Source organism: Cyprinus carpio, chromosome A3 (genome assembly GCF_018340385.1).
Source record: "Cyprinus carpio isolate SPL01 chromosome A3, ASM1834038v1, whole genome shotgun sequence".
NCBI lineage: Eukaryota > Metazoa > Chordata > Actinopteri > Cypriniformes > Cyprinidae > Cyprinus > Cyprinus carpio.
The window spans coordinates 13,001,649-13,073,737 of NC_056574.1; the positions used below are offsets into that span (position 1 = coordinate 13,001,649).

Here is a 72,089-nt window from a genome sequence, read left to right on the forward strand (position 1 = left end):
ACTAAAAAGAACAGTTTCATGTCTATTCAACTGGTCAGGGTTGATATAGGATTTGGAAAGTAATTAGTAATAAGTACTTCAATATTATTTAGAGAGAGTAATTAGTGCGGTAATTTGTATCTATTAATATTTTTTTTTTAATAAAAGTAACTTACCCAACACTGCTATAGTGTTATATTATTCTATTCAAACATGTATATAAAAGAATCTGCCATAGAAGATGATAGACATAGACATCATTTTTGTGCATCTGTAAATAAGTACTAAAGGTTTTAATATATAAATAAATCAAGGGGAAAAAATTAAGTAATTTTTAATAAAGTAAATGTTTCAGGAAGTGTCTTGAAGGGTACTGAAGTGCACTTTAGTATCAGTACACAGTAGTAAAGCACCGCACAACAGAAGTATATGCTAGTAACAATAATAAAACACTTTCGAGTGCAGAAGAATATTTTTCTAAATTACAGTTGCTTTGAAGTACATTTTATTTTCAGTGCCACTGACCAAAATATATCAGAAGTACATGCAAATATACATCAAAAAACACTCAAATGTTTAACTTCTTAGATTTAGGATATAACACTCATGGAATTTATATACAACAGTTGTTCCATAATAATGATACAAGTATATTGCTTTCATAATTAGTATTCCTATTGAAAGTACGCTTTAAATGCACTTCTCACAAGTGAGGAACAAGAAGGCACAGTTGAATATTTAATTAAAATGGCACATCATTTGAGGAAATAAATAATATGCATATTCCAGAGCAGTGATAAATCTTACATCAAAATTATCATGCAGAGCTGTAAGCAATTAATTCAACCGCATCAATATTTCATCAGATTTTTTTTTTTTTTTTACATTTGATTAAAATACATGTACAGAGCAGCTTAGTCAATATGAACAGATGATGTAACAAAAATCATGTTAAGTATCATAGCATTACAAAATTTGTATAAGCAATATGTTTCAACCTACATAGTATCAGTTTAAAATGATCTGCTCTCCAAAATGGACATTACAAATAAGAACATCAGTCTCACATCTAATGCATAAATGTAGTCGAGGCTAACGGTTACAGCTGAAGATGAACAAAAGAACAGCACTGCTATGAGCAAAAGCTGTTACAACACTTGTTTTGTTCTTTAAAGGCACATAAACCTCTATGCATAACGCTACAAGACACTGCATATCTGCATGTTTGAGGAGAACAATGAGATTTCATGCTTCTTGTGACTTGTTCATTGAGCTTTTCTTTCCTCTCTCAGAAATACAGGGTCCAGCTGTCAAGAAATACAACCAACCAAATACTCGCAAAGTCCTCGCTCTACAATGATTTAATAACATCTGAACCGTCACATGAAAGGAATGCCTTCACATGTTAAAAGTATTTAAAGATTATATTACAATATGCATAAGCAAATAGAGGTAAATAAGAGTCCACCATGGCTTTTTTAGTCCTTAAAGAGCATTAAATAGCTGAACAAGCAAGCACATTTAAAGCACTGTTAGACCACACAATATTTGGTCATTAAACTGACAAGAACTCCACCATTTCCAACAGTATTTGATCACTATAAATATTACATTTGAAATCATGAATATAGATATATTTAGAAGTGCTTATCTTACTGCTCATCTTCAGTCAGCACACAAAAAAACAATTTCAGAACATTTAACCACATACTAAAACATTTACAATTATTTTTCTGTATTATTTACTCGTTAGTTTAACATTTAACATTTGCTGACTTTTACATTTACTCATACAGATATCCTGAAATTAGTTTTTATTGAAATGTGCTTTGTCTATTAATTGTAACAAGCTGCTGTATGTTTATTACTGTTATAATCAATTTCTGGATCAAAGTTCTATATCTAGCATCACATAACCAAGCACCGAAATGACCTGCTTCACCCTCAACCGCACTCTTACAAATAAAGCTTTTTAACACATACAAGTGGCGAGCAAGTTCCTCAAAGAACCTTTCAGCGAACAGTTCATAAAACTATTTTTTTTTTTGAAGTTCATCTAGAGAACCTTTTACCAGTTTGAAGAACATTTTGTGCAATTGGAAGGTTCCTTGGATGTTAAAAGTTCTTCAAGAAACAACAGATGCCAATTAAAAAACAACAACAACATTTTAAGTGTTTCCACAAATCAACAGAAATTGCATCTGCAACATCATTCTAACCCAATATTATATTTTTTCCCATGAAAGGATGCATCGCAAATCTCCAAAAGTTCAATAAGAGTAGACCATGAAGGCGTTTTGTAATTGGAGGGAATATTATTTGATGGTTTAGAGTTTGGTCTGTTCAGTTCATCGCAGATATTTCATTTAGCTTCTGAAAACTTAATTACTTGATATGTAGTATGAACTAATAATTTTATTTCATTGGTTTCTGGAGCTTACCAAGTACTTTAAAATCAACTTTCATGAAATGTAAAAGAGCAGACTGGACATTCTGCCCAACTTCTTTAGTGATCCATGAAGAAAGATAATAATGCAGAGTTTGAGTAAGGGTGGTCATTTTGGGTGAAGTAAGCAACTTGATCAAAATAGAGCCCTAAACACCAAGCACAAGAAATATGACACACCTCCAGAACAAGCTCATCGGCCTCAGCCGGTTATGTTCAAAAGGCATGGAGTCAATCATGTTCAAAGTGGGATACTGGAATGGAAGTGCATCAAACTGCAATGTTGAGACATGTCGGGCTGTACAAAGAAGGAGATGGACAGGGTTAAACATCCAGTTCATCATCATCCATGTGCAAATGGCTTGAGGGACCCAGGAGCGGCTGGCTGGAGCAGCAGGTACTCTGAGTGTTCAGACTTTCCATTGAGCCAGATAATCCTACAGAAATGACAAATACTGCAGCTAAAAAAACTACTCTACACAAATAAACACATAATCACATGTGACATGCCATATTTGAACAAATATGTCAAAGCAACAATTTAATGATTGATTAAACCAGTAAAAATGGAGACTGAAGAACTTTTTGTGCCGTATAGGTTTGGAACTGAGAACAAGAACATGGAGGAACAGCCGAGAGAAGGACACAGAAGCCTACATACCCATTACTCTTCCAAACCAATAGAGCAGGAATCAGGACCTAGAGCTGCCCAGAGCAAGACCACGAGAGAAGGCAGGAAGGCAGGGAAAGGAAGTCAAGGAATAAATGGCACACAGGTTAGAGCTGAATGACCGAGAGCCAGAAACATAGCGTTTGACAAATTGCAAGAGAGGAAGAATGAACAATGTTGTTCTAAGAGTGCACACACGCTCAAGACAATAATGTCTCTGTAAAGGACACACTCAAAGCATGCACAATAGGTTCTTGTGTCTGGATGTGTACTCACCGGGGAGGGACAGGTCTCCAGGGGGGTCACTTTCAGTCTTGGTTAAGCTGCTGAGCTCACTGCTGCAGTCATTCATCGCCTCTTCCTCCAAATTCAGTCCATCCTCTGTATAGAATCACAAACAATAGCTGTAACTGCACAAAAGATTCTTCTTTATTTAGTAAAAATGCATTATTAATGCATAAACGACACTAGCAATTTCGGGATTCTTGATCAGTATCTTATGTTCTCCACTTGTTTTCAAAATATTTGTAATATATGCTGCTCTTCAAAAGCTTGGGGTTATGAAGTCAGTTTTTTTATCTTTAAATAATACTTAAAATATAAAAAAAAACTTAAACTTAAACAAATCAGCATTATGCAAGTCAGCATATCTGATGGATTCTGAATGATGAAAATGTAATAATATTTCACAGTATTACTGGTTTTACTGTATTTTGACCAAACAAATGCAGCATTAAATTAAATACTTCTTTCAAAAACATTAAAAAACATAAAAAAAAATTTTTTTTTAAAAACTACAGATCCCAAACTTTAGATCAGTCATGTAAGTATATTTTTGTTCTTCCATTGGCAAAATTTACTTGTTTTAACCATACCCTTAACAAATTTAGTAAAAAAAAAAAAAAAAAGAAAAGTGTGAGGAGGGGGGCTCCTATTTTGGACATTTGGTAACACTTTTTTGACGCCTCATAATATGTACCCAAAGTGGCAAACAATATGACTTTGAAATGTTCACTTCTATGACAGCACGTCTGAACATGCCCCTACAGGTTCAACACTTTCAACCAGGACTGTCAATCTATTAAAATCCATTAAAAACAATTATTACATGCTATGCTAATTAATGTATCAAATTAATTCCAATTAATCACATATCAATATGTCCAGAGAAAAAAAAAACAACATAGGACATTACACAATTGTGATAAAAGCATTTAACAGACACAAAAACAGAGTCACTCACCATCTTCAGGAGACAGTGAATCAGGGGCGTCCTCCCCAGCCGTACCCTGACAATACAAAGACAGTGAAGAACATGAGAACGGTGCAACCCCATCAAGCAGGTCATGTGGCTGTGCTGCTGACCTCAGTGGGGGCAGGACTGCTGGACAGCAGCATGTGAGCTTGTGCATCAGACAACTCCGAAAGTTTTTCTTCATCCTCCTCCTGAATGGGTGATGATGGAGAGCGCAGAGTGCTGCAATCACACAGACTGTCAGGACTAGGTATGATGCACTAATTAAGTCTTCTAGTACAAACACTATTTAATGTTTGTTATCCTTATCGTAGGAAACATTAAAATATCTTTTGATTTCTCATCACTACAACTAAATGCACTAGGTGGCGCTGTGGACATGTGACACTGGTCTGATGAGCGGTTAAGTAGTAGGAAGTGTTCACATTCTAATCTGTATATTCAGTTCTTGTTATTGTCACGCGCCCCACAGGATGGGGATCTGCTTTTATGGTGGAAAGAGAACACAAGCTGCTACAAAAAATGTGGACACTCATCAGAGAGGTGTCTGTGTCCCTGCAAAATTTCTGCCGTAAGGGCACATTTTTTCCACAGCAGACCCTGTGATTAACAGGATAAAATATTTTTATTTGTGTTTGAACTCTTAGCAACATTATTTGAAATGTACACTTATAGTTAAAACAGGAAGATGGCATATTAGTCAACATATGCATGCTTCCTGAGATACTGAGCATATTTTCCTTATTGCTACAATGCCAGGATGTACTGAAAATGGCAAGTGGAGTCATTTTTCTGATTTATGGAAAGGAGAAGTTCATGACATCTTGCTGTGACACATGGCTTGGTAAGTATAGGAAGTTCAGCCCTTGACTTGCCATTACCCAGCTATGGATACTCAGTCACGAGAACACAAAGATCACTTATCAAAAAGTTCCACTTGAGACCAGCAAAAATTTTGAAAGCAATGTTAAAATGTCCATGAAATAGTCTGACAAGTGCTGTTTTAATTCCTGTGTTAACACATTTTCCATTTCCTATTAAACAATCTGTCCAGTGCCGGATAAGTTCAAGGGGAAAAAGAATCCTGACTTTATTTTTATTATTTTTTTAAAGATTTTATTCAGCAAGGAGGTATTCAATGAATCAAGTAAGAGTAAAGAAATGTATAATGTTACAAAAGATTTTTATTCAAAATAAATTCTGTTCTTTTCATCAAAGGAATCTTGAAAAAAAATGCATCACAGTTTTGAATAGTAGTGTATTTATCCACAAAATGTCATTCAGCTCAGTTGCTTGTTTGGGTCAGTATCCAAAAACAAACATGCAGTGGGTCAGGTTTACCTGTCGGGAGACTTGCTGACTTTGCTCTTCTGTCCCCCACTGTCTCCAGAGTGGTCAGGTGAGCTGAGCTGCCTGCTCTCTCCACTCAAGCTCCCAGAGAAGTTGATCTCGTCATACAGAGGTGCAGATGGAAGGCCAGGGGACGCGGCACCAAGACCATTCAAAGCCTCCAGCAGCGAGATGGGCTCAAAGCCAGGGGGAACTGAGTCTGAGCTCTAGGAAAAGGGACAAAATAACGAGAATCAGAGAGTGATGACATGTTGTCTTGTATAGAGACAACACAGATGGAAGTGTGTCATACTGAGTGCTCATCATGATCCATGCTTTGAGCCAGCACCGGGCTGAAGGAAACAGGAGAAAGTGCTCCAGGCTTCTTTCTTACAGCTCGAATCTGAAGAAGAGCTCGAAACGCTGGAGACAGACAAAAAAGGCATCTGCAAAATGACTAAATATAAATGTTACTCAAAATACACAACCGTGGGACTGTTAAAATGATAGATTACCCAAAAATAAAAATCATGGTTAATTTACTCTCCACTCATGACATGTTTCGAACCTGTAGGAATTACTTCTATGTAACAGAAAAGAAGATATTTTGAAGAATGTGGGTAACAAAGAGTTTCAGTTCTCTTTGACTTCCATTCTATGGTCACTAAATACAGTTGATTTCAATGGGAACTGAAATTGTTTGTCTAAACATTCTTCAAAATAAAAGATTAAAAAAAAACACTGAAACCATTTGATCAGCCTTCTTTAAAATATCTTCTTTTGTATTCCACAGAAGTAAATGATGAGAGAATTTTTATTTTTAGGTGGACTATCCCTTCAACAGCAGTTACATACGCAGTCTGCAGATTGGGCAGTTGTTGGCCTGGTAGCGAAGAGTATCAGCGCAGGAGTTACACAGGCACAAGTGCCTACAGGGCAAAATCAGGGTGTCCCGCAGATCTGACAGACACACCACACACTCGTTGCTGTTGTCACTGTTCTCGTCATCAGATGGCTGGGGAATTAATTAATAAATAAAATCACAATGAAATTTTCCATTACTAACAATACAGAGACCTATATAAATATATAGAAAATTTAATTAACAGCAACAATCATCTTTTTACCTTTGTCTCTTGGTTATTTTTATTCTCAATTCCATAAATCTCTTGTAACAAGTAACTGACACGGTCCACCTGCATGTGTATAAACAATTATGAACTCATTACCATCTCTACTTGAGAATAATGTTATAAACAGTACAACATGGAAATCATTAAGACTCACTATTTGTTTCTGCTTCAAAGGTTTGACTGAGAAACTGCCATCAACATGCTGTAAATGTAAAAAAAAAAAAAAAAACGTGTGATGCACAAATACACAACCGCTACAAATAAGCATTTCAGAAGTTGTGCATATGACCATCAAATTCAACTCACTCTTTCAAATGCTGCCAACAGTACATGTGCATGTCCCAAACAATCTGAAATAAATGATTACAATTAAATGCAGGTTCGTAACAGCACTAAACAAACACACTGATTGGTTCTCTTTTGAAATATTCAGGAAACACTGTGCTGTATAGACACAACAAGACAAAGTTCTGAGCAACTTTATCTCATCCAATCAGCAACAAGCATCAACAGTGTAATGTGTCAAGAGATTTACTGACATTTTTGATGTGACAAAGTGTTAGAACAAATCCTTTAATCTTTTATACTCTTCTACTATAATGAAGTCCTGTAAACATACCATCTCCTTCATCAACCACAGCCTGAATCACCATGGGAAAAACACCTCTGTCCAAATCAAAGTTGAGCTAAAAAAAGAAGAGAAATGCATCAAGCCAAGTCAAATATTTTACATTTTCCAATGTCAGGACAGTTTCGTTTGATTGGATTTGCTTGATCTTGCACTTCATTATGTGTAAACTAATTAATGCAGAGAGGTCAAATCAATATTTTAGAAGCCAGTATGGATTTGACCATCAGAGGAGAGTGACAGCACTGAACTAGACTGAAGGTACTTACATCTTCTTCCTTCCATTCAGAGAAATCAATCTTGAAGGAGGGCAGGGTAAACTGCTGGCTAACCCCTCTTTTGTAATATACGGTTTCAGAGACTAATGCAGGGGTTTTCGGGCTGTATCTTAAGAAGACAAATATATTGTTTAGTGCACAGATGTCATAACAACATGTTCATATAATGCCATTCAGTTAGCTCAGTTGATAATCGTTATATTAACAGAACTTTTTCATATGTAAATGTATTTTCTCTTTGGCTCAGTGTGCTCCAGTGACTGATTGCGATTACTAAGCTTTTGCATAAAATGAACTTTCTAAGTAAAACAGGAACAATTGCACGAAAGAGTTACTCAAAATACTGTTATGTAATCTCTTTATAAACTGCTATTCTTACGCTACAAACTATTGCTAAAAGAGCCAGAATATTTCCATGTTCACAAGTGATTGTTCGTTTTAGATCCCCATCATTATATAACAGACAATTACAAACAAATAACATGATATGAGCTTTAGTATTACATAATTACTTTAACACTGACAATAAATTGTAACGTAATTGACCTATGTAGGATGTCTCCAAACATTTAGTGCACTTACATCTAGGGATTGTAACGATGTGATATGATTCACGATACTGATTTCACAATACAATTTTTTCAAAAAAAAAAATTTAACAATGAAATTTAAGACAAATTATGAATGAAAAGGTGTACTTTTATATTGCTTGGACAAAATGCTGCACATTCCATGTAAAATGAATAAATAATACAAATAAAAGAAATCTCTGCATATAAACAAACTACGGCTTTGCCTGTGCTCTTTCCATTTAAAATTAGAAGCAACCACTGTATTTTAATCATGATCCAAACAAAGATGCTGCATGCATGTTATATAGATTCAAAGAAATCTGAAGCAAAAACAGAATGGTCTGCCTTTAGTTTTGTGAAACTATACTACATGACTGGATGAAACAAAAACAGCAGATGGTCTCAATGAGATGCAAATTCACTCTGTCAGCAGGTGGCGCTTATGGAACAGCAGATATAGTGTTTCCTTGGTTACCGCTGTGCTGCAATAATTTAATATGCATTATACAGACTCAAGATGAAAAGAAAACACCATCTAAACTTTTCTGAAGACCGTGTTCACCTCAGAGATACATTCATATCATATCCCACCCCCAACTGTATCGAGATTCGTTTAACATCTCAACCAATTTGAATCATCATATATTTGTATCAATTTTCAACTGTGTTACATTCCTACTTAAATCCACCCCTGCAAGCTCACGTTCATCTGCCTCCACTTTTGACAGCAACGCCCACATCTCAAAATCCAATCAACAATCAATGCATAGAACCAAGTTCACACCCTACATGTTTTCTTTGTCCATAATGGGTTACACTCAGATGTACGTCACAATACGTAAGATCTGTCGCTACTTTATTTTGTAGTGACATTAAATGAATATCTGTTCAAACAACATTAAACATGCAACTGTCCTTACAATGCCATCCCATTGGAGAACTCCTCAAAAGCCTGGCAGTAGATAGTGATGGCCACTCGTGCATCAGAGTCAAAGGTGAACTCCACTCCATATAACGCCCTTGGTTTTGCTTCTTCATCAGTTGGAGTATCAGCATCATCTTTATACCTATAATCACACAAATTGACACTGAAAATGCAAACTTACTAAAAGCAAATACATCAATAACAGAATAAAAGTGACTACATGCAGCACAGAGATAATTTGTTCTCATGATATGAATGTTTATACTATATATTTCATATAGTAATCCTTAATCAGTACCTGACCAATCGTAATGAGTCTTTTCTGATGTTGACAAGACTTCTCAGTGTCTTGACTGGCTCATGGGGTGCTGGAGTAACATAGGGAAACTGTGGCAGGTACCGCACAGAAAAATTTATATTAATATTTTATTCAGATTTTTATTTGCCAACACAAAAGTTCATCAAAAACAGACAACAACAGTGGAAACTTAACAAAACCAAGTCTCAAAGCTGACAACACAATCACAAGGCATTTCGAAATTCAGCTGTAACGTTACCTGCACTGGGCGGTTACCAAGAAAGTTGAGATCCATGTTCTCTCCAAAAAGGTAACCCTCTGGATGAGGAGTGTCAAACTTCTCTCCTCCCATGAAAAAATGGCTGGCAAAATAGTTTCCTGGAGAAAGAAAATGGTCATTATCCAATCTGACACCTCTAACAAAATGTATAAACAGCAACACCATCAGTGAAGGCATCCTTTGTCACTTTGCCATCGTTTACACTGGTATTCAAATTTGTAAATACTAATCCGGTTTCATGTGGATTTTAACTATATCATTTAATCATCTTATCTGAGCTCAAGAAATCAGTCTATTAGAGATGATGAGTGTTTACAACTAGAAGACAAGAGCACGTAAACGTCGCCTTCTATCACAACAGTCCATCTTACCTGATTTTGGAGGATATCTGTATGCAGAATTGGCCTGGATGTCGATATCCTCAACACCAGCGATTCTTCGACTAATAATTGAACCCATTTCTCCAGCACAGTCCGATTAGAACAAACTAGCGGTTATTATATGTGTACAACAACAACAACAACAACACAGCTGGTTACGTGAGCTAACCTTAGCCGCGTAAAAACAGCAACGGCTCCGAAACGAAAAAAAGTGTTCAAATTAACATGACATGTGTTTGATCGGCATTTCTTTTCTTCTGAGTGGGATCGGATGTGTCTCGTACAGTCGTATTATGTGATGTTTAGTTCAGTCAGTCTTGACTAACTGACTAGCAAGCCCGCACCTAGCTAGCTAGTTCGCCTGTCACGAACTGGTACTCAATAAAACAAGTGGTGAACAGGCACTTAAAAACTCTAAAGTAAATTCTAAAAGGGAAGACAAAAGACCTGCGGATAGTTTTGTCCGTGGTGTTCTCTCCAAATAATAAAAGCCGTTTTCTTCGTGAAAACATAACACAAGGAAATCGTTGTTGCGAGGCGACCCCGGGAGGGTTGTAGCACATCGCATTCGCCACGTGATTGGCTGAGCTCGTCACGAGACGCGTCTGTCAAGAGAACACGAGCTTCATTTGTCCTCTCCTCTCACTGACATACAACCAGAAACTGTACCTCATGTTTTCTGGCACTGTCGATATACCAAAAGGTTGTGGTGGGAAGTTTCTAAATTTATAAATAACAAATTGGAATGTAATTTTTCTTTTTTATACGAACATGTAATATTTGTTTTTTTTTTACGATATGAAAAGAGTATGGAAAGAGAAGCGTATATTATTAATCTTTTGATTATTTTAGTTAAGTTTCATATTCATCGGTGTAAATTTACTAATCAGAAACCTTTTTTTCTGTGGTATTGAAAGAATTAGAAAATTATATGGTTTCCATTAAAAAGCTGTTAAAACCACGTATTTGTTGAATACTTTTAAAATTTTGTGAAATGTCAAAGCCTTTTATTGTTTGTTTGGTCTATTTAGTTTTATTTTCACTAAATTTTTGTATTTTGCATTTGTGTATCTTTAACCCTGGCATTTTTTTTTATTATTTTTTTTTTTTTTGTGTGTGTTCATGTTCTGTAATTGTTATTCATGCAATAAAAAATAAATAAATAAATAAAAAATAAAAATAAAATCTCACTGACATACATACTAGACAATAATATATTTTTGGTAACCTAAAAGATCTGTAATATCTATAAATATAGGTAGAAAAATATATAAAAATCCACAATGATTGGCAGCAGTGATGCATTGTTTATAGTTAGAGTAAAATTACCTTATTTATGAAATGGAGGGACATTGTTCAGTGGTCAAAATATAACTGAAATCACACTTGTTATTGTCTATCAATAAAAAAAACGGGGACAATACATTTTGTATGTTGTGGGTTCCATATACTTTTATTATTGTTGTTGTTGTTGTTGTTGTTAATTACTATGATGTCGGACCTAACTGGTTGTAATACAATACACCAAAAAACACACTACGAAAAACAGTAAATAGACATAACTAAAATAAACATTTCAAATAGAAAACACATCAAAACAGTTTTATATTATGACTTGAATTTACACAAAACACGTCACTTTCTTGCAAAACAATGCTGAACAACTTCTGAATGTCACATACAACGATATAAACCTACTCAGGGGTGCAACTCAAGGCCGTGCACAGGGAGAGCGAAGGGAGGCTGCTAAAGACAGTACAACTAACAAACATGAATACAAAGCTCCAGCAAGCCAGCAGCTAAATCATCATATAGCCTAGAATATTTAGCAGTTTGTCACACTTTAATTCTTGTAATTAAGTATATTTCCCATTATAATCACTTGTCTTGATACTAGTAATCTATAACACATCATATTTTATTAAAATCATTTTAATAGTAGGCCTATAAATAGTTTTTAAAAAATCCTATAAATGTACTAAATTAGTTGTTTATTAGTATATAATATATATTTATGCTGTAAAATAAACAATTTAATTTCTAATACTTATAGGGGAGAGTGGGGTAAGATTAGCCAATTTTTACTAATGTGGTCCTAAGGGAAAATGATGCAGCAGTATAATGAAAGTATCTATCCTATCCAGTCTTATCCAAATAAAAGTATTCCTATCATTTTAAATGATCAGAATGTATCTATGACAAAGGGTTCTAAAATAAAAAAAGTGTTCCCATGGCTCAGTTTGCCCCGGGTTTGAGTCGAGTCAGTGGGTAAGATGCACCATCTGGGTGTAAAATGACCATCTGAACGAATCTGATTCAAACCCATGTGAAATAAATAATAATTTAAAAACTAATTTAATAATTTCCTTTTACAGACAGTCATATTTCTTTTCTTAAAGTTAACTTTAACAACATAAAAACAATTAAATTAAGTTTAAATTTCAATATTTAAGTGTTTTCATTTCTGAAACAATATGTTGAACACCAAAGTTGTAGCCTTCCTAAAAACAGACTAAACAGAGAGTTTGTTGGCCATTAGTGAATACAGGGGGAAAGATATTTTTATTTATTTATTTTTTATTTGTTTTCATAACAATATCTGGCAACACTGCCAGAACTTAAACTGATAGTAATCGAAAGAGCCCACAGACATGTTATTGCTGACAGGATACCACATTCGGTAAAGCAAAAAAAAAAAAAAACCCATCATGATACTATCTGTCAGAAACGTCATCAACGCTATCAAAACAGTAGCATATAACACTAGTGCAGAGATCTAGAACAAGTATGTTACGTCTATGCTATTTCATATTGTAGCTAAATTTTCTCAAAGTTGTTCCAGCAACATTCATAGGAGCACTAGACAAAGTTATAATCTATATAGCAATGGTTATTAATGAAAACTATAACAGTAATAGGCCTATGTATTGCTGAATGAATAATAAACAACTGATAAAATGATATAACCCTAACCTAAACTAATGGTGCAATGTGATATAATTTAACAATGCTCATTCCTCCAAAACAGAGAAAACATCTTTCACAAACATCTACATATCTGTCTCTTCTAAAGTGATTAGTGTATATAATGAATAATGGGGTTATTATAGCACAATTCCCACCCAGACCACACTAATCTTCGAACCCTTGCTACGGCCATGGTGCCTTCCATTCCCCCAATGTTTTCTCCTTTACACAGTCTGGCAGAAATGATGTGTGGTTCCAAAATACATGGTCTCATGACAGTAAAAGTGTACAGTTGCCAAGATGCAAGGGGTGGCTCAACTTACCCCACTCTCCCCTACTTCTATTGAAGATGAGGCTCAGAGAGTGAGGGAGAGCCCACTCTTATCAAAACATCTACAATAAAGTCAATTATTAAAGAGTGTGCTATCTTCTCTTTTAATTGTATATTTATAACAACTTGATAATTTGTATTAACAAGCACCCACCCTCCTTGTGCCCTTTTTTTGGTTTGGGCCACTGCCCCTCAAAATGTCTGCGTACGGCCCTGGTGCAACTCATGATGAAAACTAAATCAGTAATCATCAGCCTTGTTATTAAATTGCGAGTCCTATCTTTGTGCATACTGGCCTACAAATCCCAGAGTTCCTCTCTGACGCTCTGCATTTCTCCAACAGCGGGCGCTAAGTAGGACGGTTCAACTCACAACAGTTTTTGTTTCCAGTCGACAAGTTGATGTTTGAGTGCGGCGTTTTTGAAAGACTGCAAGCTGAAACTTTTGACTGACCAAATCGCACAGGTTTCTTAATTGATTATGGACGAACTAAGGCATCAGGTGATGATAAATCAGTTTGTTCTTACAGCCGGATGTGCGGCTGATCAGGCAAAGCAGCTTCTACAAGCTTCACACTGGCAGTTTGAGGTATGTTGGTTTGTTATTGCACATCAAACTGAATGTCTTGTGACACAGTAAAAAGTAAAGAAATAAATAAAAAGAAATAGATAAATAACGCAAATCAGTATAATTAACTTATACTTTTTTACGCATGAAAAAAATAATTTATAGGCTACTCATACCAAGCACCAGACAGCAGTCAATATAAATAAATAAGACATTGAAATGCATAATAAATTTGATATATATATATATATATATATATATGAGATTCAGTGAAATAAAAAGTTAATAAAGTTATGTTAAATGTTATGTTCAAAGCCCTCCAATACACATTTGCTTACTTCCTCGAGTATTTATGAATTACATAACTCTTTTATGGTATTGCAGACTGCTCTCAGTACATTTTTCCAAGAGGCTAATATTCCCTACAGCCATCAAATGGTGAGTATAATTTATTTGTCGTTTATTATTGTGTTCTTTAATATCTTCTGTTATGATGACTTCCGCCATGTTGAAACCACGAGTCAGACAAAAATAAACACAGGCTGACATGTTTCTAGCGAAGCCTACATTTATGTCTTTAAAAATTCACATCTTTGTCGTTTACGCGCATACAGCCTCCCGTGGGTAGTTAATTAAATGTGTTAATATTTAGGATGAAAAAAATAATCTGAACTCATGGGACTTGCGTTTTTGCAAACGTGTCCAAAGTTGTGGGGGAGGGCGATTCCGGGAACAAGAGAGAGCACGCGCTTGACACGGCGCTGTTTACACCGGTACTAAAACAATTAGAACGCTACGACAGGAACACACTGTAGCAAGTTCAAAATATCACTGGCTTTAAAAAAACGTATAATTGTAATTTTTTAGAAGATCTTTTAAATGAATGGAATTTGGAATTGCTCCGAAGTAGTAGACTACCGGTCACATGCAAAGCGAATCAAATTTAGTTAACCCTTGGAAAGCACCTCATTTGCCTCTCGCTTACAAGTGAACGTAGCCTACTAGTTTTTGCTAATTAAGAAGGTTTACTTCGTGAAATGCACATCGTTGAAATGATGAAATATTTACATTTTGTACAGTACACCCACGCGAGACTCAAGACTCCTGTCGGTGTTTGAGAAAAGGCTGTTTTATTCTTCAGGGAGCGGGTCGCACCATTATGGGCGCTGCCATATGGTGACGTCACCAGGGTCAGGCAGTAGGCTTGTTTGAGATGAGCAAAATCTGCACAGAACCGATCATCGCGAGATGCATGCCGGTTAGAAAAGTGTCTGAGTTAAGTAATATTAACACATTTACCGAATTGCTCTGATCATGTCAATGTTAACGTGTGGCAAAAACGTGTCCGGCTGTGTCGGATTGTGCAGTCGAGCACAGTTGCTCTCCATCGACTGCTCTGATCAAAAGCATGATGGGAAATGACTGACTGACGACACAGCTTAATGCTCATTGGTTCAGACAACTCTGACGCTGCGTTCTCTTCTAAAATATTTACTTTTTTTTTATCTGATTTCATGTGATTATATATTTAAATTATGCATGAATGTTCCCAAACACTATGACAGTGAGATCTCTGTGTGAGATATGTGATTGTTGTCATATTTCTATAAAAATCTAAAATACATGTTTGTATTAATAAAGTAAAAGTGGATGATAAATACACCTTTCGTATGGAATTAAAAAGCAAGCACTTTAAGTGTCTTGTTCGTCATATTTATTTTCATATAAAAGCAACAGGCGGACAGGCTATTACCATCACACTGGTTCCCTCGACAAAAAGCCTTTAGGATTTTTCCATAGGCTTTTGGATTATCGCCAAAAATAATCTCTGTGTTCAACCATAGTTCATGAAATCATCAAGATATTCTTCACAAAATAATATAACTTTGATGAATTTTGAAGCCTAAATAAAAGCGCCAGAACTTAAAAGCTAAATTTAGGGTATAAACGGACTACAGCCCCACGGTCGCTCGACTTCAGCGTCACCACCACCATGCATCCCTCAACTGTTTCAAACTTATTTTTAACGTGTTCAGTGAAAAGGATTTACTCTGTATATGAATTTTAGTCCACGCTATGTGAACCTTTTATATAAACTGGAATAAATACAAAACTCGAATCAAACTAAAACTGAAATGAGACATTAATAATAAATAGTATAGTGAATAAATGAAATAATTATAACTAAAGGACATATGAAAGCACGTATTTCTGTACATTTCGAAATAAGGTGCATTAAAAGTCAATAAATCCTTGATTAACATGACTATTTTAATTTAAAACATGTCTCTACGTACTATTCAATAAAATTCTAGTGCATTTAATCTATTAAATAACAGCAGAGTGAACAAGTTTTTGGATATGGTAAGATTAAACTTATTTTAGTGAATAAAGTACCACGTTTCAGCTTTGTTAGGGTGGGTACACAAAATCTTATTTTATCCTTGCTTCTAGGAAATCCTGATTTGCTTTTTAACAGTTTCAAGTGGCCGTAAACATTTTAATTTACCTGGGCTTTAAGCACTATGCATAGTTAAAGTTTCACTTTCACCGTGACTAAGCCGGTAAATTTGGTGTTTACATGGAATAGTTGTAATAGTTTACCTTACAAACCCAGAGTCTCCGCATCAGTAGGGAAGAGATAAAATGATCATATTCCATCTGAAGACTTGTTGCATTTCGGGGCACACCAAAAAAACATTGTCAACCAACAGTATAAAATGCGGGAAACTATTAATTGGTTATTCTACAATTAATTCTGTTACAAATTATACTACGACTGGAAAATACTGTAAATTGATTAACTGTTTGGCGTAATAATGTGTAATGTCTCCGACGGCGCCATGTAGTCCCATTTAGCAACTTGTTAGCGACCTCTTTTTAAAGAAACGTATCAGTATAAAAAAAAAAAAAACAAGTGAGGTGTAACTGGTGTGTTTTATGTCATAGAATAAAACGTGAAAGTATCTTGTGAACCACAGACCTTATTTTAGGGATTTAACCAAAATCCCATTGAAAAAAACCCATTGACTCTGGGACGATAGAACGGGAAGTGCTAAAATGTTAACTCGCTTCCAGGTTTTTGCCTACAAAGTGACATCATAGTTCCACCACTCTAATGACTGTGTTTATAATTACTAACAACAACTGTAATGATACATTTCCTTCACATACAGGCAGTGCCTAAGCATATACGGTACATTTAAGAACAGAACATGACAGTGAAAAAAAAATCATATCACATTCTGATTAAAATGTTTAGGCCCCTGAGAGTGTGAGAAGACAGCTGATTTTTGCAGTACGAATGATCTGTGTGTGACTTGACCTGTGACTAGAAAGTAGAGACGAGTTACACTTTCAAATGACAGAGAATTGTTTGAGTGAGCTCTTCATAGGAACCTTTACACATGCAGCTTTCAGTTTCGAGGTTCAGTTGTCATAGCTCATAGCAGTAAGGATGTCCCGGGGTGAGGGATTTTTGGTGCAGTTGATGGAACTTAATTGCTGTTATTCACAAGCTGGTCCTTGATCCACTGCTAGAATATAATGATATACTTGTGGTTTACAAATCATTTAGAAAATATTTTGTCAGACATGGCTGCTTTTGAATGACTGTCAATGGACAGATGTGCTTTTTGCCGGTGTAGTTATGCCATCTACAGAAACTAAACCAAACCAAGTGAGTTTTTGTGTATGAAAGCCCTCAGAGCTGCTGAGTGAAATAATTCATTATAATGGAATGAATGATCAACTGAATGTACATTATCCTACTTGATACATAACTATTTACCAAATACATGGTCTTGAAATATTGTTGTGCTGCTTATTGATATTTTTTTTGGGGGAAAACTGTGATACATTATTTTACCAGGATTCATTGATGTACATAAAGTTAAAAAGAACAGCATTTATTTAAAATTGAAATCTTTTGTAACATTATAAATGTTTTACTGTCACTTTTGATCAATTTAACACATCCTTGCTGAATAAATGTAATAATGTATACTGTTTAGCATTCATTACGAAAAAGTATTGGACTACAGTATTGCGATTGACCAACCGTATATAAAATATGGGTCTTACATTCTTTAAATTCTAATTTTTTTTCAACAACAGGAGCGCAACATGTCACAAAAGACAACACTGGTGTTGTTTTTCACTGATTATCTTCTTAAAGCTGGCCTCTGAAAGACTAAACGTTGCTTAGTAACATTTGTGTCAGTGAATCAGGTCTGGTGTTTACTCAGGAGAGGCGGCCAATCATTATTGTATCATGTCCTGCTTGTCCAAAGGTCTACAACCTCAGTCACTCACTAATACATTTCAGCAACTTCCTCAATTCCTTGTTTCAGAAAATAACTATTTTGCTGGAATTCTACAGATTCTCCATTCAAGGGGTCATGAATTGAGAAATCAAATTTTCCTTGATGTTTTGACATGTAAGAGGTCATTGTACTATAGTAATATTTGAGTTTCAGAGCTCAGAACGTCCTTGTTAGTCCCAAAACAGCTTTTATTGAAACCAAGCTCAGAAAACGATTCATTTCAGATTTTGTCACATAATGATGTAATAGTGCAACGAAAGCCCACCTCTGCAGAGTCAGATCAACGTCTGCTTCTGCATCATCACGTCTTTGTCACAGTTTCGGCATAGGCTTTGCAAACAGACTTTTACTGTTATATGTGGACCTGATAGTAATACCACAACATGTAGGTAACCGTGTTCATTCTAATGGCTAATCTTATTTTATATACAGAAAGCGATCAAAGAACACTCCCTTTATAATCTCTGCAGATGCCATTCACACAGTGCGAGTTTATATTCAGTGAGGCAGTTTACACTGCACAACGAATCTCTTACAATGTGTTTGCACTGTTAGTTGTGATGAATTTGTGAAGGTGCAAAACTTTGAGTTATATCGAGTGGTATCACTGCATTCATTCATGCACTCAACAGTCTGTCTTCGGCTACAAAGCTCATCACTGCAACCTTTCATGTGACGGGAGTATTTCTGCACACTATTTTGTGATGAATAATTTCTGTGATTTGTTAGTCTCAACAGCTGTAATAGTAAAAATGTAGTAAAAGTTCTTGAGAGAGCTCCACATTTAATAATAATTTCATATGCACAGATGTCAGCCAATCATAGCAGTGGGCATTTTCATAGAAGTCAGTAGACACGCCCCTTCCAACACAGCGTTCAAATCAGGGTAGAAAATGGCCTTTTATTTCTAAATTGTCAAATTTTGATGTAAAAATCATACTAACATTATAAGTACACCTCAGGAAAAAATGCAATAATTAAAAAATGCAATTCATGACCCCTATCAGTGGACATGGTTGTTAAAATCTGCTTTATGAAACTGATGGTTGTGGGTTAAACAATCCATCACCTGGACCAGTTTTAAATTGGTTCTCTCTGTGTTTCCAGATGTGCACTCCAGCAAACACGCCAGCGACACCCCCCAACTTCCCAGATGCCCTAGCCATGTTCTCTCGTCTTAAAGCCTCCGAGAGCTTCAGCAGCAGCAGTCCCATCGCTTCTATGGCTACGTCACCAGCTCCTCACACCAACTGGGCCATGAGCCCTCCGGCAACCCCTGGTCACCAGGGGCGATGGACTCCAGGTCAGCTCATGCCCCAAACGCCGTCACCAGGCTGGCCGGCGGCTGTGACTCAGCAAGCCTCCGCTGAGCATGCTAGCATCATCATGGAGGCTGAGAGATAGAGACTGCTTTAACTAGCCATCACACCTTACACAAAGATCGAGGATGGACCTTCGTCTTGATGATTTTGGCAGTTGTGGATGTAAAACAGTGCGACGAGAGCACTGGGTTGCAGTGAGCAGTGGTGGAACAGCGTGTGGCCTCTTCTCTGAGGTCACAGGAAATCTGGGATCTTTTAAAAATTCTTTTTTTTTTTTTTTTAGCAATTACCAAAAAGATGGACAGAATGAGTAATTATGTAGCATATTCACAGATAACCTCGGACAAATGAATGTGTTACTGAATATTGTCTTCAGTTTCAGCAGTTCTCAAGTAATGGTGAATACTTTTATTTTGCACTGTGTACTAAACACCTGCAGTGGATCTAAGGTTAAAAGAATAGTTACTTACCGTCGTGTCATGCCGATCCTATTTTATAGACAAAATGGTTGAAATATTCTTCAAAACATCTTCTTTTATATTCCACAGAAGAAAGAAAATCATACAGGCTTGGAAGGACATGAGGTAGAGTAAATGATGACAGAACGAACAGTTTTGGCTGAACTGTCTATTTAATCGACAGGTTTACTGCAGAAATCACAATCTCTTGACCTGGTCTGTAATTTTGGACTTTCTTATGACTCCGTAATGAACTGAATTGGCATTTTGTATTAAAATAATGGTATAGGCAGTGTTTTATACCCAGAATGTTGGATTCTCTGGTTCTGCTTAGCACTTACAGCACATTTGTGTCTATCACAAATCCCTATTTGTACTTATAAGAATATATTCCTCTAATTTCTTTTCACCGATCATCTCCCTGTAACTGTGTTCACACTGCCTCCACAATATTTGTGGACTATGTGATGGTTATCATTTCCTGTTTATGTTTTTAAATAAATATTGTATATATATTGCAAAACGCTTGGTGGTGGTGTTCATGTTAGTGTAGTAAAACAATTTACATAGTTTTTTGCTGGTCTGTTTTCCTTATAGTGTAATTAGGGTCACTACATGTATACCTGTACTTTGTATCCTGTAATACCATGGTAAATGATTACACAGACTCAGAACTGATTCAGCAATTGATCAAGCTAAAGTTACCATATACTGAACATAATTACACAACATTAGTAATATCAATTACATTTTAGGCCTCTCTCTCTCTCTCTCTCTCTCTCTCAATCTACATTTTAGGCTCTCTCCTCCTCTCTCTCTCTATATCTCTATCTCTCTCTCTCTCTCTCTCTCTCTCTCTCTCTCTCTCTCTCTCTCTCTCTCTATATATATATATATATATATCATTGGAAGTCATTGTATTTTGCCTTGCCTTCATGAAACTATGAAGCTGAACATTCAAAACTAAATGGAAACAAAGCCTCCTTCACTGTAGCTCACATGAACACAACTGAGAGATGATGGGTGAAGCATCTTAAGTCAGACCATCTGCTTCATCTCAGCAGGGTGAAGACCGCCTGCTATTTCTGTCACTTGGCTGTGTGTGTGTGTACAGAGAAGCATGAGTGGAGGGCTGCTGCAGGCTGGTCGAGCATTATACAGAGAAAGGGTAAATTTAATATGCCAAACCACAAACCTCAGCAGCGCACTTTCATTACCGTATCATTTCACTCTCTGTCTATTCCTGTGTTCATTCAGTTATTTGCATTAGAAAACAATATATCACTACCACATGTTCTCTCTGCGGTCATTTTTATTGAGAGGATAAAAATAATGTTATTGTTGCAATGAATGCATTATATTTTAGGTCAATGTTTTATTTTTTATTATTTTGTATTTTTAAGGGATTTTTGGGTACTAAATTATATTTATGCAGTAGTTATAATCTATTAATTAAAGCCATTAATTACCTGTTAACCACTTTTTAAACACACGTGAAAATGAAATTTCCAACTTGAGCTATCATAAATTATGAATGTTTTGGAGCTTAAGTTTGGTCTTTTTTTTAAAGACACTTGGCCGATTATTGCTGAAGTGGAAAAAAAGTCTAAAAGAGTTTATTGTTACGAAAAATGCACAACACTATTAAAAATCCTATTTTCAAATTTTATATGAAATCAAAATATTTATCTAGAAGATGCTCAGCTTTTGCTTCTTGAATTTGTTCCAGAAAAAAACTTTTATTATAATTATTTAGATCATGATTGTGTTACTGTAACAGCTGCACTATTTCAAATTAAATTAAAACATGAAACATGGTTTTAAATAAAATAACCAAATAAAGAACACATATATAAAAACTTTTAAAACAAAGATAACATATATAAGTAATATCACATATAATAAAACTATATTTGTTATGCTATTCTGTGGATTAGCAGCACAAAGTCTATATTTAGCTTCAATATTTTAACAATGACATTCCATTCCTGACCAATGGAGGTCGCAAAGTGTTTTTGCATTTTCTGTGTTCATTTTTGAATGTCAAACGAAACTGCCTTTCAACACCCGTTAGCAAACATTGGAAACTTCTGAAATCTACAATTACTTGAGGGGTAATTAATGCGGTAGGCTGTAGGAATCTTTGGTATGTTAAACGTTTAATATAACTAAAATTATGGGCAGGACATAAAAAAATACAATAGGCCACACAACTATATTTGCTAATAAAATAAATATAAAAAAAAATCAACCTTGTCAGCATTTAGGAGTTCACTTGCATTTTTGGTGACCTCAAAGTTAACACACATGAATTAAAAGCCACAAAACTTTAATTTTGATTATATAAAGTTGTATATTGATTGGGATTTGACCACAAACGTTTCATTGGCCACAACTATCTATAAACAATATTACTTCTGCTGTATTATCAAAGTAATTCCAACTGAAATATAAAAGTCCTTGTGTACTTTATGTAGCCTCCTCATTATAAATACCTTACCAGTAAAGGACAAAGTCTGGCCTCATTTCGAAAGTGTTTGTGGTTTCAATATTCTGCCTTGACTACATCATTATTAAAGATTAGCAAGCGCTCTTCCTGCGCAGAGTACTTCAGAAATATTAGTCTATGAGAACATGTGCAGTCTTGCAGTTGTTGAATGCGTTATGATTCATGGTGATTTTTGCTGTGTCACTTGTATTTCCTGTGTTTTGTATTGTGAATTTGAATTCATCCACCTCACTCTAATAGACGTTTTATACAGCTAAATCCTTTACTTTTGTACGAAACGTGATTATTTGTCTCTGGCTGAGAGAACTCTGTTTCATTCCTGCTCTTCCCTGTAGAACAGTTGCTATAGCAACACTCTATACTTGCAAATATTTTTGGCAGAAAAACCAGTTCAGGTTAATGTGTAAAACACAGGCCTACACTAAAGAGAGTTCATTTGACAAATAAGTCATAGTTTCAGTGTGTTGCTCTACATATACTTTTCTAAACAGCATAGAGCCAGATTTGATCAATCCAGATGATCTCATTTAAGTAGAAATTAAGCAGTTTGTGCTTACATTGAACAAAAATGATGACTAACAAAACCATGTCTGGACAAACAAGTTTTGTAATCCTAGTTGTCATACTCAGATACTCATTTACCTGACAAAGAAGAAAGAAGAAGGTTTTTGAGGCAATGGTTTTCAAATAAATTCTGTATTCATAAAATAACACAAAAGCACACAAACAAAAACATGAAAAGCAATGCTACTATACAGTTTTAGGAAGAAACTGACGTTTACTACAACACATGTCCTCCCACATTATACAAACACGTTCAGATTTGATAAAGTGTTCAGTACAAAAGAGTACAAAAAATGTTGAGAACACTTTACAGTAAGGTACCATACTTTAACATTGTCATGTTATGGCTTTTGTGTTCACTTGTTTGAAGTGTTACCAACATTGTACAATTTAAATATGCAAATTTGGTTTTATATGTAGACTACAAAGTATCATAGCTATGAGCAATTATTGGGTGAAAAATAAGCATGTGATCATAGGCTTTCCACTGACCTCATCATGCCATTAGAAGAGGAAAAGAGAAGAAAATGAAGGCAACTTTCAGTACTGAAAAAGAGGTTTTCTATGCCTGCAGACTATATATGAAGACCACAAGGAAAGATGTATAACACACTTGATTAGTACCTACTATTATCTGTTAACCATTTTTTTTATCAGCATTATGGAGATTATGTGTAATCTTTGTGATGAATTTTGTTTGCTACTGACATCAATATTAATTTTCTCAGATCAGTGATCTTTGTTTTATCTTCTCCTTTCTCAACAACTGGATCTTTGTTAATGTTTCTATCATTAGCCAGCAGTTACTAGGTTAATTTGGCTAGCAGTTTTCAGCTAGTTAAGGTTACAGTTAGGGTTGAAACAAATATTGCATATTTTAAGAGTTCATAACATGCTCTTGATCGCTAATGCCCCACAAAATAAAAATATTGTATCAATATTGTATGATGTTTTATAAAAATACATGGAAACAGGCATGCAGTACATTTAATAGTGAAAAATGTCCCAACCTCAGTATAAAAATAATGTGAGGGTGTATAACAAATAAATTAACTTCAGCTAAAACCATGGTGGATAGATAAACCAGTTAATGGGTGAAAATGAAAGTGAAGCTTTACATTCAAGACAATAACATTTGTAAACAAAAAATAAATTTTGTGCAACAGACTAATGAAACATTATTATTATTATTATTATTATATGTACTATGACATGCATTTCTGTAAAATACTTTATAACACACTACATACCCAGCACCAAATTAACATTAACAGCAATGAAAATACAGTTAGTCATATTCTTCATATCTTTAATGACTGGCTTTTCAAAATTAAAATATGACTATTTGTAAAGGAAAAATAATGTAGTGTTGTACAGTAATGGGATTTCCACAAAAAAGTGGTTATATTTAATGACAATTACAAGACATGATTTTGTCCTATCAGGACCAGAATAATGAATGAATACACATAAAAACAAATCTAATTTGAAGTTGAATATGGTGATTAAAAAAAGTGCTGTAACAGTTCCCAGTACTGCAACACCCCAAGCCATGCAAAATCACATCAGTTCATTAAAGGATTAGTTCACCCAATAATAAAAATCTGCTTTTCAAAAGTGAAACCGGTTCTAAACAAATATGTTGGTGGATTTTGATGTGAGAGGACAACAGTGAATGGAGGAAGTGTTGTTATAGATTATTGGCTCATATTTGCAGCAAATTTAGATTTTGGGTGAACTAGCCTATTTCTTTAAAGAACAACCCATAATAATCCAGTTTTTCATGATCTCCCTGAGGAGAAGGTACCCCTTTGACATCATCTCTTTTCCATCAAATGATAGAATTGTTGGAACTCCTAGTCTTGACTATCACATAAGTGGCGATTAACACCAGTGCCACGACCACGCCGGATATAACAATAGCCCAGAATGTGGTTCTGTCTGTAGGAGAAATGACATGAATGATTTTATAAACAGATGAATCAATCAACAGCTTCAGCAACAGAAGTGTGACTCTGCTGGTTGTTCAACACACACACACTGCCAGCAGATGTCCTGGAGCAGCCTGGCAGGAACACAACACCAGTGTATGGGGCGCACAAGAGACTATTGTTGCACTATTCCTCCTTTCGCCTAAAAGCACCTGATGAATCATTAAATGCAAATGCAAAGCTTATTCAAGACCACAAAATCACCCTGTCGATAAAGAATGAACTTTGGGATGTCAATACTAAGAGTTTAAGATAATCAACTTGTATAAATATGCTTGTGATGAGTGGGGCGGGACTCGAGACCGGTGAGTGGAGCAGGTGTCGCTCATTTCCCAATCACTCCACCGGCCTCGCTCCGTTCCCACGGCTCTCGGCCCCGCCCCACTCATCACAATGCTAAATGTCACAAACACATGCATGTTTGCTTCTTTATTTTCAGGGTTTTCATTTCAAATGGAATCAACTTTTAATAGTATATAACCAACAAATGTTTTATTTTTATTGACTTGTTTTCTAGCAAAGATATGTGAACAGAAAGGCAATTTTGGCCATTTGCAATCCATATCAAACACCCGCCGCAATATTTCAATCACTGAAAACAGCAGGACATTCTAAAAAGTTTAATGTGAAAAGACTTAAAGTGCCTTTAAAACAGTGATATTCAATTTCAGATCAAATTCAGTACACACCTTACTGATGATGCGTGCTTTATACAGGCAAGCAAATGAGCTCGGAATATGAACGCAATGCGCTAAATGGCTAAGTGTTTTCTTTATAGTGGTCTGCTATGTGAAATATTTATTTGTTAAACTGCTTGAGCTGAACTTGAGCTTAAAGGAACACTCCACTATTTTTTAAAATAGGCTCATTTTCCAACTCCTCTAAAGTTAAAGTTGAGTTTTACCGTTTTCGAATCCATTCAGCCGATCTCCGGGTCTGGCGGTAGCACTTTTAGCTTAGCTTAGCATAGATCATTGAATCTGTTTAGACCGTTAGCATCTCGCTCAAAAATGAACAAAGAGTTTCGATGTTTTCCCTATTTAAAACTTGACTCTTCTGTAGTTACATCGTGTACTAAAACTGATGGAACCCATGGTACGGCAGCAAAGTTCCTTGATTATTACGCTGGATGAGAATATAGTTTCTAGCCATATCGGCCTAGAAAATCGCAACTTTTCATTTTCCGGCGGTCTTAGTACACAATGTAACTACAGAAGAATCAAGTTTTAAATAGGAAAAATATCGAAACTCTTTGTTCATTTTTGAGCGAGATGCAAACGGTCTAATCTGATTCAATGATCTATGCTAAGCTAAGCTAAAAGTGCTAGCGCCAGACCCAGAGATTGGCTGAATGGACTCAAAAATGGTAAAACTCTACTGTTTAACTCTAGGGGAGTTGGAAAATGAGCCTATTTTAAAAAATAGTGGAGTGTTCCTCTGACTGCATCTGCTTGCCTGTAGAAAGTATACATCATCAATAAGGTGTATACTAAATTTTATCTTTTAATATCCCTGTCTTACTACATTACTACTAATGCAAACCTCATAAAAATAACTGGTGGTCAGTGGAGGAAAGCATTCCTTGTTTTGAGCATTTCTGTAAGGTTGTGACATCAAGTGCAAACTATGAATTGTCTGGAAGTGAATGGGTTTTTGGTTAAATGTCTGAAATAAGGTCTGTGTTTAATGCAAGCTCAAAATATTTTCATGTTTTAGAGACAGTTTACAATATAAAATGTAAAAGTCATTTTTTAAAGCTTTTCTTTGTCTTAAAAAAGGTGGTTGCTAACAAGTGGCTAAATGGAACTACAGAGGTTGGCAGGGACATTAAACATCATCACGCCGAACAGGAAATACAGGTGGAGCTGGGGAAGGTGGAGGGTTTCTGAAGCACATTACTGCTACAGCAAGCAAATGTTGAGCAGCAAGCTCATTGGCTGCTGATACGAAAATAATCCAATCAGCTGTTACCATGTGAATAATGAGGACATTATGTCAGATTGAGTTAAAAACCTATTGGACTGCGCCATATAGAGTTTCATAACAGAACTTTGGATTTATAGCGATGCTGAAGTCATGTGACCATGGTCTAGTTTGTTTATAGCCTATGTTTAGCTTTTTTCTTCTGCCGATTTTAGGCTTCATAATTAAAGATGAAGATTATCATTATGAACAAAATATGCAAGAATCATAAACTTTTGTTGGTCACAGATCTTACTTTTTGCAATAATCCAAATTGTTAGGTAAAACTAACTTCCAGACTGCCGTAGAAAATTAAGTCACCACTGCAGAGCCCTGTTGAACAGTAAGGACTGATTCACACAGGTTAACGCTTTGAAAAATGTGAGATGTATGCAGTGGAATGGGGAAAAATGCAAGGTCTTAGGATGAGTTTTTTAAAAAGTTGAACAACCTTTTAACTTGAGCGCTGTGTTTTTAGATTGCTGTGTCATGTGAAAGATGCTGCAAAAGACGCGAGGCACAAGTGCAGTGGTCAAACACATCTGTCTAGCGTGTTTACATAAAAAAAAACAATGGAAATGTAGCATAGTGGAATAGAAAGAGGCAGATTAGTGTTTATTCAATCAAAACCAACCTGTTTGCTCAGATTCAATGATGAACACTTTGCTGTCACTTCCCAGAGAGTTTGTGGCGGTGCACGTGTAGTTTCCTGGACTGAGTGTGGGGGACTGGAGCACTGAGGTGCTGATTTCCTCTTTCAGATGCTCTGAGTGCCATGTGTACATAGCAGCTGGGTTTGCTTTCACTGTACAGTTTAGCGTGACCTCATCGTTTTTAATGATGGTCTCTGTTGAACTGGAGTGTTTTGGTTTATCTGAGGAGGACAGGGAGACATTTCTCAGTACAACAGCACCATGATGAGCAGCTGTTATTAACAGATCAGAAAAATGCTTTACAACTGAAACCTTTTTATCTGTGTTAATTCTAATCATAATATGTAATATGCGATCAAATTCTATGTTAATAAGCAATTATCTGCGTGTGACGAAATATGACAGTTGCACATCCTTCACACTAGAAGGCCATTCAGAAAATATAAAATGAATTATACAGCAAGCTTAGCAATAATAAACTTACAGTACAATTCATTATTAAGACTTCCTGATGTTTCTTTTGGAGGAGGTTGAGGTCCTTCTGCTCCCAGTTCCAGCTCTGCTTCACACCTGTATTGAGCTCCATCATCAGCTCTGTCTGGACGGATCAGGAGTGTGGCGGTTTCATTCAATGGAGTCTTGCTATCCTCAGTGAAGGTGGTTTTATCCAGCAGAGTCTGTCCTTTGTACCATTTGACAGTGAGATACTGAACAGGAGCCACATCGTGAACATCACACTGGAGCTTATACTGCTGTCCCTCTATCATTGGTCCTCTGTGATCCACAATGCTGATGGACACACTGTCTGGAGTCTCTGTGGAGGAAGATTTACAAACTCTGAAATCCGCAGTGATGAATGTACGTTTATTCGAAATTTCTGAGAATGAAAAGACAAAAAAAATAAAAATTCAATAACAGATAAACTGACTGTAAATTGTGACCGGGAGCTGTACTTGACACTGTTCCTCATGGTTTATAAAGCAGAATGGCTCTATGTCCCATTCTGTCAGGTGTGACACTCTCCATGCGATAATTTTGTCTCTGGTCATGGGCACTGCTCCCTCACTGGCTTCCCATCCCATCCCTTTATGTGTGATTGAAGTGCTACAGTTAACTTCTACAGAACCGTTGTATCTCACAACAGCTCTCTGTGGGTTGAGCTTAACAGGACATTCAGCTTGTGTACCTGTTAAACACATTGAAGAACACAGAATAAATGCATATAGAAATTGTTTACTAGAAAGACTAAAAACAGATAACCAACCATCACATGTTAAAATGTGTTTACAGACCAACTGCATGCAAAACAATCAAGAAAAGTTTTAGGATATTGTAGAAGACCATCAGTCTATCACAGTTTATGACTCTTTTAAAACAAAGAGGCTAATTGATTCTTACCATCTGGGAAATGAAACTTAGAAACTTCACTGACGCAGCAGGGTTATTCTAAAGCATGTCCCTCTCACAAGCATGTAAGCAATTTACAATAGCAAGTGGGCACCAGCTTTTACCACTTTGATAAAGACGTCAAAAAAATCCACTACATTTACTTTCAGTTTTCATTTCATTTCAGTCTTCTTAATTTAGAAGACAAATTATTTTACTAAAAATTAGTTTTCACAGGTTATGTGTCAATCCTGTTATCAACTCATTATTAATATGATTACAAGGATATTTGTAGTGATATCAGCATTGAATACTTTATAATAAACAGCTTGAATCGTCATGATGACTGTGAACACAAGATTAGTAATGGCTAAATGAACTATAAAACTACTAACTATGTTACTGTAACAAATCCACAGGTTACATGCACTGCTGAAGAGCTTGCCAGCACTAAAAATATTGAGCACTCAAGGTCATATTACAAGCGCTACTGTAGATAGCAGCGGGACTCCTTACTGTAGCTACAGTAAGCTAATGAATGAACTAAAATAGGTCAACATTTTAACGCAGACAGTGGAGGTCAACGGCGTTCTGAATCACTCACATGAAAGCGAACGTTTAGAACACATTCGAGCGCGAAGCCTATGCTACTGGTTAACGAATGTTCTCGCTTCTCATATCGAAAGAATGAAAGGGAAATAAGTCGATACAAACCTGTGAGGGTCACAAACAGTAAAACTGCTGAAAAATAAGCAAGTCCGTAAAAACGTTGCAGCATGTTGTAAGTGTTCGAGTGTACCGTCAACCAGACAATAAAGGCGCGGTCAAGGTGTGCGAATATATAACGTGTCGCCTCTACCTATTATCTGTCTAGCGTCTCCTCAAGCGAAACTCCACCCAGATCACTGTGGATATGTTATTTTTCCGGAAGCACCTATAGAAAAAGCATTCATGCATTTCAAATGGGAGAACCCGTGCGCGCATACAAGCTTCTGAGGGAAATGGCTAAATGGCACTGTGACAGTGGCTGAAAGACGATTTAAATCTCAGACTCTCTCTAACATGGGGCGTTATTAAAGGGATACAAACCTTCTTACCGACATAATACATTTTTACCTGCTGGAAAGAGCTAAAACCAGCTGGTTGGTCAGCTGGCCTCCAGCCTTACATCTAACAAGACCAGCTAAAAGTGGTCAAAATCCGTTTAAAACCATGTTAAACAGCTACAGCCAGGCTGGTTTCTGAAGGTTCTTTCAACAAGGACAGTTTGGTTAACGCATCAGAAAGTTATTTAATCGAAATAAAATATCTCCATGTTGGAACAGCCGATTCATCGTCTTTCATCGTAATAATCGATTCAGTAATGTGTATCATGTTTATTCAACGTATTATTAAATAAACACGATACACATATCGAAGACACTGGTCATATTTTTTTAATAATAATAAAAAGAATATATACAGGTGCTGGTCATATAATTAGAATCTTAAGTAATATTCTAATTTTCTGAGATACTGAATTTGGGATTTTCCTTAGTTGTCAGTTATAATCATCAAAATTAATAGAAATAAACATTTGAAATATATCAGTCTGTGTGTAATAAATGGATATAATATACACGTTTCACTTTTTGAATGGAATTAGTGAAATAAATCAACTTCTTGATGATATTCTAATTATGACCAGACCATATATATATCTATATATATATATATATATATATAACATATCTGCTCTTGGTGAATTTTCTTTACCTTATCACAATTCCCACCAAATATGTTTTGAAAAATTAAAATAATCTTCAAGTAACAAACAATTATAGAACACCAAATAGGAAAGCACCTGAGGTAAATGTAAATGATGTAGTTGTTAATTAATAATAGTGTAGTTGTTATACACAAATTTGATAAAATGCAGACAATTGTTTAATACTCTATAAGATGTTATTATTATTATTTTTTGCACAAGACTGAAAACGATTCTATGAAAAGAATATTTATTTTATTAGATTTTTTTAAACAAATTATGTTTCCTAAAATGGTCTCAACAAAGTTAATTTACAAATTCAAATATCATGTGCTTATAAGGACAGAAGGTATAAATTCCATAAAATTTAAAACCCATCAGAACACGGGTGAGATTACATTCATATAGAGATTAAATGCATATAAATTCAGTGACATGATTAAAAAGATAGTTCAAACAAACATAGAAATTCTGTCATCATTTATTCATCCTCGTGTCGTTCCAAACTTGTGTGACTTTTTGTGGAATTGAAAAGTTGAATTTTTGAATAATCATTACGTAACGATTTTCCATCCAACAGCGACTGATAGCAATCACACATCTCAAACTGAAAATAAACATATTGTTTTAGGATATATAGTTGTATGGGCTACCTTGATGATTTTTTTTTTTTTTACCTTTCGAAGCTTTATAGTCATAGCCAAAATGAGCAACATAAAGAACGAAAAAAAACATCAATAGCATGCAGCTTTTAGAACAACATGAGGGTGAGTAAATGATGACAAAGCCTTCATTTTTGGTTAAACTATGCTTTCAACAACATTATACAGCTTGAGCCATAAAACTGGCACACTTATTTAATGTCAAGCATCTAATTTTTTTACAGATCATGAGGCCTGACATAATTTTTTAGAAATTCATCCAAATATTTTCCCACAGGTTCACCATGAGACCCCTCATTCACAAGCTTTCACTTCTTCACAGTCACCGTGTGCCAACCTCTAAAATGCGGATTTTGCCAGAGGAACTGAAACTTTAAATGAATAACTTGTTTAACAAAGTAACATATTCAACTGTAGTGTCTTTCACAAGTTAGACTTACATATAATCAGACTGAGCAAATAGTATGCATATGTGACATGCTGTCCAAAGTGAGGGCTCCGATCTCTCAGAGAACTCCCCCTCATCCCAAGCTTGGATAGGAATAGTTAGAAGTGAGGAGCTGGTGTGGAGGAGGAATGCCTGAAAACTGTCATAAAACAAAAGTAAGTTGGCTGTATATTTACTATCATGCTTAATTGGTTAATTATCTGAACGTGCTTCTCCCGAACTTTGTTAATAAAACATCATTTCTTAATATATACACTGTATAGCACTTGACAAAACACAAACATTCAAACTGATCAATGTGCCAGAGACATATACAAAAGAACAGTCCCGTTAAACAATTTAACAAGAGCCTTCCCTTAAATAGGTGTACAAAGAAAACATTATTCAAATAATGTCACTTTGTAGTTGATGAACATTCACTTATGTCAAGACCTGCAGATCTGTTCACTGCAGACATCAGGTCCTTTACTTTGAAATTCATTCAGCATTTCATTTTCATCTGTTCTGTCACATATTTTCCTCTGGTCCATTAAACAGCAGACTGCTGGAAACTGAAAAGTTCATTTTGTGATGTAATTAACAGTTAGACTGGATCTAGGAGTGAAGTGAATGAACAGGTGCTCTATAAAATAAAAATAATGAAGCCATGAAGAAACTAGCCCCAAAGTAGAGGCCTAAAGACTTCCAGTGTCAAAATCCCTTGTTAATTGTGGACACTGTGACTCGGCAGATGCGGCGAACCCAAGGATTCATAACCTAAGCAAGGATATCACTCTGAGAGAGTTTCTTCATAGGAATAGGGCTGTGTTTGCCATTCTGTGCTATGTTTTCATTTTGCGCACTAGGCTTGGCATCCTTAAGGCTATAACGGCCCATCTTGGCTGTTTTGTAGTAGATAGAGTAGATGAAGATGAAGATGACTGAGATGAACACCACAGTGACTGCAATAAGTCCTGCTATTAAGGGCAGGTAATCCTCTGTGACAAGAGAAATAAAGCACACCAAAAGATCAGACAAGTAACACAGCCTAAACAGACAAGTGCTAAAATAGCTGAAAAAAATTTAATAAACATACTTCATGATTTTACCATATCAGAAGCAAATAAGCAAAATTAAATGGTTAATCATAGCACATGTGTACATGTGTGATCAAAACATTTCAATGCACTGTGATTACATCATTCAGTGTCTCTTACATCATTTTTAATGATTTGGTCAGTTTTATTCATTATGATTTCTGAATGTCATATTTTAAGTGTCTGGCCTGTTCAAACGTACAGTTTTGAAACATCCCCATATTTTAAAATAAGACTACATTTAAACTGCAAGAAGGAGGAAAGAGTTGGAATTGTAAACCAAAACAAATGCATAGTTACCTTTTAATACCACATTTACTTGTCTGGTGGTCCTGCCAGCAGAATTGTTTGCAACGCAGTACACATGCTCAGGTGTTGACTCTGATATAGTAAGAGTTTCATTATATACTATAACATTTGTGCCGAGGATCCAGCTGATTGTTGGTTTTGGGTTTCCCTCCGCTTCACAAACAAGCACCTCTGGATAGCCTCGGCACAGGCACTATGGAGGGCAGTTTGTTCTCATTGATGATCGGTTTAACTACAGGAAAGAGCAAAGACAAAAACAGCTTACACATGATAATAATCAAGAACACTGAAATACCTGCTAAGAACTTGAACAGATTATTATACATACAATGTACAGTAATGCTGAGATGATCTGATGACATTGTTGAATAACGTTTACAAAATTACAAAATTTTTTAAAAACATATCCACACTTTGTTACCGTTAAACTGGTGTGAAATGAAGGCGCAAGAGGAAGACGATATACAAAGGGTTTCTTTTAATGATCGCGGAGGAACAAGGGCACATCCAACATAACCTTAGCTCACATCAGGAGACAACAATACTACAACAATCACGGACAAGGAAGAACTAAACAGACAAGGTATTTAAGCAAACAGGAGGTAATCAGGGAAATGGAGACAGGTGGGGATTAATCAATTAACAAAACAAGAACAGGAAAAAGACCAAATAAGGAGACTGAAAGTCACTGAATGTAACACACTTAAGCTGACTGCTGTTTTGGCACAAGGTAGGTTTGTAGCTTGTATGTTGCAGCTATTGCATTTTGACCACAAAGAACCATCAACCATGTTTCAAAACAGAGTCTCAATCTTGTGTAGTTTTCCCAGTTCACTTAGTAAAGTGAGTAACACGTCAATCCCAATACATTAGCCTTTCCTTCCATTCTGTAAACTGGCAACTTCCTACTTTGTATTGTTATCAGTGTGGTGTTTCCAGCAGGCTGTGATGTTTTGTACTTCATGGACACATTTTCTCTACATCCCTTCTAAAAAAAAAATTTAAATACAACCTAGTGTTTAGCTGATTTAGCTGCACAGCTTAAAATCCCTCAAAAACTAGCCAGACCTGGGAGACCACCTAAGGACAGTAAACCAGCTTAGGCTCCATGATTTAAGATGTTTAGCAGGACCCCAAACACAGACAACCAGCTTAGGCTGCAAGAGAACAGTTTTGCAAGTCATAACTAACTGAAAATAAGCATGTAAACATTTGGCAGCAATCACGGTGAAACAAAACTGTGATGTTTCCTCAAAAATACTAGTTTCAGGAGACCCTTTACCTTCAGTCTAACAGTGACGAAATATAATTATCTTTTACTCTACAGTATATCTGCAGTTACTGACAGACTGTGGCTGTGGTTAAACAGCTAAAGGTAGGTTGTTAATGATAGCAAACACATTTACCTTGTTTGACAAGGTTATTATATCTCTATTTAAACAGTGTTGCTCAGTCTTTTCAGAAGCGAGTCACAGCGGAGGAAAAATACCAGGACCTTTTATTTAAACCCCCTTTCTAAAGTTTAACACGGAAAACTGATCTGAAATATATATATAACATTTTCCTCAGGGATTGGAAAAACATAACACTCGTTATATAAATGTCTTACCATCCAACGCGTAACGCAGCGACAGCAGATCCAAAAACAGACATGTGAAGAAAATCCGATCGCGCCGCGCCGTCATTTTTATTTGTATCTGCGCTGTATCAGAAGCGTTCTAACCAGATAACGGCGTTTAATTGTTCAGGTAGTAACAAAACACACGGTCTCGGACCCTTCATGTATCGCAGGAAACCACTTCCCAGTCTGCCCTCGCATAGCTGCCCGTTTTAGTTAATGTTATCCCTCCCCCACACATCTCTCTAAAAGTGCACGTTGCAACTTTATTCATTTGCACCATGTCACGACAAATCGGGGACTATAAATAGAGCGAGCTCATTCACCTGTCTTTTAGATAAGGCAAAGTGGTTTTGAACATCGCGTTAAGTCTTTAAAGACCACCTTTGAAAATGTGTAACAAAATGTGAGTCATACTGGACTCCCACAAACATTGGTCATGACTAATGCATACTTCCCTTCTATACAGTATTCAGAAAGGAGCAGCATGTCTGAATACTCAGTACTCTGAATAGAAGAGACTGTGAGTGTGCAACCAGTGCATCACTCATAAGCGTTCTTGTGAGTCAACTGGAGCAGTAAACAGAAACAGATCTGTTGTGCCAGCACCAAACACTCCGCGGGACGAGCTGAATAGAGCATTCAGAGTGTTCTTCAGTAGTGTGTGCTTTACAAATAATGAAGCTATAGAATCAAACAAGTGCAAAACTAGAAACAACTAGTAGTTCCAAATAACAGTTTCATCACATAAAGTAATGAATCATACTTCTGACATGTTTGAAATGATGTACATTCACATGCAATGAAAACTAAGCTATTTTATTCTACACAGGAGTATGGTCCACAAGTATGCCACCATTTTAAAAACCATGCAACCAGCCAAATTCCACTCTTTTTAATATCTTCATAACTTTTTTAACAGTTTCAGTGTCAGAATGAACAAGGGTGAGACATTGTAAGAAGCTGCTTGGTAACTAAAAACATTAGCATTTGCACAGATGTCAATGTGTCAGCCAGCAAAACAAACCAAAATACACACACTGTTCAGGCTTAAAAAACTGGCAGCCAGTTTCACGCTTTGACTAATGCTATACAGATACAAGCTTCTGAACAATTATTTTAGCTATTGTAGAATACATCAGCTAGGTTTAGAGCTAGCTATATAAAACAAAGAGGCTTATATTCAGTCTTTGCAAGTGACAAGAAAGCTTCAGTGGTGCAGAACTACTAAAGTAGCAGGTCTGGCTTTATTCCCCCTGCGTTTCCCAATAGGAATGATTATGACCATCATTGCTAAGATCTTAAGCTAATGTAGAGCTACTGTAGTCATAGAGTTTTTTTTAAACTTAGCACAGTTTTAAAAATATATTTTCAATCATTTTACAGTATAAAATAGAAATGCAGTGAAATTCTTTAAAAAGGTTTTCTCAAAAATGCATTTATAGCTCATGTTTAACACTTGTGCTCCAAATAAGACTAAGATTATATGTGAATTCCATATAAATAGACAATATTCTACACAAAAATTAGATTCTATTTACAGAGAGGCCTGAGACAATTTACATCATTTGATCACAAAGTGATCATACAGCTTATACACAAGGAAACTCTTCTTCCAAATCCTTAAGTCACCACAAAATTACAACCTCTAGTGCTTCAGTGTCTTTCTCAACATAGTTGTAGTACAATATATACCTGTATATATATTCAAAATGATCAGAGTGCCTGAGACATACAATATAAGTATAGTGTTTTTTTTTTTTTTATAAAAACATACGAGAATCCAATAAAAGCCTAATAAGGATGCTATTAAGCCATTTTTAGTTGATCAACATCCTCAGACACCAGTGTTAAGGTGTGATACTGTGATTGTCAGCTGGATTCCGAGAGTGAAGTGAAATAACACTGATCCGTATGATTTCTTATCAAAATATGATCCGACTGATCTGACTGCGGACAGTGAAGCTCAGAAGATGGATCCAGCTTAGGGAGTCATAACCAAAGCAGACATATTGCTCTGACAGAGTTCCTTCATGGGGACTGTCTGCGCTAAGAGTTCTTTATGTGCATTGGCCTCCTTCACATCATAATGGCCCGTCTTGGTTTTTTTGTAGTTGGTCAGGTAGATGTAGATGAAGATGAAGATGACTGAAATGGCCACCACTACAGCAACAATAATGCCTAATATTATGGGTATGTAATTCTCTGTGTCAAAAATAAAAACAAATATATAAGTAAATCAGCAATTTAGTGAATGAAATCCAAGCAAGCAAAACTTGGGATTGATCTCTATCCTGCATCAGGCTTTCAACATATTAAAAGTGAAGCAACTAATTTAAATAAGTCTAGAAAAATCCATGCAAGACAACGATGACGCAAGCCATAACACTTTAATATAATAAGCCATAATGTGATCACAGTGACATTAACACTGCAAGATGATCATTACAAGACCAACAAACCAAGCAGCTTCTTAGAAAAGTGCAAATACTCTGTGAAAGGCCAAAGCACTAACCACAAAAGAAGCCGTGAATCTATCCTGACAACATAATATTAAATTGCTTTTTCATGACAATTTGCATATTTAATATAACCAAAATAAACATTTTGTTTAATATCAGACCAGCAAATAAAAAAAATACAATTCTGAAACAGCCACAATTCCTTTCTGTAGTATTACTGTCAGTATTACTAAAGCAAATTGAAACAGCTGTTGGAAATTACAAAAAAAATTGACACAAATGCATAGTTACCTTGTATGGACACATTTACTTGTCTGGTGGTCCTGCCAGCAGAATTGTTTGCAACGCAGTACACATGCTCAGGTGTTGACTCTGATATAGTAAGACTTTCATTATATACTATAACATTTGTGCCGAGGATCCAGCTGATTGTTGGTTTTGGGTTTCCCTCGGCTTCACAAACAAGCACCTCTGGATTGCCTCGAAACACAGGCACTATGGAGGGCAGTTTGTTCTCATCGATGATAGGTTTAACTACAGGAAAGAGCAAAGACAAAAACAGCTTTCACATGATAATAATCAAGACCACTGAAATACCTGCTAAGAACTTGAACAGATTATTATACATACAATGTACAGTAATGCTGAGATGATCTGATGACATTGTTGAATAACGTTGAGGTCCTTTGGCTTCTAGCTTTGCTTCACACCAGAACTGAGCTCCATCATCAGCTCTGTCTGGGCGGATCCGGACTTTATATGTTAAATTGGCTGGAGTCTTGATGGTTTCAGTGACGTTGATTTGATTCAGTTTGTACCATCTCACATCAACAATCTTAAAAACCACATTCTGAATGAAGCACTGGAGCTCATACCACTCGCCCGCTATCATTGGTCCTGTGTGACTCACAGTGCTGATGGAAATATCTGGAAGACATATCAAGCATAACAGAGTAACTGAAATCCCAAGTTCTTCAAATAAGTGCAGAAAATTACAAAACTTTTTAAAAAAACATATCCACGCTTAAGCTGACTGCTGTTTTGGCACAAGGTAGGTTTGTAGCTTGTATGTTAGAGCTATTGTTTTTGACCACAAAGAACCATCAACCATGTTTCAAAACAGAGTCTCAATCTTGTGTAGTTTTCCCAGTGCACTTAGTAAAGTGAGTAACACGTCAATCCCAATACATTAGCCTTTCCTTCCACTCTGTTAACTGGCAACTTTCTACTTTGTATTGTTATCAGTGTGGTGTTTCCAGCAGGCTCTGATGTTTTGCACTTCATGGACACATTTTCTCTACATCCCTTCTAAAAAAAAAAAAAAAAAAAAAACCCTCTCAGCTAGGCAAACCTAGTGTTTAGCTGATTTAGTTGCACAGCCCCAAATCCCTCAAAAACTAGCCAGACCTGGGAGACCACCTAAGGACAGTAAACCAGCTTAGGCTCCATGATTTAAGATGTTTAGCAGGACCCCAAACACAGACAACTAGGTTAGGCTGCAAGAGAACAGTTTTGCAAGTCATAACTAACTGAAAATAAGCATGTAAACATTTGGCAGCAATCACGGTGAAACAAAACTGTGATGTTACCTCATAAATCCTAGTTTCAGGAGACCCTTTACCTTCAGTCTAACAGTGACGAAATATAATTATCTTTTACTCTACTGTATATCTGCAGTTACTGACAAATAGTGTATAATTAATATCTAATGAATTCTAATTCTATTTTTCTTTACAATAAAAATAAATCGTACTTCGAATAAAAAGCCTTGGACAAACTGTGCAAAAAAAAGAAAAAAAACATGCATTGTTTTCCGTCAAAAAGCACCTGATGGAGTTTGAACTTCACATTAAACTGCTTCTGTTTCACACAAATGCCAGCACAGACGTGCATGTTCGGCCAGAATCGCCCTGAACTCGTGCATCTTTGGATGCGGAGCTGCATGGAAAGTTACAAAAAATGCTGTGCACACCGCCACGCGAACTTCCAGCAACACCATGATGACATAATATTTTCCACGCAAACTTGCGACGCGTCAAGTATAAATCAGCCTTTAAGAGTTCTTTATGTGCATTGGGCTCCTTCACATCATAATGGCCTGTCCTGTTTTTTTTTTGTAGTAGGTCAAGTAGATGAAGATGACTGAGATGGCCACCCCTACAGCAACAATAATGCCTAATATTATGGGTATGTAATTCTCTGTGTCAAAAATAAAAACAAATATATAAATAATCAGCAATTTAGTGAATGAAATCCAAGCAAGCAAAACTTGGGATTGATCTCTATCCTGCATCATGCTTTCAACATATTAAAAGTGAAGCAACTAATTTAAATAAGACTAGAAAAATCCATGCAAGACAACGATGACGCAAGCCATAACACTTTAATATAATAAGCCATAATGTGATCACAGTGACATTAACACTGCAAGATGATCATTACAAGACCAACAAACCAAGCAGCTTCTTAGAAAAGTGCAAATACTCTGTGAAAGGCCAAAAGCACTAACCAAAAAAGAAGCCGTGAATCTATCCTGACAACATAATATTAAATTGCTTTTTCATGACAATTTGCATATTTAATATAACCAAAATAAACATTTTGTTTAATATCAGATCAGCAAATAAAAAAAATACAATTCTGAAACAGCCACAATTCCTTTCTGTAGTATTACTGTCAGTATTACTAAAGCAAATTGAAACAGCTGTTGGAAATTACAAAAAAAAAAAAAAAAATGACACAAATGCATAGTTACCTTGTATGGACACATTTACTTGTCTGGTGGTCCTGCCAGCAGAATTGTTTGCAACGCAGTACACATGCTCAGGTGTTGACTCTGATATAGTAAGAGTTTCATTATATACTATAACATTTGTGCCGAGGATCCAGCTGATTGTTGGTTTTGGGTTTCCCTCGGCTTCACAAACAAGCACCTCTGGATAGCCTCGAAACACAGGCACTATGGAGGGCAGTTTGTTCTCATCGATGATCGGTTTAACTACAGGAAAGAGCAAAGACAAAAACAGTTTTCACATGATAATAATCAAGACCACTGAAATACCTGCTAAGAACTTGAACAGATTATTATACATACAATTTACAGTAATGCTGAGATGATCTGATGACATTGTTGAAATAACGTTGAGGTCCTTTGGCTTCTAGCTTTGCTTCACACCAGAACTGAGCTCCATCATCAGCTCTGTCTGGGCGGATCCGGACTTTATATGTTAAATTGGCTGGAGTCTTGATGGTTTCAGTGACATTGATTTGATTCAGTTTGTACCATCTCACATCAACAATCTTAAAAACCACATTCTGAATGAAGCACTGGAGCTCATACCACTCGCCCGCTATCATTGGTCCTGTGTGACTCACAGTGCTGATGGAAATATCTGGAAGACATATCAAGCATAACAGAGTAACTGAAATCCCAAGTTCTTCAAATAAGTGCAGAAAATTACAAAACTGTTTTAAAAACATATCCACGCTTAAGCTGACTGCTGTTTTGGCACAAGGTAGGTTTGTAGCTTGTATGTTGCAGCTATTGATTTTTGACCACAAAGAACCATCAACTATGTTTCAAAACAGAGTCTCAATCTTGTGTAGTTTTCCCAGTGCACTTAGTAAAGTGAGTAACACGTCAATCCCAATACATTAGCCTTTCCTTCCATTCTGTTTACTGACTGGCAACTTTCTACTTTTGTATTTGTTATCAGTGTGGTGTTGCACTTCTGACCCCCTGGTGTTTCCAGCAGGCTCTGATGTTTTGCACTTCATGGACACATTTTTTCTAGATCCATTCTATTTGTGGGAGTAGATGGATAGAGATTTGTTGTTGTTGTTGAGTAGACTCCGCCTTTACAAATAATGAAGCTATAGAATCAAACAAGTGCAAAACTAGAAACAACTAGTAGTTCCAAATAACAGTTTCATCACATAAAGTAATGAATCATACTTCCGACATGTTTGAAATGATGTACATTCACATGCAATGAAAAGGAATCTATTTTATTCTACACAGGTGTATGGTCCACAAGTATGCCACCATTTTAAAAACCATGCAACCAGCCAAATTCCACTCTTTTTAATATCTTCATAACTTTTTAACAGTTTCAGTGTCAGAATGAACAAGGGTGAGACATTGTAAGAAGCTGCTTGGTAACTAAAAACATTAACATTTGCACAGATGTCAATGTGTCAGCCAGCAAAACAAACCAAAATACACGCACTGTTCAGGCTTAAAAGCTTCTGAACAATTATTTTAGCTATTGTAGAATACATCAGCTAGGTTTAGAGCTAGCTATATAAAACAAAGAGGCTTATATTCAGTCTTTGCAAGTGACAAGAAAGCTTCAGTGGTGCAGAACTACTAAAGTAGCAGGTCTGGCTTTATTCCCCCTGCGTTTCCCAATAGGAATGATTATGACCATCATTGCTAAGATCTTAAGCTAATGTAGAGCTACTGTAGTCATAGAGTTTTTTTTAAACTTAGCACAGTTTTAAAAATATATTTTCAATCATTTTACAGTATAAAATAGAAATGCAGTGAAATTCTTTAAAAAGGTTTTCTCAAAAATGCTTTTATAGCTCATGTTTAACATCTGTGCTCCAAATAAGACTAAGATTATATGTGAATTCCATATAAATAGACAATATTCTACACAAAAATTAGTTTCTATTTACAGAGAGGCCTGAGACAATTTACATCATTTGATCACAAAGTGATCATACAGCTTAGACACAAGGAAACTCTTCTTCCAAATCCTTAAGTCACCACAAAATTACAACCTCTAGTGCTTCAGTGTCTTTCTCAACATAGTTGTAGTACAATATACACTCACCTAAAGGATTATTAGGAACACCATACTAATAGTGTGTTTGACCCCCTTTCGCCTTCAGAACTGCCTTAATTCTACGTGGCATTGATTCAACAAGGTGCTGAAAGCATTTTTTAGAAATGTTGGCCCATATTGATAGGATAGCATCTTGCAGTTGATGGAGATTTGTGGGAAGCACATCCAGGGAACGAAGCTCCCGTTCCACCACATCCCAAAGATGCTCTATTGGGTTGAGATCTGGTGACTGTGAACTCATTGTCAATGTTAAGAAACCAATTTGAAATGATTCGAGCTTTGTGACATGGTGCATTATCCTGCTGGAAGTAGCCATGAGAGGATGGGTACATGGTGGTCATAAAGGGATGGACATGGTCTGAAAACAATGCTCAGGTAGGCCGTGGCATTTAAACGATGCCCAATTGGCACTAAGGGGCCTCAAGTGTGCCAAGAAAAACATCCCCCACACCATTACACCACCACCACCAGCCTGCACAGTGGTAACAAGGCATGATGGATCCATGTTCTCATTCTGTTTACACCAAATTCTGACTCTACCATCTGAATGTCTCAACAGAAATCGAGACTCATCAGACCAGGCAACATTTTTTCAGTCTTCAGCTGTCCAATTTTGGTGAGCTCGTGCAAATTGTAGCCTCTTTTTCCTATTTGTAGTGGAGATGAGTGGTACCCGGTGGGGTCTTCTGCTGTTGTAGCCCATCTGCCTCAAGGTTGTGCGTGTTGTGGCTTCACAAATGCTTTGCTGCATACCTCGGTTGTAACGAGTGGTTATTTCAGTCTTCTATCAGCTTGAATCAGTCAGCCCATTCTCCTCTGATCTCTAGCATCAACAAGGCATTTTTGCCCACAGGACTGCCACATACTGGATGTTTTTCCCTTTTCACTCCATTCTTTGTAAACCTAGAAATGGTTGTGCGTGAAAAATCCCAGTAAACTGAGCAGATTGTGAAATACTCAGACTGGCACCAACAACCATGCCACGCTCAAAATTGCTTAAATCACCTTTCTTTCCCATTCTGACATTCAGTTTTGGAGTTCAGGAGATTGTCTTGACCAGGACTACACCCCTAAATGCATTGAAGCAACTGCCATGTGATTGGTTGATTAGATAATTGCATTAATGAGAAATTGAACAGGTGTTCCTAATAATCCTTTAGGTGAGTGTATACTGTATACGTGTTTGTTTGTTTAGATAGTTGAGAGTTCCTGAGACATACATATTAGTATTTTGTTTGTTTTTTTTTTTTTTTTTTTTTTAATAAAAACATAAGAATCCAATAAAAGCCTAATAAGGATGCTATTAAACCATTTTTAGTTGATCAACATCCTCAGACACCAGTGTTAAGGTGTGATACTGTGATTGTCAGCTGGATTCCGAGAGTGAAGTGAAATAACACTAATCCGTATGATTTCTTATCAAAATATGATCCGACTGATCTGACTGCGGACAGTGAAGCTCAGAAGATGGATCCAGCTTAGGGAGTCATAACCAAAGCAGACATATTGCTCTGACAGAGTTCCTTCATGGGGACTGGCTGCGCTAAGAGTTCTTTATGTGCATTGGCCTTCTTCACATCATAATGGCCCGTCTTGGTTTTTTTGTAGTGGGTCAGATAGATGTAGATGAAGATGGCTGGGATGGCCACCACTACAGCAACAATAATGCCTAATATTATGGGTATGTTATTCTCTGTGTCAAAAATAAAAACAAATATATGAGTAAATCAGCAATTTAGTGAATAAAATCCAAGCAAGCAAAACTTGGGATTGATCTCTATCCTGCATCAGGCTTTCAACATATTAAAAGTGAAGCTACTAATTTAAATAAGTCTAGAAAAATCCACGCAAGACAACAATGATGACGCAAGCCATAATATAATAAGCCATAATGTGATCACAGTGACATTAACACTGCAAGATGATCATTACAAGACCAACAAACCAAGCAGCTTCTTAGAAAAGTGCAAGTACTCTGTGAAAGGCCAAAGCACAAAAGAAGCCGTGAATCTATCCTGACAACATAATATTAAATTGCTCTTTCATGATAATTTGTATATTTAATATAACCAAAATAAACATTTTGTTAAATATCAGACCAGCAAATAAAATAAAAAAAATCTGAAACAGCCACAATTCCTTTCTGTAGTGTTACTGTCAGTATTAAGAAAGTGAAAAAGTGAAAGTGACGTGACATTCAGCCAAGTATGGTGACCCATACTCAGAATTCGTGCTCTGCATTTAACCCATCCGAAGTGCACACACACACAGAGCAGTGAACACACACACACACTGTGAACACAAAACCGGGAGCAGTGGGCAGCCATTTTATGCTGCGGCGCCCGGGGAGCAGTTGAGGGTTCGATGCCTTGCTCAAGGGCACCTAAGTCATGGTATTGAAGGTGGAGAGAGAACTGTACATGCACTCCCCCCACCCACAATTCCTGCCGGCCCGAGACTCGAACTCACAACCCTTCGATTGGGAGTCCGACTCTCTAACCATTAGGCCACGACTTCCCCCTAAAGCAAATTGAAACAGCTGTTGGAAATTACAAAAAAAAATAAAAATAAATGACACAAATGCATAGTTACCTTGTATGGACACATTTACTTGTCTGGTGGTCCTGCCAACAGAATTGTTTGCAACGCAGTACACATGCTCAGGTGTTGACTCTGATATAGTAAGAGTTTCATTATATACTATAACATTTGTGCCGAGGATCCAGCTGATTGTTGGTTTTGGGTTTCCCTCCGCTTCACAAACAAGCACCTCTGGATTGCCTCGAAACACAGGCACTATGGAGGGCAATTTGTTCTCATCGATGATCGGTTTAGCTACAGGAAAGAGCAAAGACAAAAACAGCTTTCACATGATAATAATCAAGACCACTGAAATACCTGCTAAGAACTTGAACAGATTATTATACATACAATGTACAGTAATGCTGAGATGATCTGATGACATTGTTGAATAACGTTGAGGTCCTTTGGCTTCTAGCTTTGCTTCACACCAGAACTGAGCTCCATCATCAGCTCTGTCTGGGCGGATCCGGACTTTATATGTTAAATTGGCTGGAGTCTTGATGGTTTCAGTGACATTGATTTGATTCAGTTTGTACCATCTCACATCAACAATCTTAAAAACCACATTCTGAATGAAGCACTGGAGCTCATACCACTCGCCCGCTATCATTGGTCCTGTGTGACTCACAGTGCTGATGGAAATATCTGGAAGACATATCAAGCATAACAGAGTAACTGAAATCCCAAATTCTTCAAATAAGTGCAGAAAATTACAAAACTTTTATCAAAAACATATCCACGCTTAAGCTGACTGCTGTTTTGGCACAAGGTAGGTTTGTAGCTTGTATGTTGCAGCTATTGCATTTTGACCACAAATAACCATCAACCATGTTTCAAAACAGTCTCAATCTTGTGTAGTTTTCCCAGTGCACTTAGTAAAGTAACACCGTCAAGCCCAATACAATAGCTACAATACAATAATACAACTGGCAACTTTCTACTTTGTACTTTCCTTCCATTCTGTTTTTCTCTAAATCCGTTCTAAAAAAAAAAAAAAAGAAAAATCCTCTCAGCTAGGCAAACCTAGTGTTTAGCTGATTTAGTTGCACAGCCCCAAATCCCTCAAAAACTAGCCAGACCTGGGAGACCACCTAAGGACAGTAAACCAGCTTAGGCTCCATGATTTAAGATGTTTAGCAGGACCCCAAACACAGACAACCAGCTTAGGCTGCAAGAGAACAGTTTTGCAAGTCATAACTAACTGAAAATAAGCATGTAAACATTTGGCAGCAATCACGGTGAAACAAAACTGTGATGTTTCCTCATAAATACTAGTTTCAGGAGACCCTTTACCTTCAGTCTAACAGTGACGAAATATAATTATCTTTCACTCTACAGTATATCTGCAGTTACTGACAGACTGTGGCTGTGGTTAAACAGCTAAATGCAGGCTGTTAATGGTAACAAACAGTGAATTTATCTTGTTTGACAACGTTATTCTATTGCTATTTAAACAGTGTTAGGTTACTCAAAGTAGGGCTGCACGATTAATCGAATTTCTAAACGTGATTACAATTATGGATGCCATAATTATGTAATCCTTCAAGGTGGCAATTAATCATTCAAAGTCCACTTATGTTATTCTGTGTGCTTAAGATGCGTTTTTTTTTTCTTTCTGTTAGAACATCGCGTTAAGTCTTTAAAGACCACCTTTGAAAATGTGTAACAAAATGTGAGTCATACTGGACTCCCACAAACATTGGTCATGACTAATGCATACTTCCTTACTATACAGTATGCAGAAAGGAGCAGCATGTCTGAATACTCAGTACTCTGAATAGAAGAGACTGTGAGTGTGCAACCAGTGCATCACTCATAAGCGTTCTTGTGACTCAACTGGAGCAGTAAACAGAAACAGATCTGTTGTGCCAGCACCAAACACTCCGAGGGACGAGCTGAATAGAGCATTCAGAGTGTTCTTCAGTAGTGTGTGCTTTACAAATAATGAAGCTATAGAATCAAACAAGTGCAAAACTAGAAGCAACTAGTAGTTCCAAATAACAGTTTCAGCACCTAAAGTAATTAATCATACTTCTGACATGTTTGAAATGATGTACATTCACATGCAATGAAACTACTAAAGTAACAGGTCTGGCTTTATTCCCCCTGCGTTTCCCAATAGGAATGATTATGACCATCATTGCTAAGATCTTAAGCTAATGTAGAGCTACTGTAGTCATAGTGTTTTTTAAACTTAGCACAGTTTTAAAAATATATTTTCAATCATTTTACAGTATAAAATAGAAATGCAGTGAAATTCTTTAAAAAGGTTTTCTCAAAAATGCATTTATAGCTCATGTTTAAAATCTGTGCTCCAAATAAGACTAAGATTATATGTGAATTCCATATAAATAGACAATATTCTACACAAAAATTAGATTCTATTTACAGAGAGGCCTGAGACAATTTACATCATTTGATCACAAAGTGATCATACAGCTTAGGCACAAGGAAACTCTTCTTCCAAATCTTTTTTTTTTTTTTTTTTTTTTTTTTTTTTTTTTTTTTTATAAAAACATACCAGAATCCAATAAAAGCCTAATAAGGATGCTATTCAGCCATTTTTAGTTAATCAACATCCTCAGACACCAGGAAGGGGGGTGTTCCAAAAAGCAGGTTGTGTGACATAGCCTACCCAGGTATGTTTGAGGATAAGCGAGCAGATAACCTCAGCTTTCGGTTCCAAAATCTGAGGTTACTTTCAGGGTATGTAAGTAACCATAGTATCTTGCTCTCTGAAGATAACCTGCTCCAGAGCACCTTCTGGTCCAGGGTTAGTTCACTTCAGCGCACGTGTGATCTACTGACGAGCCTTCAGTGGGGGTGACAGATAGCTCACAACATTATATAATATTACAATATGTAATATAGCCTATATATATATTTATATATATATTTGTATGATATGTTAATGATGAAGTAATAAATAAGGTAATATATTATTTTTGGAACCACATACCTCGAGTAAGCAAGGTTTGGGGTTAATCAACCAAAAGTTCAGGTTATAGCTGACGGTAAGTTAACTGTGCTTTCTGGAATACACCCCAGTGTTAAGGTGTGATACTGTGATTGTCAGCTGGATCTGAGGCCATGTCCACACATACACATGTATTTTTATAAAAGGAGCTTTTCCTTCTTCCGGTTTAAAAAAAATCTCCATCCACATGAAAATGCAAACGCATGCTATGACGCACTGTCAAGAGCAGGCTAAACCAACAGGTGGCGATCTAATTCTCAACCGTAAAGCCATGTTGGCCAATCAGAAGCCTGAAAAGGTTTCCCGAAGGCGGAGATAACAGCGTAGACGCCAGCGTCATAAGCCAAAAACTCTGGTTTTGCTGTCTACACGATAACACTGCAACCGGAGAACTATTACTATTCTTTGTAATGACAGGGGGTGATGAGGAGTAATCGTCCTCTAAAACCGTCTGGAATCACCGGTAAGAAGAAGTAATTTGCCTGTACAAGTCTTGCGATGAATTAATAATTTCTTTATGTACTAACTTAAAACAATCTCAAACTATTGGCTTTATTTCGCATCAAACACAAGACAACTTTAAGCAAATAGTGAATAAATAATATATAATAAATTCTAATTCTATTTTTTTATACAATAAAATTAAATTGTAATTCGAATAAAAAGCCTTGGACAAACTGTGCAAAAAAAAACAAAAAAAAAACACGCATTGTTTTCCGTCAAAAAGCACCTGATGGACTTCATATTAAACTGCTTCTGTTCCACACAAATGCCAGCACAGACGTCCATGTTCGGCCAGAATCGCCCTGAACTCGTGCATCTTTGGATGCAGAGCTGTGTGGAAAGTTACAAAAAAATGTTGTGCACACCGCCACGCGAACTTCCAGCAACACCGCGATGACGTCATATTTTCCACGCGAATTTGCGACGCATCGAGTATAAATCATAGACTGTATAAAAACATGGACGTAGTGTCCGTGACGTCACCCATAGATTTCTTAAGAGCGTTTTTGAAGCCAAAAGTAGGTGGAGCCGGCCGTTGCCATCTTTGCAGGGCATCAGTCCCATATAATCGAAAATGGGCAAAAAGGCGGGAGCTGGTTGCTAAAACCACGGCCACCTAGCTCGATGACAGTGACAGCAGCGGCAATCCACCTGTCACTCAAGTTGCCACGCCCTTAATTATGCAGAACATTAATGCTTAATATAATTTAAACGGATAAATTATAAAATAATTCACCCACCTCACAGTTGTCATTAAGCTATATAGACCAAAATAATTTTTTGAACCAGGCTGTAATCATTTTTTTCTGCTGTAAATTTGGGCCCGGTTTTTTTTTTTTTTTTTTTTTTGGTAGTAGGTCAAGTAGATAAGGATGACTGCGATGGCCACCACTACAGCAACAATAATGCCTAATATTATGGGTATGTAATTCTCTGTGTCAAAAATAAAAACAAATATATGAGTAAATCAGCAATTTAGTGAATGAAATCCAAGCAAGCAAAACTTGGGATTGATCTCTATCCTGCATCATGCTTTCAACATATTAAAAGTGAAGCAACTAATTTAAATAAGTCTAGAAAAATCCACGCAAGACAACTATGATGACGCAAGCCATAACACTTAAATATAATAAGCCATAATGTGATCACAGTGACATTAACACTGCAAGATGATCATTACAAGACCAACAAACCAAGCAGCTTCTTAGAAAAGTGCAAATACTCTGTGAAAGGCCAAAGCACTAACCACAAAAGAAGCCGTGAATCTATCCTGACAACATAATATTAAATTGCTCTTTCATGATAATTTGCATATTTAATATAACCAAAATAAATATTTTGTTTAATATCAGACCAGCAAATAAAAAAAATACAATTCTGAAACAGCCACAATTCCTTTCTGTAGTATTACTGTCAGTATTACTAAAGCAAATTGAAACAGCTAAAATTGTTAAAAAAAATGACACAAATGCATAGTTACCTTGTATGGACACATTTACTTGTCTGGTGGTCCTGCCAGCAGAATTGTCTGCAATGCAGTAAACATGCTCAGGTGTTGACTCTGATATAGTAAGAGTTTCATTATATACTATAACATTTGTGCCGAGGATCCAGCTGATTGTTGGTTTTGGGTTTCCCTCGGCTTCACAAACAAGCACCTCTGGATAGCCTCGAAACACAGGCACTATGGAGGGCAGTTTGTTCTCATCGATGATCGGTTTAACTACAGGAAGGAGCCAAAAACACAGGTTAAGAGCTTTTGCATCTGCATACTGCATCTTAAATTTCTTATGGTAATTCATATTCATTTTAATCTTGTAGTTTTCAACAAAACTACCCAAATTTACATATTTGACTAGAAAAAGTCACATCTCATCTGAACCCTATTACTACAAAACTTGTGTCACTATGTTGCATGGTAATTGCTACAACTACTAAAAGTCTGCTTGATTTGGACACGTAAACATGTTCTAAAAATATTAATCATAGGAGCTGATGGATCTTACTTACAATATACAGTAAAGCTGAGAGATTCTGATGTTTTATTTGGAGGAGGTTGAGGTCCTTCTGCTCCCAGTTCCAGCTCTGCTGCACAGCTGTATTGAGCTCCATCATCAGCTCTGTCTGGACGGATCAGGAGTGTGGCGGTTTCATTCAATGGAGTCTTGCTATCCTCAGTGAAGGTGGTTTTATCCAGCAGAGTCTGTCCTTTGTACCATTTGACAGTGAGATTCTGAACAGGAGCCACATCGTGAACATCACACTGGAGCTTATACTGCTGTCCCTCTATCATTGGTCCGCTGTGATCCACAATGCTTATGGACACACTGTCTGGAGTCTCTGTGGAGGTAGATTTACAAACTCTGAAATCTGAAGTGATGAATGTACATTTATTAGATATTTCTGAGAATGAAAAGACAAAAAAAATCAATAACAGGGAAACTGACTGTAAATAGTGACCAGGAGCTGTACTTGACACTGTTCCTCATGGTTTATGAAGCAGAATGGCTCTATGTCCCATTCTGTCAGGTGTGACACTCTCCATGTGATCATTTTGTCTCTGGTCATGGGCACTGCTCCCTCACTGGCTTCCCATCCCATCCCTTTATGTGTGATTGAAGTGTTACAGTTAACTGCTACAGATCCGTTGTATCTCACAACAACACGCTGCTGGCTGAGCTGAACCGGACATTCAGCTTGTGTACCTGTTAAACACATTGAAGAGTAGGCTGTGATTTACAGTATTTTAATTGCGTATACTGTTATAATAAACAAAAGTCCTATTACTAATCTGACAAACAAATCAGCAAAAATGCCAGGGATTTCACCCCAAACATTTCTATATATTTTCAGTTGACTTGACAAACTATATAAAATCACAATGTACTTTTTAAATGCATGTATACATGTATGCACACAGTGTCTTTCAAGTTACTGCCATTCAATATTCTTTTTAATGCACTTAACTTAAAACTTTAATTTGCATGGTTTGTTTTTATACATCTGACTTTAATTTAATCCTTAATGGTACTAGTCTAAAACTATTCTTAATGGTAAATCAATGTCTTATTTATAATAAACTTTCAATAGTGCCTTTAAAAGAAACATCTCAAAGTGCTTCACAGGAATAAGATAAAATAGGACATACAATTAAACAAACAATGCATTAATATAAGCGAAATACAGACAAAGATAAAATACCAAACAAAAGCAAACTATCAAAAGTTCAACAAATAAATAAAAATTAAGACAATTATAAAACAAACAGGTAAAAGCTAACAACAACAACAAAAAACATTTTATCTCGGCAACCAAAAGATTCCAATGTTATGGAGGAACTGAAGAAAAACCCTGATCACCCGTAGATTTTGAACGAGTAAACTGAACAATTAATAAACCAAATTCAGAGGAGCGGAGATCATGCACTGGTGTGTACAGGGTTAAAAACTCAGAGAGATAATGAGGTGTCAAACCATGCAAAACCTTATAAGCATGAGAATTTTAAACTCAACGAAAACTGACGTGGGAGATGGATGTTTTTTTGGGAGATTGAAGGGAGTTAATGTAAAGACTCCAAGAGTGATGTGGAGTGATGTGTCCTGTTTCCGGACAGGATTCAAGTGGCTGAATATTTGTTATACCTATACATTTTCAACTGGTTTGACTGTTTTGTCTTTGCAAGTAGCATGATAACCAAACATAATAAATTATTGTTACAGCATTACAATTTTTTCTTATAACCAAAGTTGTTTATCATATATCATAAGTTTATGTGTGCGCAATCATTTGCTTTCAACATACCTCATCACTGTTGATTATGCAAAACTGAAACCTTACCAAAATCATCAAAAGCTGTCACACTTTAAGAATATTTTTTTCTAAATCCACTGAGAGTGCACATTATGCATTACAGAAGTATCACTGCAAATATACATTCTTACAATAGTATTTACATTATTGACAGCTTCGCTCTACTGTTTGAACTGACAAAAAAAAAAAGTGTGATATCATCATGCATTACACCTTTTGTTGTAGTCATTAAATAAAGTTATTTTAGTATTTATGTCAAAATAATAGTTATATTGTTATTAATTTACTTTTCTGTTTAATATACACTGCTGCTCAAAAGTTTGGGATCAGTAAGATTTTTAATGTGTTTTAAAGAATTCTCTTCTGCTCGTCATGGGTGCATTTATTTGACCAAAAATGCAGAAATACAGTATAATATTGTAAAGTATTATTACCATTTAAAATACTTATTTTCTATTGTAATATACTTTAAAATATAATTTATTTCTGTGATGCAAATCTGAATTTTCATCAGCCATTACTCCAGTCTTCAGTGTCACATGATCAGAAATCATTCTGATATGTTGATTTATTATCAATGTTGGAAACAGTTGTGCTCCTTAATATTTTTTTGGAACCTGTGATACTTTTTTCAGGATTATTTGATGAATTAATTTAAAAAGAACAGCGTTTATTTAAAATATAAATCTTTTCTAACAATATAAGTATTTATTATCACTTTTTTCAATTTAATACATCCTTGCTGAATAAAAGCATTAATTTATTTAATAAAATGGTATATTGTAACAAAAGATTTTTATTTTAAATATATGCTGTTCTTTTTAACTTTTTATTCATCAAAAATCCTGAAAAAAGAATGTTTTTGTTTAAAGCAGATACCCTGTTCTTTCTTTGGATGTTTTGTATGTTCAGATATTCATATAACAAAATATATACAAATTAAAACCTTAATAGGGACATAGTAGTATACTTAAAGTATGACGTAAAGTTCACTTAAAGAAAACTTATGAGTATACTTGCAGTATAAAACTACTAAACTAGTAGTTTACTGAGACTATACTTCAAAGTGTACAAAGTATTTAATTAGTAAACTATCAGTATACCTATAAGCTAATTGTAGTACAAACCAAAAACAGAGGTAAACTAGTTGTGAACTCAAAGTTTGCTATTGTTATACTGAAAGTATACTTAAAAGTATACATTTATATACTAGAAAGTGGGCCAATTTAGTCCCAAGGAGTATTGAAACAGTACACTTACAAGTATACTACTAGAACAGTGATATTTGTATACTTGCTACATAAAGTATACTTGTACTTTACTTAAGTAGGCTATACTTAATAAAATAAACTTGAAGTAGGCCTATACTACTTGACTTTACCTCACCCATTACGAGACACCTTTTTGATATTACATTAGAGAGATTGGATTTTAAACGTTATGGGTTTCTATTAGGTAGCCTAATGTAAATGTGTCTAATGTGAGCCTACACTTTTGATTCAGTACCTCTAAGCGCTTTTTAAAACATGCAGCTTACCTTTCACGTTTGTTTAAAGTTTTAAAGAGATTTTACAACGTGTGGGGAGGAAAAAACCCACAGCGATATGAAGAAAACTGAATGAAAATGCTCTTGCGACCTCTTCTGGAAGGCTTTTTGCAGGAGCTCTTCTTCAGATACTGGAATGGGTCAACGCAGATAAATGACTCTACTCGAGGTGTAGAGTAAAATCAAACGTGTGCGGTCTTAAAAGTGCATACACTTATATGGTTTTACTTTTTTAAGACTTAAAAGTAGCCACAAAACCGACAAGCGCAAGCTCGTGTTTTCACCAGACGCGTTCGACTGAGGAAGTAACCATGGCAACAGAATGTTCGTGCTTTTCCGTTAAACATCGACTAACATTTCTAAAAAGTTATTTTTTTTTAAAAAAACTGACTCCTCTCAAAGTCATATCGCCTACGCACCCTTACCTGAACGAGCAAATCAGAATAGGCGGCACTTAAGTATCAAGTTTCTGCACGGGAAGACACGACCTCTTGTTAACTGTTAAAGACTGTTTCATGATGAGACAATTTATCAGACATGTAGCATTAAAATAGTATGGCACCAGTGCCAATGAATAATGCCGTATACTCTTGGGTTGAACCGGTGACATAGCCTACAAGAAAATACGACGAAAGCAAGTGGCGCATTTATTCTCGTCATTAAAGTACAAACGAAATATTTTAAAACCGCTCACACTTACCTGCAACTGATGAGAAGTACAGGAAACAAAATCCGAGGAGTCGCAGATAGAAAATCCGAAAAGATGGGGTGAGAGAAAGCGAGCCCTCTTGCATTTTAAAACAATGTTTAACTCTAATCCCGAGCTTTAGAAAAGAGATACTCTTCTTCTCCCTCGTGAGATCTGCGTTACACTTCACCCAGTGAAAGACTAAGTGAGAGTGACCACGTGGTTGGTCAGCAGTACTGCCCTTCTCTTGGGTAGAAATGAGAGAGTTTACTGGAATGTCCCCTCTCCTTCACATCTGCTTAGAGACTTGAAGTCTGTAAACACACATACACATTAATAGTGACACTGACACTGACATACTGGAAATTACCGAGAGTACCCAGTCTTTCTTTCTTTTTCTTTCTTTCTTTTTGTACTATATTAAAAAGGGATACTGGAGCTAGAGGATAGAATTGTTGTATGTTGAGTAAGTCACAAATAACCTGCTTGTTTTCTCTAGCAGTGTTGGCATCTGATTCAAAACTCTGTTAAATTAGTATAGTATTCGTTAATTTTATTATCGAATAATCTTTTTGGTATACCGCTTAAAGTGAACACAATAAAACCACACTGACATACATTCATGCATTCTTATGATGTGACAACATGTCCCACCCAGACATAAACATAAGTGCATAAACACGAATCACTGGCTGGTCTTTTCTGTTTAGAAAACAGGGTTGAGCGATCCATTGTGTGACAATGTAGAACTTGCAGAATTTTTTTCATTCAAGTTTTAATAAATGTTGAGATGTCCATAACATGTTTGCACATGGATTCCACTGAACATGAAATGTTCCTCAAATCAGTGTTGGCCAGACACAGTTGCTGCAGTGTTTCCAGATCTATTGTTTTTTTTTTTTTTTTTTTTTTTTTTTTAATAAATAAACAAATCAATAAAGGCACACAGTTATCAAACATGTTTACATAGGTTCTGGATCATTTCTATTCATACATGATAAAAAAATAAAATTGTGTCCCACAAGAACCCAGAAAGGGAAGAAGTTTGTTTAATCCTGAAATGAAGTCAGGAAGCACAATGGTATCTGAGATTGTGTGAGTATTTGGAGTATTGAGTTCTCACTGAAGAACAGAGTGCCTTGTGTCTTCTCAGCGAACTGAGGCACCCATAGCCTTACAAGCTTTAATACCTAAGAAGTCATCTCAAATGTAGGCTTAATGTTATTAACATCAATATGACATTTTTCTTTAGGTTAAAGCGTGTCGGTGGAGGGAAAACTCATACTTCTATTTTAACAAACAGCATAAGAAATCTGATGAGACTTGTAGTCTAACTTTGATTATTTCTTTGATGTCACGGAGAGGAGGGCATTATAGTCTGAGGGGGGGGAGAATGGAATGTGTTGAGACAGCAGGATAGATAACACAGATCAAGAGAAAATTCCTCCCAGTTTCTAATTAAGCAACAGGATACGAGCAACACATATACATACCAAAAGGATGCAGGATTATGAGTGTGATTATGCTTTTAAACAACACTCCAATACACAAAGGAGTGACTTACATCTAGATACAATACTGACAGTTACTTCTCGCTCCAAATTAGTTCCAAACAATGTCAAAATAGAATCAACCGTTGCGTTTCTTAGCAATATGCACTAGTTGTGTTTTGTTTCTTAATAAATCTGTATTTTGAACAAATTGGACTCCAGGACTCACTCACTCATAAAAACAATGGAATCTCTAGAAAGAGTCACTGAAAAATTCCTGCCACTACTACACAAGCACAGATAAACAGCGATAATCCAGTTATGTTGGATTACATTTGGAGACTGGTATTAACTGTTATAAAGTGTTAATAGACGATCCAGCATAGCAAAAAACTAAGCTGAGAAAGGGTATAACAAATATAGATTAAATGTTGGAATACACTACATGGCTTTTAAAATCTGAACAGATTTTCAAACACTAGGTATCATACATTTGCCAACTTTGTAATCAAGGAAAAGAAATGGACATCATACACTAAATGACTGAGAATCACACACTGCCAGACTTTAGTCTTTCCGAACACATCTTGTTCGCCTTGCTGCTATTATGTCGGCTATATGAAAACAAATGATGTTGTAAAATCAACTCAAAATACCGAATAGGTTTGATATCCTCCAACTGAATAAATTCATAGTTTGCAAATCAGGGCAAACCCCCAGGCAATTTCAGCTGTGTTCCAGCCAAAACAAATAGGCCTATGTCCAAAATAAGCCATTTGAAGGTCATTTGACTAGCAGTGATAAAGAGCACTGATACAGTGTACTTCTCAGATACAAACAGCCACCATCAGGGTCAGAATTTTTGTTTCCCAAAGCTCTGTATGCTTATGTAATATTTACCTGCAATCATCCCACACAATTTTATAAACGTCACAATTCTTTATTTTTAGCAGTTTAATGTTAACACAATATGAAAGCTCTCTACAGGGTGGATGCAATTAGTGCTTTTTGTTTAGGTAAGTGTCAATACTACAGACCTTAAGGTAGTTCCATATTTAATTTTTGACAGGAATGAAAATGAGGCTACGATTGTTCAGCTGACGAAATGTCTTTCTGAAAAGTAGACGAATACTTCATAACAGTTTTAAAAGTTGTAAGTTGGCAAAATTATGTGATTTAGGACCTTTATACAGTGCGTGTATTGTTGTAATGATTATCCCTCACAGCCTTGTTTTCATCCATGTTAAATTCAATATGGCATCTAACAGGGAGACTGTCCCATAGACTGCCAAATAAAATACACATCAGCATAGCGGTGGTTATGTCATCTGCCACTTTAAATACTCAAGCTCTTTTAAAATTGGGTCATTTCTAACTAGCTGTAAATGTTTTTATAGTCAGCTGAAAACTATGGGCAACTAAATATCCACCCAGGATAGCAATACAGCAACACTTGAAGCAATGATCTGGCAACCACCCAGTTTAACGACTTTGACATTTGCATAGGAAGAGCTACTCCTATTTTCCCTAAAAAAATGACATGATGTACATTCATTGACTAAAAATGCTGATCACATTGTGTTATCTCAGGTCTTACAAAGTGAGGCATTTTTTTCTTTATCCAGAGCATCCGTTATCTCTTCCAAGAAAACCCCTATTTCGACACTCCAGCATGTCCTTGGAAATGTCCCACTTGGCCTTATTCCTGCCTCCACACATAGTTCCTGTTCAAATAACTTAAACAGGAATGTCATGTTTACACTAAGCAGCACTTTAGGATAATAATTTGCTGTACTTATTTACCTGTATTTGCTGTTCTCAATTTGTGCAGTATAGCAATATTATTTCTTTAAAGATCACAAACTTTTCCCTTACTACATTCATGGAATTAACTGAGAAAACAAAGATACAATCAGACTTGCTGGAAAAGATGGACCTGATACAGATATTTTGCAAAAGGTCTAAGGTGACAGGATGTTTTAGTTCTTCCCAGTGAATGCCATAAATCCCTGAAGTAATAAACTATATTTAAGCCCATGCTGTGATTTCATTTCCTTGGTCTTTTTAGGGCATATCTTTGACTTTTTTATACCCTCTTTAAGCCTCTTCTGCATCCAAAATCCCCTTTCTTAACATAGAGTTCTCTTAATGTGATGACTCAAGTTGAACTCAAAATGAAAGCATGAGACTGTCATGATGTTTTTTCTAGGTTACACTGTAAGCACAATACTGTTTGATTTCCACAAATGAAAGAAATCCTTTTCTGCCATTAAACAAAAAACAAAGATGTCCACACAGGCAATGGACAGTGGTGACAATAGGAATGATATTCTGAAAGACTATTTGGAGGGGATTCCATGTTCATTTATTACAGTTTAACAGTAGTAACAATATTTCTTAAATGTTTTTGTGCTATTTTTGCAGAAACTGATTTTGTAAGTGAAATTTTGGTCAAAATATTATTTGCAATTTATTTTTATGATGCAGTTATGAGAATAGTGCCTTTAAAAACTTTGCTACAGTTTCATTTTTATATGTTTCAAGTTTAAGACACTTTTACATACATTCAAGAAATTTATGTGATTCTTTTATCCAGTGATTTTTCATTTTATCTTGAATTATAAAAATCTAAAGCATTATTTTGGTGCTTTTAGTCTATGAAAAAATAAAAATAAAAAAATAGGGGGAAGTCCCTAGCAGTACTGTGGTACTTTGGGGATTGTGCACTTTTTTTCCGTTCAATATTTCTCAGAGGAAATGTATTTTTTGAAAATGTCTCACTCTTTTAGTTTCAAAAAGTAAAACTGATTATTATTTAACACAAATAATTTATGAAACAGCAAAAAAGTAAAATGCAACAAAAAGTGTTTAGACTAACACAGTTTAATTAATAAATAGCATAAATGTATAAACTCTTAAACGTAAGTGACATTCTACCCCAATCTCATATTTATGAAAGACAGCATCATCTTGAGAGGTTCACAGTTCATATTCAACTTTCATTACAATAGTTGACTTGTGTCTGAAAGGTGTTTTCTTGTGTCAGATGCAACACAGCAGCTAGAGCAAAAGTATGATCTTTCACTTTCACAGAACATGAAACCAGTCTGGCCTCTCATAGCTTTACAGGGCCTGTACAACTGCAGTTCACACAAGTCACATGAATACAATAATTATTCATGAAAACCTTGCACAGCAGGGATACTCACAACAATGCCGCCATCTACTGGTTACAGTTAAAAATGTTTACATTTTTAATTCTCTATAGACTAATACATCCTAAACCTACAGGGTCATTGTTTTGATACTTTAAACTTTGTTTTAAGCTGATGGGGAATTCCAATAAATGCTAAAAGTGTGCGAATTTTAATTACCCACAAAATTGCTCATAACACTAACCTTTTGTTGTTGTTGTTGTTGTTGCCATAACGTCATCGTTTAGTTTAATTCTTTGCTTGGATTTTGTTGTTTTACCCGGACTTTCAATTAATTTATAGCATATATTGTTAGTTACTGTCCCTCCTAAGCTGTAATTTTCCCAAATTATGCAAAGGTGTAAAAAAAAAAATTATTTAATTAGCCTATGTGTATAGTGTGCACTGCAGTACAACAAAACAATAACTACAGTATAGTATTTTATCTGAAGCGGTATAGTTACCTTTATCAAGCTTTAAACTCGAATAATGGCAATAAACGTCAAAGTTTTATTTGCACTTTAGCTGCAAACGTAGATAAAACAACAATTATTTTCACAACACAAGATGGCGCCAGTATTCAGGTCTTTTCTGTGAGTTTTTATGTCGTTAATGTTTTTTTTAGGTCTTCCTAAAGGATGCAGAGAGCTGATGTGCTATCTGAGAGACTACTTATAAAAATCATGTCATCTTTTGTGATTGAACCATGACAGATATTTTCAGGTTTTATGGACAAATTCTTTAGATTTATTCATAAGCATTCTATAAAACAGAATTATGACTGACTTAGTATAGACCTACTGCGATTGAGTGTGGATGTTTTAGCAGTTTCCACAACTTCCAACCCCCACAGTAGTTCAAACAGACTTTATCTACCAGTGGAAATAGATAACCTTCACAAGTTATACTCAAAATAGCAATTAAACGCCTTGTTATTGGGGAGGACTTTATCACAGGATGCTCAATTTTAAATTAAAAGAGTGTCTTTAACTTTTGTTTGTTTTGGGAGGGCTCCACAGTGTGTGTTGCAGATGGACATACTCTCACAGAGTCGCTCCTTCCTGCCCTATGAGCCTTAGAGTTGCTATTTTGTATGTTTTTTTCTACCCTCATTTCGCCACATTGCTGAAAGTATTGTTTCATCTTAAAGCAGTTTGTTAGTGAAGGCCCACCTCAGTTTGATTTGAAGAGAAACTCATTGATATGCCTCCCTACAACCTTTTCAAAGTTATATATGTAAAGATTAAATGAAAGGTGCTGGTTTTTATCAGAAGGACTAACATCATGGTACGTCAACAAGTTTTGTGGCTTTTGGTCATTCCCCAGTGGCCCTTTTTGGTCATTCCCCAGTACCCATGCCTTGCCTCCCAGCCTCTCATCACCCTCCCTGCAGCCGTAATAAAACAAACAGGTCACGTGTTCAGGGCACATTCCCATGAGTTTTCCTGGTCGATTAGAGATCTGGCCTGTTGATAAGCCATTAATTAAGAAGGCCATCCTTTTAAAATCACAAATACACCTTTGCTGGGCTGAGAGAGAAGGCCTATCTCATGGGGAGAGTGCAACTCTCTACTGTCATTATTCCATTGCAACGTGGGTCTGAAATAGTGTGAGGTCGAACGTGCATGCGTGAGAGGCAGCTAGCGTACGAAACAGATGAAGAGATATGTATGCGTCTGTGTATGACTCTTTGTTCGAAGGACCAGCCTTTTCATTTTGGAGCAGGAAGGGGAAAGCGGCATCCTTGGCATCAGAGCTGCTCCATCTGGACCACAAGCTTGAACAAGATGGCTTTGTAAGCACGACTCACCCCCAGCTAAAAGGAGCCACCCGCTGGCGTGGCGTGTCAGGGACTCAGCCTCGATCTTCAGCGACATCAGCCCAGCTGGGACAGGACATCCCATACAGAGTCTGTAACTGGGTTTATTTTATTGAACGTCGGACAGACGGTACATTCATACAAGCGATTTGGCCTTCATCTGGTTTGGATTTGTCAAAAGGCTTAGTATTCTCTCAGTTTTTGTCCCGCACCATCTGTATCAAACGCTTTGAGCCTGAGAGGAGGATGGTACAGCATCATTCATTATTTCAACATAACCATCAGCAATATGGCTCCTCCCGCCTGTAAGCCGTCGCTCAAGGACCCATCTGCGATGATGGACGATCACAACTTGATCTCACACTCAGTGTTACTGAAAATTTCCACCCCCATAAACGTGCCATAATGTGAAATCACACTGTGTTCGGGCTGAACGCCCAGATCCTGGAAGATACGGTCTTCACCGTCACCTCTAGACCCCACTGCTGAGCCCAGTTCCGTCACTCCTCCGCCGCCCCCCTCATTCATCCCCTCCATCTCCTTCCCAAGCGTCTCTGAATATACCAGCCCCCACTCTTCTCTGGCCTTGGCTGGGCTGTTATTGAGCAGGAGGCATTTCACAGACACTCCCTCAGAGACTGGTGACCTCATCACCAGGCAGGAAGTCAAGGGGTTCAAGTTCTCCTTGTGAAAGTAATCCAACACTTCCCTGAGTATTTCAGCTGGTGGTGGGTGGGGGTGAGCAGAGCATTGGGAGATTGATTCATGGGTGTTAGAAAGCCCCAACTCTGTTGTTTCTCACTTTTGCCACATCGTCAGTGTTGGATGCTAATTCCTTTTTCTTCACCTCATAAAGAAAATAATTTTAACTCTGGGGTCTGTAGCATCTGGAAAGTGACAGCAGACGTTGGTGAGAGTAAGAGAGGCCTGCAAGAGGAGAATGACAAAGGAAGGCCAGAAGTCATATTCTCGACGGATGCATTTCTGAACAAATCATACAGTGTATTCGCGCTGCACTGATGGAGCATGTCGAGTCTAATAATACCCTAATGAGAGAAACAGAATGTCTAGAGCTTCATTTCCTATTGCTGATGGTGATCAAGACTGTTTGTTTGTGTTTTGTTTGTTTCTGCTGGGGGTCCATGCATCAAAAAGTCATTGGGGGAGCATTACATTCATACGAAATGGACCTAGCTGCATCGGGTTAGGCTAGAGTGCACTAAAGTCTGATGGGTATGGGACATGTCTTTCATTTGTATGTCATATAGAGCCTTCTATAGCTGCACATGCAAAAAGAGAATACTGGATAAAGAGAAAAACATACATGCAAACTATTTAGCAAAGCACATTTTATGCATTGCATGCATGAGCGCTTTTCTTTGCAGATTCATTGAAACTCATTTTGGAAAAGATTGAAAATACTCCCAAGTTTAAAGTTGTCTTTAAATTTAAGATTACATTACAATGATTAAATGCTATGTTCCAAATCCAAGAAAACAGTTTAATGTGTTTGTAAAAAAAGCCAGTGACGTGAAAATGCTGCATAAAGGCGAGCAGACATCGCAAACAGGAAAGAGACCAAGGAGTTTATTGATCTTAAATGAGTTTCCAGATGCTTTAAGGAGATTATGATAATACTTTCAAGACAGATCAATAAGGCAACTGGTATCCAAAGCCTCAGGTTACACTTTGCATTCTTAAAGAAACAGCTCAGATGGACGCACTAAGCCACAGGTTCCTTTACAGACACCTGACCTTTATTCGATAATGCACCACAGTCGGGTTATGACGATTACATGCAGGCAGGTTTCTAACAGCCTTTCCGCTGACATTGCAAGAAACCATACACGCAAAAATATGAATTCACACTTCCTCAGAAGTGTAAGTCTGGTTTAGGCCACTCCTACCAAGCATAAAACCAAAAAAAAGCTCTGCCAGAAAACATACTGTTTGAGAGAGAGAAAGCAAAAGAAAAAAATCTGAGCTTGCCAGGACTGGTCTGCGCTCAGATAGAGAAGAAACAGTGAAAAGACATAAATATCTAGTTTGTTTACATTAAAACATGACATTATACCTCAAAACCTCAATATGTTATCGATATTATCCCATGCTTATTTTTAGAAAACATACAACATTTGAAAGGAACATACATATATGGCATACCACACCACAACTGTACCACTCTCACAGTATGAGTAAAATAAGTGGGCTGTAGACCAAAAACCAGTGAAAGCATTCAGAATAAATGGGAGCTTTGATTGGCAGAAAGATTTACTCGAGGTGGGGGTGGGGGGAATTGCATAAAGACTTTCTGTTAATAAAACATGGGGGGAAACCCTCTGTCTGCAAAACAGTGCATCATATGTGGGAGCTCATTGTGTTTTGGAGGACATTTCAACTTAGTTTCTTCTGTGCTGTGATTCAGTCTGTTGTGAAATGGATCATTCAAATAAAAAGCAGTGCAAAATCTGGCTGAACATTCTGAACATAACCCATAAACCCCACAATGATTTCACTCAGCTCATATCATCCAGCAGTGTACAATTTAAAATCATGATGGACTGTGTTGCCCTGTGCCCAGGGCATCTGGAGTTGGAAATTAGTGAAATGTATTACACATTAGATTGCCACTCAACTCATTGAAGTTAAAAAAAGTGACATGACATACAGCCAAGTATGGTGACCCATACTCAAGTGCTCTGCATTTAACCCATCCAAAGTGCACACACACAGCAGTGAACACACACACAATGAACACACACCCAGAGCAGTGGGCAGGCATTTATGCTGCGGCGCCCGGGGAGCAGTTGGGGGTTCGGTGCCTTGCTCAAGGGCCCCTCAGTCGTGGTATTGCCAGCCCGAGACTCAAACCCACAACCTTAGAGTTAGGAATCAAACTCTCTAGCCATTAGGCCACAACTTCTCCTAAAGACAGCAGCTGCATTACTCTGCAGCTGCAGTCTTTAGTCCTTCTCACAAGGCCTCCTCCACAAACCCATGATCTTTCTAGAAAAGTAACAGCAGCACTGAGCCAAGGACAAACACAATAGTGCACATCATGGAGTAGTGTACCAGAGTGATAAAAACGGAAACTGAATTTTTGTGACATGGGGGGTGCGGATGGAAAAAGAGGGCAGAATTAGATGGAGACGAAAGAGTTTTGGGGGTGGAGAAGAAAAAAGTGAAAGATGGAAAAAGATTGCTGAATAAGGAGAAAGTAAGAAAACAGGAAACAGAGAGATGAATCATTAGAGAAGAAAGGAGAGAAGGAGGAAAGAACATTGTTTGAATGACTGGAGATGGGAAGTTTGATTAGTTTAGAACGGCTGACTGATAGAGATTTTTGACTCTATGTAGAGATGTCATGCACCTTTGTTTTTTGAAGGGGCTCCAGTGGTGGTCTTGACTTTTTTGTGAGATAAGAGAAAAAAAAACATGACATTTCTCATGCTAAAACTTTATGCAGTACTCCCTGTTAGGAAGAAAACTGTATAAAATAACCTTTTCCATTTCCTTCAACCCTAAAAAACATCACAATACACTGTGTATTTCAAAATGCATGCCCTACTTTTTCTTAATATATAAACACAAAAGATTCAGATTGGTAAGATTTTTTTAAAATGTTTTTGAAGTAAGTCTCATCAATGCTGCATTTATTTGATCAAAAAATAAATGAATAAAAATAAACAAACAAAAAAATGTAAAATTGTGAAATATTATTCAGATTAATACATTTATTATAATTAACGTTTTAAAATTGAATTTAGTCTGTGATGGTAAAGCTGAATTTTAATATGCTGATTTGTTGCTCAAGAAACATTTGTTAATATTATCATCAGTGTTGAAACTGCATGTATTTGAATTTTTTTTTATATTTTTTTAAAACCAAAAATGTATTTTCTGTTACTTCTAATCAAACTGATGTGCCCTTCTTGAACAATACAAATAAATTATTTAAACAACCATCATACTGACCTTTGTTTCCCCCCTTGAACCCTTGTTTTTAGTCAAGACAGACAGACAGACAGACAGACAGATGATAGATAGATAGATAGATAGGCTCAGATCAGAATGGCCATGATGCCTCTGGTTATACGTTCATTTGGTTGTTGAGGGGCCACAAAGGCGAGTGTCCTTAAAAGGTGGAACACCATGGCGCTCTGGTATGTGGGAAACAGGAGAGGGAATAGTTTCAGGTCTGTTTGGGATAATTGGGCTGCGTCCCTCAGCTGGAGCTCATGATGCCTGTGTGCAAAACTAGGGGATTTTGCTGGGCCTTGATGCTGGGGTAAGTCTGGTTCCCATTAGACCAGAAGCCTGGGGGTCAGTTTGTTTGCGGTCAGAACGTCCCATAGGAGAGAGGGGCAGGCTACATCAGCTCCGCCCCACTGGGCAAAGTCACAGAGAATATCAGCTGCAAAGTCTCCTGCTCTTTCTCTACCATCACCTACCCACCCTTCCCCCCCTGTTTTGGTAAGAAAATAACTGCGAGAAGACCTTAGAACTGTGTGCGGATGTTCACTGTTTTTTGGTTATGTATGTAATTTCAGCCTTGTGTTATTGAGTGCACATGCTTTGATTGATGTGTCATTCACAGCTGAACCTTGCCCATTACTAATCGCCTTCTTGAAGTTAAATCTGCATGTGAGGACAAGTTATGATTCACATGGGCTTGGCTTCTACGATGTGTCAGTTGAAGTTTCTTCTATTATCCTTGTGGAAACACATACACCTTATTAAATCACGCAGTCACCTTCCATTAAAATCAACCTCAGTCCTTCCTGGACTTCCAGACGCATCTAGTCCTCTACCCCTCCTTCATCCCTTGTGTCTGGAGCTGCTGTCATCACATTTTTGTCCCATCGGTGAGGCATACCAGAGCTGATAAAAGGGAGCAGGAGCTCTACTGATTACAGGTAGTAAAGTGGTAGCGGCACCATGGCCATGGACCAAAACTAATGCCTAAAAGAATACAGTCTGTTTTTGAAGTGGTTTGACATTGACACCTCTGTGGCAGTTTGGCTAGGGTTATAAAAAGCTTTACAGACCGTAACACTGAAGATACTAGACACACTAGAGTTTGAAGAGGCAATTTCAGGCGGGGAGCGTGTAAAGGCGTCCCGTTTCCCTCTTGGAAGAGGGGTGGAGGGCTCTCGGCCTCACCCCTGGTTCCTCTGTCACGGGAGGAGGCTAATTTACAGAGTCAAGAGCTCCACTTCAATTTTCCTGGAATCCAGAGTCGTTTTGGAGGAGCGTGGGGAGGCTCAAAGGGTGAGCACACACTGGAGAAAGAAGGAGGCCATATTTCTTTTTGGCCGTTAAATTAATTGACTCCCAGATGCGTGAAAGTTTATTGAGGCCTGCTGAGTGCACAACAGCCTCTTGCCCACTGTTTTCAGGCTGCATACCCACTGTTTCCTGATGGATCCATTTTCCTCACCGAGTTAAGCCTTGAAGAGTCAAAAGGATTGGCATTTGAAATTGGAGATCCTAAGTGTAAACTCTTACATGCCTCAGGCAGTGACCCATAGTAGTGTGGAGAGCCAGAAAGGGCGAGGTAAAGGTCTTTGTGGTGAAAGGTTTGCTTGTTTAAAGACTGACCATTATATTCTCCTGAATTGTAGTCATTTGTAGCCACCCTTGAGAAGGAAAAGCAGGATGAGTCGGATGCTTTTGAAGGACAAGGGGAGTATGGTCAAAGAATACAACTGAAGCATGACCTGGCATTGGGATCACTTTACAATTGTGTGACAGTGACACTACATTTAGAAAACAGTACCTATTGGTTTTTGAACATGGTATCATGGTAATAGGAACCACCATGGTACTTTTTTGTAAGGGTAAGACAGTACGAACAACTGCTTTGTGTTATGCTGTGTCCTTGGAAATCTCAGGCAAAAGAAGAAGAAAAAATATTATTGTCTGCATTCACGCCAAAACGTAACGCAAAAAACGACAATCCCCCATTTTAATCACCCACAGTCAGTAATGTTAGGCGTTCCTCTGTTTCAACATGGACTCTCAGACCATTTGCAACAATCTGTTTTCAGTTAGCACCAGCACAGACAACCCTGTCAGGACTCCTGTGTGAAATGATTAAAAGCAGTCTTCTGTGGGGCTATCAAGCGATGGTGTTCCTCAATTTATGAAGCATTCTTCACAGCAGCAAGGCACAACATGCCAAGCTCAAACTTTTAGATAAACTTTGGAATTTACTCGGCATAACTCATCAGTAGACGCTTGTGTTATGATATAAACACAAGACACATGCAGACACATAAACACACAGAGATTTAGCCAACAGACAAAGAACGACAAGGCTGATATTCAACAAAGACTTGAGCAGACCGGGCTGATTTAGGTGTTATCCCTTGTTTTTCACTTCACCCTTCCTAAGACCTGCCAGATGTGGAAACTCCCATTAGTCTACAGTGATTAGTGCTCTGTCTCTTCTCTCTGCACACTTAGAGTCATCAACAATGAATATCATTTAACCCAGTGCTGGATTTGATGCACAAGATTCTATCAAGGTCACTTAGTTCATTTAGGATTATGTAGTGCATCCATGCAATTTGACTACTATATTTAGATAAAGGACTTTTTTTCAAACATTATTAATTAAGATGGCCTTAGCAAGCATCACTAACTAAAGTTTGGTATGATTAGCATGTAAATCATCTTGATCATAGAGTACAGCATAAACTATAGCCATCTCAGTTTGACATTGTGGTCCTTTCAAATATTTAATCATACGAACAAATGGCTCCAACTCATCGTCGTCATCTGTTCAAACAAGATGAATGTTATTGCCACAATCTAAATATTAGAAAAGGGTGAAAGCAGATGTTGTCCACACTTCTTTAATTTTGTTTGCGTTACTCCATATGGCAACCATATGGTTGCCATGGCAAAACAGAGCAATTGCAAGTTTTTTGCTAACTTTTTGCTAATTCAGTTTTATATGTGGAACCTTACTGCCAAATGTTCAGATATTAAACTTTCCCCCTAACACTGGCAATAATTCTGACTTCAATAGCTGGTGTTATTGCACTGTTGATTAGATCTGGCCAATGAGTTATTTTAGTTTTGATTGGCTGTGGTCTGTGAAGTCATATTCTAGTTATGGTACAGCTGTAACAACATCAGCAAACTTTTCCGGAGCTGTGTCCACTCCCTGCTAACACATAATTCAGTGTTCATACAAAAAGTCTTTTTCAAAACGAACTGCAATCAAAGATCTCTTAACATTCACACTGACTATTTGTATTTTTATATACCTTAAAACTAGGGCTGTAATCTTTGTGTAGACAGCGAATCAATTCGATTCACGATTCATAGGTTTTCGATTCGATTTAAGAATGATTTTTGCAAACTCAGAACGATTCAATTCGATTCACAATTCAATTCTGCATTCTTTAAGTGCATTCACAGGATTATTTAAATGCTTCCCCTAAATTCTTAAAATGCTTAGTCGGGGCAAATTACACAACAGCCTTTATGGTTAGAGAACCATAAGAAATCAAATACACTGCTGGACAATAATAATTTTTTTTTCTAATGTCAATTTTATGATCGTTTTATATACTACAAACAAATATTTAAATTTTCTGCACAGAATAAGATGGAAAATATACTTTATAGTTTCTGTACTGTAATAAATGATATGTCAATTAGCACTGCATATTTATTTATTGTGTTTATTGTCTTAAAGTTTCATCAGTTCATTCTACTTTTTATTCAGCTTAGCTGCAGATATAGCCTGGCATGTCTAAGAGTGCGAGATCACTTCTCTTTCAGTGCTAAAACTTCTTTATCTCATTTTCATAAAATGAATTGCTATAGTATGTATCCTCTCTATCTGTGAATGATGATTCTAAAAGAAAACACTGTTTGCTATAGCAACAAACACTACTTTCATGCATCTGATTATCAGATAAATTGGTTGTAATGACACTGTTGAAACAAATTTATCATTCAGTGGAACTGTGCATATGCTTTAGACACTTATATTTTTGCTCCGTCCATGCAATAAATGTGCAGCCTTCGACTTCTCAGGTAACATAGCAACAAACACTACTTTCATGCATCTGATCATCAGATAAATTAGTTGTAATGACACTGTTGAAACAAATTTATCATTCAGTGGAACTGTGCATATGCTTTAGACACTTATATTTTTGCTCCGTCCATGCAATAAATGTGCAGCTTTCGACTTCTCAGGTAATGTCATTGGTATGACCGAGAGCCATCGAAAAACTAAGTTTAAGTAAAACTACTTTACTTTAGCATTACTTGCCACGAGTACTAAGGAGAGATCACACATCAGCTGCTCAAATGTGTCAGTGTGACGAACAGAGCGTGAGCGCAATCCTGTGACAGTCACAGATGGTAAACAGTGGAGCACATGAAGTAGAGATGCGAGGGCACGAACACTGTTCGAGGTCTCCATTAATTCGTCATATTAGTAATTTAATGTGAGTATATTTTGAAAGCATTGAATCGCTATAGAAATCAGGATTCATTCAATTCTTAGCATTTTAAATCGATGTCCGAAATCAACAATTCACGATTCAAAATCTATGTTTCAAGACTGATGCATATGCATCGTCAGGGTTTGTAACTGATACATCGAGAAAACGAGTGAATCGTTACACCCTTACTTAAAGGGGTCCTATTATGCTTTTTTACAAAGTCTTGATTTTGTTTTGAGGGTGTACTAGAACAGGCTCTCATACTAGGCTGTTTGAAAAACACATTATTTTCCCCATATTTTACATTATTACAACATGTCTCTCCCCAGTCTGGCATGAATGGCTCGAATAGTAACTGTATCAATTGAAGGCCCAACTTCTAAAATACGAAATGTGCTGTGATTGGTTAGCTGGGCCAGTGTGTGTTGTGATTGGCTCTACTTGGCGCCTGGTAGGGAAATGTCATGCCCCTTACCATAGCCACCTGCCAGATTCCATGTAAATACTGCGTCAAAATCAAATCAATTTAAGTGCGATTTAAACCCGGATGATTGTAACCACTCTAAGTTTGTCTTCCTTGGGAAAGGTAGCATGTCTCCGACATAGTGATAACACTCATTGGCCCTTTAAAACGCTAAAAGCAGAAGTATGATACCACTGAATGCTGATCTGTGCAAAATAAAGATGCCATAGCATATCTGGAAGTGTATTTGCCCTTAGGCAATACTTCATGGAATTATTATTTTTTTCCTCACAGTCACACTTATTTTGTAAAAAACAAATGCATGCCGAGCCCAAAACCACTGGTGCAATAGAGGTTTTCCCAAGTATCTGCACTAAAACACTGCAGGTAACTTAGTTGTCTGCAAAGAATTAGTCACATTTCTGTCTGACTGTCTGGATCCTGAGGAGGTCTTCGGGTGTAGACAGGGTTGTTGGAAGCTCTGTCAGGACTGTGTGACATTTAGAGCCCAGACACCACGTTGTCTCCTCTTTTTGGTGCCTTTGTTAGTTTATGATACTTACATTAGTCTTTGCAAGACTCAAAGAGGTTTTATTGGTATGCTAAACAGGGGGTTTACATTTACAAAGCATTACTCAATATTTCATTTACTTGCACCCACACATACACATAGCAAAGGTATCAGTATTAATGGAATAGATAAAAATAACCAAAAATCGAAACCATTATCTTATCATCATGTTTTTCCAACCTGTTTGACTTTCTTTCTTCTTTGGAAAGCGAGACCAAAGCTTTCAAGTTTTAAAAAGGACATGAAAGTTTTGTTTTATGGTGCCTTTGAATCATTTTGAAGCTTGAAAGCTCCATTTCCTATTTATCATAACTGCCCTGTTTCTTCAAGTTATTCGATGTATCAGGTTAATACATCAATATTTATGAGTATTTTCATTATGTGCTTAGTGTGCAGGTCATCTTCAGCTTGATGTCTGTTTTAATGGTTTTCCTTTTCTAATATAAAGACTTGATACACTTTGCAGCTTGGTCTACATATCCTGAGGACCTCAAAAATTATAGGACTTTGTGTATGGTACACTTTAGTTGAAATTCTTTGTGGCAGATAGTACATTTGTCCCTATTTTAAGCATAGTTTAAGGTCAAGATATATTGTTCAAAGGGATAGGTCACCCAAAAATGAAAATTCTGTTATCATTTACCTTCAAATTGTTACAAACGTAGTTCATTTCTTCTGTTGAGCACAAGATAAGATTTTGAGACTTTGAAGAATGTTGGTAAACAATCAGTTGATGGTAGCCATTGACTTCCATAGTATGAAAAAAAAACATGGAAGTCAATGGCTACCATCAACTGTTTTGTTACAAAATTGTATGTAATGCTTTAACATACTTTTTTTACACTAAATGTAAAGCATGGGAGGATTAAGTAAAGATTTTTCACAGCACTTACATTAGCACAGTGAGTGATGCAACAAAAACTGTATTCACCATATAGCCACCCACAGTCTAGGCATAAGCTCCACTCGTCAGCATAAATGTAACCACAAAAATTCCAACACAACAGAAACTCTTTTTAATCCAGATGTAACTAAGCACGAAGCACCGACAGACTTTCCCTTCACTCAAAAACACATAAATTAGCATTTAGTTTAATTTACTCTTCTGTTTCAGTCCACTGTCCTGTTTCAGTTTGAAAAATATAGTATGTATAAAAATATGATATAATTTTAATAAGTTTTAATTAAGCAACAAGCTTTAAATTATAATCTCTAATCAGGAATTGAACAATTTGCTTTGTTTTGTTGTCACTTTTTAGTCACATAAAACACACAAAGTATATATGTCAAGTGTATATTTTCTGTACTGATTTGCCAATTGAGCTATAATTTCTTAACCACAGCTTTCTGCCATAATGGTGCCATTAACATCAAGCTAGTTTTTGACATAATTGCAGGTGTGTGTGTAATGTGGGAGTTGGGGGCCACAAAGTGAAGATGGGTAACATCAACAGACATAGAATAAAGCTGCTGTAGTCAACTGAGTCATATCCTCCTGCTATCAGATGACCCCTGACATTGACCTCTGACTTTGAGCTTTGCTCTCAGGGCAGCTTGAGTGAAACCCAGTGCCATTCAGCAAAAGGCAAA

General features: G+C 36.6%; 4 protein-coding genes across 5 annotated transcripts; 1 reads left to right on the forward strand and 3 right to left on the reverse strand.

The window, feature by feature from the left end:
- Positions 1–449: 449 nt before the first annotated feature.
- LOC109056241 (E3 ubiquitin-protein ligase MGRN1-like) lies at positions 450–10,819 on the reverse strand. 2 transcript variants are annotated; one of them, XM_042719096.1, is made up of 17 exons: positions 10,343–10,819; positions 10,165–10,254; positions 9,773–9,891; positions 9,514–9,602; positions 9,211–9,357; positions 7,710–7,827; positions 7,432–7,498; positions 7,119–7,162; positions 6,967–7,014; positions 6,807–6,875; positions 6,535–6,694; positions 5,993–6,102; positions 5,692–5,906; positions 4,461–4,572; positions 4,339–4,384; positions 3,372–3,476; positions 450–2,862 (listed from the first exon to the last, which is right to left on the reverse strand). In XM_042719096.1, exons 2-17 carry the CDS (start codon positions 10,250–10,252, stop codon positions 2,750–2,752), a joined length of 1,650 nt encoding a protein of 549 aa, XP_042575030.1. In that variant the 5' UTR covers positions 10,253–10,254; positions 10,343–10,819; the 3' UTR covers positions 450–2,749. The 2 variants fall into 2 exon arrangements, with proteins under 2 accessions (XP_042575030.1, XP_042575037.1); XM_042719103.1 differs by adding an exon at positions 3,087–3,130 and having other exon boundaries at positions 10,165–10,819.
- A 2,965-nt stretch (positions 10,820–13,784) lies between these two features.
- LOC109056198 (UBA-like domain-containing protein 1) lies at positions 13,785–20,666 on the forward strand. Its single transcript, XM_019073428.2, has 3 exons — positions 13,785–14,059; positions 14,423–14,476; positions 19,471–20,666. The coding sequence occupies exons 1-3, from the start codon at positions 13,952–13,954 to the stop codon at positions 19,765–19,767; spliced, it is 459 nt and encodes a 152-aa protein (XP_018928973.1). The 5' UTR covers positions 13,785–13,951; the 3' UTR covers positions 19,768–20,666.
- Positions 20,667–23,329: 2,663 nt separating this feature from the next.
- LOC109056197 (cell adhesion molecule 4-like) lies at positions 23,330–30,229 on the reverse strand. The gene is made up of 5 exons (XM_042719132.1): positions 29,923–30,229; positions 28,751–29,008; positions 28,307–28,636; positions 27,804–28,043; positions 23,330–25,157 (listed from the first exon to the last, which is right to left on the reverse strand). Exons 1-5 carry the CDS (start codon positions 29,984–29,986, stop codon positions 25,048–25,050), a joined length of 1,002 nt encoding a protein of 333 aa, XP_042575066.1. The 5' UTR covers positions 29,987–30,229; the 3' UTR covers positions 23,330–25,047.
- A 959-nt stretch (positions 30,230–31,188) lies between these two features.
- Positions 31,189–54,747, reverse strand: LOC109087179 (hemicentin-1-like). The gene is given in 14 exon segments (XM_042719035.1): positions 31,189–33,042; positions 33,442–33,682; positions 35,060–37,273; positions 37,822–38,064; positions 38,161–38,457; positions 40,286–40,528; positions 40,625–40,670; positions 40,672–40,922; positions 44,976–45,218; positions 45,315–45,611; positions 49,928–50,170; positions 50,458–50,787; positions 50,895–51,152; positions 54,504–54,747. Coding segments are annotated over 12 exon segments (2,766 nt in total). The 5' UTR covers positions 54,598–54,747; the 3' UTR covers positions 31,189–33,042; positions 33,442–33,682; positions 35,060–37,052.
- Positions 54,748–72,089: the final 17,342 nt, after the last annotated feature.

Excerpts from the sequence above, each read along its gene's own strand:
- LOC109056197 (XM_042719132.1), bottom strand. The coding sequence starts at position 29,986 with ATGCTGCAACGTTTTTACGGACTTGCTTATTTTTCAGCAGTTTTACTG. Across the intron at positions 29,009-29,922 it reads ACTGTTTGTGACCCTCACAG|GTACACAAGCTGAATGTCCT; the intron begins GTTTGTATCGAC and ends TGTGTTTAACAG. Across the intron at positions 25,158-27,803 it reads CATTGAATCTGAGCAAACAG|ACAGAACCACATTCTGGGCT; the intron begins GTTGGTTTTGAT and ends TTTCTCCTACAG.
- LOC109056241 (XM_042719096.1), bottom strand. The coding sequence starts at position 10,252 with ATGGGTTCAATTATTAGTCGAAGAATCGCTGGTGTTGAGGATATCGAC. Across the intron at positions 9,603-9,772 it reads TTGGTAACCGCCCAGTGCAG|TTTCCCTATGTTACTCCAGC; the intron begins GTAACGTTACAG and ends TACCTGCCACAG. Across the intron at positions 6,103-6,534 it reads CTGCCCAATCTGCAGACTGC|CGTTTCGAGCTCTTCTTCAG; the intron begins GTATGTAACTGC and ends GTCTGTCTCCAG.
- LOC109056198 (XM_019073428.2), top strand. The coding sequence starts at position 13,952 with ATGGACGAACTAAGGCATCAGGTGATGATAAATCAGTTTGTTCTTACA. Across the intron at positions 14,060-14,422 it reads CTTCACACTGGCAGTTTGAG|ACTGCTCTCAGTACATTTTT; the intron begins GTATGTTGGTTT and ends ATGGTATTGCAG. Across the intron at positions 14,477-19,470 it reads TTCCCTACAGCCATCAAATG|ATGTGCACTCCAGCAAACAC; the intron begins GTGAGTATAATT and ends CTGTGTTTCCAG.